Source organism: Anoplophora glabripennis, unplaced genomic scaffold, assembly GCF_000390285.2.
Source record: "Anoplophora glabripennis isolate ALB-LARVAE unplaced genomic scaffold, Agla_2.0 scaffold173, whole genome shotgun sequence".
NCBI classification, from domain to species: Eukaryota; Metazoa; Arthropoda; class Insecta; order Coleoptera; family Cerambycidae; genus Anoplophora; species Anoplophora glabripennis.
The window spans coordinates 588,094-660,182 of record NW_019416256.1 but is presented as its reverse complement, the minus strand read 5'-3'; the positions used below and the strand labels follow the sequence as shown (position 1 = coordinate 660,182).

General features: G+C 33.3%; 2 protein-coding genes across 4 annotated transcripts in view; both read right to left on the bottom strand.

Moving 5' to 3' along the window:
- Positions 1 to 4,644, bottom strand: part of LOC111693127 — a 7,604-nt gene extending 2,960 nt beyond the window's left edge. Inside the window, exons 1-4 of the mRNA XM_023457273.1 lie at positions 4,562 to 4,644; positions 3,826 to 3,866; positions 3,753 to 3,776; positions 3,401 to 3,701 (exon numbers count right to left, since the gene is read on the bottom strand). Coding sequence (XP_023313041.1) covers positions 3,401 to 3,701; positions 3,753 to 3,776; positions 3,826 to 3,866; positions 4,562 to 4,644 — 449 coding nt within the window. The remainder of the gene's footprint in view (positions 1 to 3,400; positions 3,702 to 3,752; positions 3,777 to 3,825; positions 3,867 to 4,561) is intronic.
- A 14,053-nt stretch (positions 4,645 to 18,697) lies between these two features.
- On the bottom strand, positions 18,698 to 40,591 carry LOC108911109 (zinc finger MIZ domain-containing protein 1). 3 transcript variants are annotated; one of them, XM_018715945.2, is made up of 10 exons: positions 40,358 to 40,590; positions 39,284 to 39,499; positions 29,234 to 30,183; positions 26,822 to 27,168; positions 26,436 to 26,764; positions 26,218 to 26,362; positions 25,817 to 26,134; positions 25,458 to 25,733; positions 22,624 to 22,808; positions 18,698 to 19,986 (listed from the first exon to the last, which is right to left on the bottom strand). In XM_018715945.2, the coding sequence occupies exons 1-9, from the start codon at positions 40,378 to 40,380 to the stop codon at positions 22,668 to 22,670; spliced, it is 2,745 nt and encodes a 914-aa protein (XP_018571461.1). In that variant the 5' UTR covers positions 40,381 to 40,590; the 3' UTR covers positions 18,698 to 19,986; positions 22,624 to 22,667. The 3 variants fall into 3 exon arrangements, with proteins under 3 accessions (XP_018571461.1, XP_018571462.1, XP_018571460.1); XM_018715946.2 differs by having other exon boundaries at positions 18,698 to 22,808; positions 26,822 to 27,165; positions 40,358 to 40,591; XM_018715944.2 differs by having other exon boundaries at positions 18,698 to 22,808.
- Between the last annotated feature and the right edge of the window lie 31,498 nt (positions 40,592 to 72,089).

Below are 72,089 nucleotides of genomic sequence, written 5' to 3'. Positions count from 1 at the left end.
TATTTCCAATCTTTCAATCAACAGAAATAGAATGTTTGAGGTTATAGCATGACTATATGAATAACTAAATATTTACTCGCGCCAGGTGAGCTCCATTCACCGAGCAGATTTTCTCTCTATCTCTTTCTAACATTCAAAAATATAATTCTCTAATCACGAGAATGAATTACATTACCAGATAGACTTCCACTCGACGGAGACTATTGTCCCCCGACTGACAAACCCCCGGGGCACCCTCCCCGATGACATAAAAAACTTAATACGTGACAGACGACGTGCGAAACGGCTTGCCACCCGCACCCGACTCCCCCGACACAGACATGACTTAAACGTACTTAACAGACGGGTGAAGGCGGCTCTGGATGAACTGGCCCAGGATAACTGGGCTAGGCACCTGGAGTCGCTGGATCCACAAGACAACAGCCTCTGGAAAACGCAGAGGGCCCTGCGACAGACCGCTCGCCGTAAAATTCCTCCAATCCACGGTAGTGTGGGGGTGGTTTACACGAACCAGGAAAAGGCCGAGGCTTTCGCCGATAGCCTGGAACTGCAGTGTAGACTGCCTCAGCTGCCCGACGAAGACGAGGAATTCGAGATAGTGGCTGAGCGCGCGGCCCGACGCGTCGACAGAGAGCCAGACAATGACATAATCCCCCCCGCAACACCTGACGAACTAAGACTGACAATACGCAGACTTAAAAACAGAAAAGCCCCCGGACCCGACAATATACATAACACGACACTTAAACGACTACCACACAAGGGCCTCATGGCCCTACTAAACATAACAAACGCGACACTCAGACTAAGACACTTCCCTACCCGCTGGAAAACAGCAAACATAATCCTTATCCCAAAACCCAACAAAGATCACACCATCCCATCCAACTACCGGCCCATTAGCCTGCTCCCGGCTATGAGCAAAGTGGTAGAAAAAATTATCCTAACCCGTCTAAGAACCCACTCCCAAGAACTGCAAGTCATTCCAGACGAGCAGTTCGCCTTCCGACCCAATCACTCCACTGAACTCCAAATCCTTCGCCTTACCGAGCACATCACGGCGGCCTTCAACAGGGGACAGTACACTGGTGCTGTCTTCCTGGACGTCGCAAAGGCCTTCGATACGGTTTGGCATGAAGGCCTACTGATGAAAATGCTCACCAACCAATATCCCATATCCTTTACCAAACTCATAAAATCCTACCTACACCACCGAAAATTCCGCATCCAAATCCAAGATTCCCTTTCCACCACCCGTCCCATGGAGGCCGGTGTCCCCCAGGGCACCGTCCTGTCCCCACACCTATACACCATTTACAACTCCGACATCCCACATCCCCCCAACACCAACATATACTTATACGCCGACGACCTGACAATCACATCCCAATCCGTAGATCCTAGATATTCCGTCTACCTCCTCCAAAGCTCCTTAGACCAACTTGAAACCTGGTGCAACAGGTGGAAAGTCAAAATTAATCCCAACAAAAGTTCGGCTATCCTTTTTACCAAACGAAAAATCCCACAAAACCTTGACAGACTGACACTATCCCAGGAACCCATCTCCTGGAATCGACAAACACGATACCTGGGCGTGACGATGGACCAGCGTCTCACGTGGAAACCGCACATCGTGGAGACGGTGGCGCGAGCGAAGACCACCAGGGCTAGGCTCTATCCCTTACTCAAAGGTGGAAACACCCTCAGTTTAAGGAATAAGCGAACGCTTATCAAGGTGGTACTTCAACCGCAGCTAACCTACGCCTCCACGGCGTGGGGTCACGCGGCAAAAAGCCACTTAAAGTCATTACAGGCTGTGGAAAACATAGCCCTCCGCACGGCCACCGACGCGCCCTGGTACGTAAGAAACACTGACATATTACGAGACTTACAATACACAAACGCTACACAGACAATAAGACAAAACGCGGAGAAACGATTTGACGTAGCCGCTAGACATGACAATCCCCTCCTCAGGCAAGCCGTTGACTACGTACCCGACGTGACCGACAAACACAAAAGACCTAGACACCAACTTTTTGACCCTGGGTGACCACCCCAATGACCCCCCCCCTGCCCGCTAACCTTTTCTGTTTCAGAGACAGCCAGGATCAAGAAACGAAGACAACGACACACACACACACACACACACACACCCCCCATACCCTCCTTAACCCTCCCCTCCCGCGCTAGCCTAAGGGCCACCTTAGCAAAGCGCATCCCAGGCTGCATAGCCGCACTACCCTACCCAACCATACCACACATAAACATGACACTACCCCCGGGGTTTACACAGACGAGCCGGCGAAGCAAGAAGAGCGCCAGAAGAAAGGGCCCTAGCCGGCGGGGCCCAGCCAGGACAAAAGGAGGTCCCACAAAGCGCCTACACCGGCCGCATTTGCGGTCGGGGTAGACGACGGATGGGGCCCACCTACGAAGGCTGTCCAGGCCTACACGAGATGAGGCAGGATAAAGAGGGATAATCCCCCTCGATCCCAAATCATTGAGGCCAATTTCTAGCCATGGAATAATGGCGCGGCGCGACTTCTACTACATAATTTCATCATGAAAAAAAAATAGGTAAAACTGAATCTCGCGACAATTTATTGAAAAACCGTATTTTTTCGTATTTTATACAATATTATTCTAACAAAAAATTGTTTTCGTTGATTATGCTTTTTTTAAGATCATAGTTTGAAAATATATTGGTTGAACAAGCAAAAAAAAAATTTTTAACTATTAAATTTTAATTATTAACAAATTTCAAAATATTTTTTTGTTTTTCTGTAAATTTTGTTATAAATTCAACGTTTTAAATAAAACAAAATGGACCATCTTAAAGTACAGTTTTCAAGCTACAAAAAATGCTCCTGTAAAGTTGCAATATCATATTCTGAACGAAAGTTATTGGACTTTGAAACTTTGAAACTTTATATACAATTTTCATGTAAAATTTCCCGTTCTTTCGATTGGTGCAATTAGTTTTTTAAAAAAATTGAATTTATTAAGATATACCTACAGTAAGCAATGGAATTTTGCAACTAATTTGTTAAATAAATGATCAAGCGTATACTCTTAAGGTTGGTAACTTTTTATATGTTGTTCCTAACACCCTCACAAGTGTGTCCTCAAAAGTTACCCGATCTGCTAATTTTTCCGAAGTCAGAATCTTATTTTACTCCACTATAATTATTGATCACATAACTTATTTATGTATTCGTCAATGGTCATTTAATTTCCATTTTCTAATCCAAACTGCTTTCTAAGCAATTTTTATCTTTTTAAAAATGTTGATATCCCCGATAGATTAGGATAATTAACTAATAGACATCGAAACATTTGAATAGACTGCTCTTAGGCAGGTTACATTTTTAAAAACGTATAACAGATACCTCCTTACCTTACTTCGTTGTCAGACTTATTCTCGTAATTGAATCTATATATTTCTGAATAACAACAATTAATTTCGAAAAAGCTGTACTGTGACATAACACTAGTGTTGATTTTCAATAAAACCAGACCATCTTCTTTCTCGGTGTAAGTGAGCAATCCCAAATTGGTGCACTTGGTGTATTTTTCTTTACGAACATACTTCTTAATTTCGTCATTGAAAGGATCTATATCGGGTATTTTACAAGTAGAGGTATTTATCAAGTATTTTTTACTTTTGGAAGTGTACAATATAGTTCTTCCATGGAGGTCTGCAAAAGGTAAAAATTAGATTGTAATTGATATGTATTGAAATCTCCTACCCCCTAATCCCTTCTCAAAGTTGTCTGCAATTACAAGAATGTAATAAACATACACGAAAATAGAAAGTATTACTATCAAAAGGACTGTTTTCTTCTGAAATATGCCTGTCATACCTGTAAAGAAAACTGTTGTTAACTACAGAATCATGCTTGAATACTAGCAAAAAGATAGCATCAAGAGAAAGGTGTCAATGAAAACTATGGTGCATTTTGTGTAGGATTGTAGGGTACATGCTAAACGGCGATAAAGAGAAAAAAGTTAAAAAATAGCGCACTTTCTTCGAAGTTAGTTTCATGGTATAATCAAATCATGGCAGCATTGACGGATTTTTATTGGTCCATTTATCTCTCTTGTTTTTCTTTACTTTACTGGTGACAAAATACAACAAAATAACAAATAAAGTTCATGTAAGCATAGGTCAGAAAATGAGTTCAAGTTGAATAGAAATATCATTTTTATTAAATATTAAATATCTCTGAAGATATTTAATGCTGATAGATGAAACTTGGTCAAATAATTTAACCAATAAACGCCAAAAATTCACTGAATAGGATCGAGACGATCACTTCTCAAAAAGAAAACAGGAGAAGGATTTCCTCCTTTTCCAAGTAGGTACACCTTGAGATGAAGTTGAGATGATCCCGTTAGGAATCACCTCATCTAGAAAAATCACCCTTCCTCGGAGGACCTGTGTAAGGAAGGAGTGGGGTGTTTTCCACCGATCTGGGCTCCAAAAGGGTCATGGGGGGCTTCTCAGCTGCGAGCCTCTTCGCTGAGTTCAGTCACAAATTTTAGGAAGCATTACTACCATTCAGCATCTCCCTTTGGAGGGTTCTTTGACACATTGGCAATTTTAGGCCCACGGGACATAGCAACAACTTTGTTAGCCATATGGGAATGCCTAGGATCCCAGTTCGGGATCTCATAAACAACAAAAGGCAAACTGGAAGTCAGTAAGGTTCCTGGAGCGTTAGGCCAGGAAATCTTTCAGGCCCTGCATATGTGGCATTTGTAAGCCACGATAGATTCACGAACTATAAATGCCCCCAGAGTAATGAGGTTCATACCTATTAACCGCATTACTGCAACTTCTATTGTAAGTTCGCAGCTTGCAGAGAAGCAGACTGACAGTAATAATACAATCACTAATGAGCCCTAGCAATAGAGCCCTAGCAGTTTACAAATTTCTATTTCAGCAACTTGGAAGCGATAAAAGTGACTGAGGTCCGTTTACATTCCATATAAATCAGGACCTACTAATTATCATAGTATGTGATGCAAACAGGCATCATATATGTATTTACTGGTAGAGCAGGGACGCCAGTGAAAAAAGCGTAACTCATTCAGGATGTGGTTACCCTAGTACTAGCGTGGGTCAAGCATTTGATCAAAGGTTGGCATATGCCATCAAAAGTGTCCATACCAGATTATCGCCATATCAAATTCACTTTGAAGATAGGAACAACTTTTATGGCGCATGAATATAGAGAACCAAAATTGACGGATAGGGCTCCTACAGAAAAGTAATCTCTGAGAATCAGAAACCGAGGTCAAAGTCTCATATCGTTTCTCAGATCTAACATTGTAGGTCGTATTTTGTGCAGACCATTACAGATTATAATCGTCAATATAAAAGTCTTTTTCAGAAAAGCAAACAGCATGCTTGGAACGAATTTCAAGTATTTATAAAGTAATGGAAAAAAACACGAATCCAAGATAGATGCTCTGTCTTCCTGCTGATCTAAATCTAAATCTAAATAATAATATAATATCTCTACTCCTTATTCTAACCACGAGAATTAGCCAGAAGACTTGTGCGGGAGAAGAGGTGGCATATTATTATTATTATTATTATTAAGTAGGCCGAATTTGCGCCCAGGAACGATTTATGTTGGTAGGCCCTAACCACCATTCAGTGCAGGAATGAGGGAAACCTGGAAAACCTCATTAATTAGGGGGGTTGTAAAATGCCAACCGGTGTCAATGTCTCACATTGACCCAAGCCAACATTCTTCCACCCTACCATACCTGCACAGAGGGTGCCAATCCTCCGTACAAGCATAGCTAATCTACGGTCTATCGGCCGCGGGAATCGAACCCGGGCAATATTAGAACACATCGATTTAAGTACTGACGCCTTAAATCGTGCGGCTACCGACCATGGTACATGGTGATGGTACATAGAATATCCAATGGAATATCCAATTTACCATCAGTTCCCTGGATCCATCTGAAACGATGATGTTCATCAACCCCAGACTTCAGCTATAGGTTGGATGTGAGCTCTTTAAGGTTATTACTCATGAGGGAATTAAATGGGCGATTAATATTTTCCTCATCGAAAAGTGTAGAATTAAATGGAATTAGATGGTAGCTCTGAAATATATTGGCCGTCGTTACAAAAGGTTAGGGTTTTTACGACGAAAGCCTTCATATCTGACGTCCTTCCCAAAGTAAAGAGTAAAAATATTTTTATGCAAGAGATTCATATCTCAGAAGTCGCAATTTATATTATACAATTGTAATGGATAAAGTACTTACCGTTTAAGAAAAACTGGTCTATTTCAAATAGTAACAATGTTATACGTAACTAACAAGAAAATTCGTTTCTCGTTGAGATATTTTGACATGTGACAGTTTTGTAAACCGGTGTTTGACACACATTTCATAGCAACTTCGGCAACTAAACAAAGTTCACCTGTAACGACGCTTTTGCGTTGATTGAAATATTTCAGTCAACGGATTTTGTTTATAAAAATATGTAATGTAATATTCGTTGATACAGCAAAAAAACCTGAAAAATTAAAATTTTGTATGACAGTGGTGTTCTAAAGTGACGAATGAGTCAGGTAATAAAAGAGCGATCAACGGAAGAATGATGAAGATGAAGCGAATGTGGTTTGTGGTAGGCCAAGCTGCTTATAGAAGGCGCATGGGCTTTACGATTATAGGCAATCTATTACAATGAAGAAATATTTCTATTTATCTAGTAATAAATCTTTATCTACATTCTGTTAAACATCCATCCATTCCATATTATTATAAATAGATAGACTCGTCACACATTATGTTACTGTCATCATAAAATAAGCGTTCTATCAAAATATGTAAAAATACACAAGTGGTGTAATTTAAAAAATAAATCACTAAACCGATACTAAATTGTATTTGCAATTTATGCAACAAAAATTTATGATATATCACTTTCATTTTTATACATCGTTTTATATTTCAAATGTTGAAAAAAAAAGAAATGGCAGAATACCTACGACAATTATTATAAGTAAGCATTATTTGTTTTAAATAACTTCTTTAATTGTTTAATTCAATTAATTTTGATGTTATAAAGGTAAGCTAGCAAAAAAAGCCTCAATAAATTATTATGGTAACGAAATGAGCAACTACAAATTCTTATATACAATTTCGATTGATTTCATACATAATATGTATATTACTTTTATAGGGATATCCCTTGTAATTCCGATTTATCCGCGATAATTTTTAAGATGCAAGCGCACCAAGCGGCGAAAGCAGTAAGCTCCGAAACAAGGTAATTTTGACATTGCCGTTCGCGTTTACACATTCATTTGAACAACATTTGTCTTATTTGCCATTATTAATAGTAATTTTGTTATCAAACTGCGGTTATTTCACTTTTGTGTTATTTTATAGGTTTCAAAAATTTCATAAATAAATTTTAAGGCAAGTATTTATGTCTACTTTATTTGTCTCTAGCATTACAATGTAATGTACATTTTATTAAGTTATAACTATGAACTTATCCGTTGTGGAATACATTTCCTATTTACATATATGCTAACGAAAGCTCTCGTTGTATATTAGAAGGAGAGGCAGTTTTTAAGGCTGATCATGTGATACTATATGGGAAAATTGAGGAAAGTTAATTTAAATTTAGAAATTTATATTATGTCTGCAGACTAGTGCCCTTACTTACTAACAACCCTCATGAAATTCAGGGAGTATTATCTATCGGCAATAATATTTTGAAAATTTCTTCAATGGTTTGATGAAAACTTAATTCTGGATTTCTCTTGGAGCATGAAGAGCAACCTTGAACTGAACAATAATAGTTTGACAGTTTCTTCCTTCTATCCATAATTGCTGAAATTTTCCTCACACGATTTTCTTAAAATAACAGTGTTCAAAAAACGAACACTAAATTCAGTTTTAAATAAAATACAAAACGAAATGTCGCACACAGAAGAAATATTTACCTTGTTTCGCTAGTATCACTTGTCACCGCCAGAGGGCGAGCTCTTAGCTGCATTCGCGAAATCTTTTTAGTAGTGACGTCACATACCTACGGCAAATAATAGGCAACACCATAGTGCACATTGTCATGAAGAATTTCCCAATATTGATTGATTTTCGACCTTATGTACTTTGGACATAAGTGCCAAGAAAATGGCTTCATTGTCATGACCTTAAATATCGCGATATTTTGGCAATATTAGAAATACCTATTTAAGAAGTTTCAAACCCCAAGTAACAAACTAATAGAATAATAGAATTTAAATATTTAAATTTATAGAATAATATTTACTTTTATCCCACTAAACACGAAACGTAAATGAAACGTTGCAAATGAGATGTTTTACTAAACATTTGAAACATTAACTACAAACGTTTCTGTTTCATTACAGAAATGTAGCACTTGAAAACTTATTTAGTGAAACATAGCCGAAACGTTACAATTGAAGAGAGTTTGAAACATTACTCGAAACATTACCTTTCGATCTCGGAAACATAACAGACGAACAACCCTTTGCTATTAGTTAAATTTTGCTCTCAATCCCCAATCCTTCTCAAGCGTTAGTTCATTTGCCTTTGTTATATAGACATAATTAGAAAAAAAATGTGGTAGCATATTTATAACACAAGTCTAGAAAAAATGTAATGTTTGTGACTTGCGTAGACTGCGCGTAACAGCCCGAGTTTATTTGTTTCCCGTGTGTCGTTTCAATTCGTATTATGTTACGTTAGGTTTGCGGTTTGTCAGTTTGCTTGGTTTCGTTGTTATTCATCTTTACTTTGACGCTATTTTATGTGATAATTTGTAGTGTGTGCAGTTGTGGTTATTGTAAGGTGCATATAAAATAATGAATATTGATGCAAAATGTTTAAAACGATATGTGTGAAGAGATTTCCAATTTTGCGTCACATCTACCTAAATATAGTTATACCCATTACCCACTACCTATTACAGACAAGAGGACAAAGGACAAGAACTAAGAAAATGGAACAACAACTATACGTTTTGATATAATTTGAAGAGCAACTACTTAGTCAGTAACTATTTGAAATATGGATGAATCAAGTGAAATAGACGTCATTTATTTTATATTTTGTACAAATGTTTATATTTGTTTATGTGTATAGGCATGCTTAAATAAAAGAGTTTAGGTATACCTACAGATATTTACTTTGTCAAGATATAATTTTGTATCCTTATCCTTATTTTTGCTGTATAATTTATTATTATTAAAAGGATATATGTAATATTGACCATGCGTAGAAGAAATTATAACTTTATATTATTTTTCAGTAATGTTATTTGTTTTTCATGTACCTACCATTTCAACATTCATAATCATAACTAACTTTTTCTAATTATCAGTTCGTCATTGTTACCATATTCATGATGGTCTCAACATTAGAAAATTTCCATTTCAGAAGCGTATTTGAACAATATAAAATGTGTAGTTTTTTTTAATGCTTCTGATATTGTTTTGTGATATTTTTATTTGTACGATGAATGGCAAAATTCGTAATCCATATTAGAAACTTTTCTCAGTGGCTTCTCAAAAAGAAAGAAATTCTTAGTAAAAGTTGCCGCATCCCCAAACTAGAAGAGCATATTTATTTATTTTAATATACAATGTAACTTTTTTTAGTTCGAATTAAGTCATTCACAATACAAATAAAAATATCACAAAGGAGTATTAGAGATATTTAAAAAAATACACTATACTATTTCAAAAACGCTTTTGAAATGAAAATGATCTAAAGTTGAGAGCATTATGAGAACAATATGGTAATCAAATTATTATGTTACTCAAACATTTCTGAAAATATACTGAAACCTAAAACAAAAATATCGAGGGCATAAATAGAACATAAAAAGAATGTTACTGAAACCAATTTTTTGAAACGTTTCATTGGAAACGTATTTTGGGGAGGACATCTTGGGCTTCTAGAACGTTACCAGAACGTTGCATGGGTTTTTTATGAAACGTTTCAAGAAAAATGGAAACGTTTCTGAAACATGTCAGAAACTGAAAAATGTTTAGTGGGATAGTAATTAATTATATCAATGTTACTGAGCATGCGCATTAAAGATAATTTCATGTAAGCGCAGTAGCTTCGCAACAGGATAGCATTCAAGGAAAGTTTGGTTATTGTTAACAGTACGTCTATTATAAACTACTTGAAGAAAAAAACACTCAATAAACACATTGACACAGTACAGCACCAATAAAAACAATTAAAATACTTAGTAGAACTAGAAAATGTCAAGATTAAACATAACAAGAGTAAATACGCTGATGATGACATGACATATCAACAGAATTTCGCCTTCGTATGAGGCTATTCTTTCCGAGCATGAGCATTAGGAATAACACGGTTAATATTGAATTTTTACTTTATTTAAATTTCGGAATATTCTTTTATATTGTTTTTTGTTTTAAGCTATTAGTGTGTCTATTTTACGAAACACGTGTTGGTTGTATTTAAATACTTCCAAATCCTTGTAAAAATGAATTAATTTGAAGTTGTTCATTTTTATAGTATCTATGTAAATAGTACACAAGGGTCTGAACAATTTCAACCATGTCAATTTGTTGCGGGTTGCCTAAATATGTGACGTCACACTAAAAGGGTCTATTTTCATCATAAGTGAATTGTTGGTTGTATGATAATCAACTTTCTAACAGGGTGCACATTGCATCAGTATCACATACGGCAAGTGGTAAGCCAGATTCATAGATATATTATTCGTTTTAATTTAAAATTTTAAAATAGCAAGTTTTTGCTCACCAGAGGTCAAACCGTACTATATTCCGCGGTCGAAATTATAGAGAGTGACTCAGACATAATATAAAAACACTATTACCATAATTCGTATAAAATATAAAATGATTTTTATACGGAAGGTACAATATTATTTATCTTTGTATAGAGTTTGTAGAGTTTGCGGGTTATGGGGTCATTGGGCAACGGAGTTACGGAAGCCTGACTCATAATTATGTAGTTTCAGATCCCTGATGTATGAGATCCATATTCCCACAGGAGTAAATGGTTTTACACCTTCGCACATCTCGGGTTATGGGGTACGCGGTTATGGGGTTAAAAGGCCATTAAGCTACGGGGTTATAGTGCAATGAGATCATGAATTTAAATGATTTTTCAATCACTTACTATTTAAGTATTGATTTTAGGGACAATCTGTTGTTTAACAAAAGATATTGGTGGCTTTAGTAGTTTAACAGAAAAAAATATGGGAAACCACCATTTAATCATCAAAAAATTAAATCTATGAAATAATGTGATGACCGTTCTTGACTAAATATATATTACTGAAGATGGTGATAATTTCCAAAAAATTTTGTAAAAGAATATTCGATTACAAGTTGTTCGTTTCGTATGAGTTATTAGACAGTGATATGGAATGAGAGGATGCGATGCCCAAAAGTTCTGGTAATAATAACGCAGTTTATAAACGTTTAATTCAAGTCATAAATAAACTTCTTCTGTTTATAATTTTTGATCTAATCAATATTTTTTGACGCTCGAGGGCTAGTTTTGTAGGTGTTTTGAAGACGAAAAAAAAGTACTTTATTGTTTTCTCGTGGAAATGAAAGGGAAAAAGTTATAAGCGAAAAACGTGAATTTACGTAAAAATTATACAATTAACCAGCCTGTACACAATCTTCCCCTCATTTTTATGACTGTGGAAATTATGTTATTGTACATAATATTTAGCATCTATAGTGATAAATACAACTTGCCGAAACAAAAAGTCGCGAAATGGTTATTTCTCAGCTGTTTTTCCTGCCCTAACTGGTTTTCATTCAACAGGGCTTTCGTATGAGCAGTAGAGCTTCATAGTGCCACCTACTCTCTCATTAAAATTTATAAGTAGGCAGTTTTTTAAATTATATTTTAAATTTTTATCAAAATAATTCAAACGTAAAGTCGACATACCTGGTCACCGATTAGCCATTTCGTATTTTTTTCAATGGTCATCGTTGGAGTAATCGAGATGTGTCACATGATTCCGATTTATTCGGGCACGTCGACCTATATTTATATGTTTATTCAACCCATAACGCATCAATGTGGATCTGGATTTTGCAGATAAAATAAGGCCATACCTAGGCTGGTAACGAGTCGACGCGTCAGCGTCCGTCGTCTCGTAAGCCACGGCCCAAATCACAAATAATCAATGAGTACCAACCAGAAAACATCACCTTCAATTTTATTTATTTTTTTATATTTTTTTATTTTTGTTTTATGAGGGACTTAACCGAGTTGGCGAAGCTACACTTTTTCTACAGTATATAATTTAAAAAATATGCCATCAATGCACAAAATTTTCTTAAACACTACATTTCATTGAATCTTCACCTATTTGGATGCATTGCAGAAATAAAAAAGCGAAAACTGATTGTATTGCTCCTAGGAAACAATTTTTAGAGACAATTAGGTTTATAAAGAAAAAATTCATCATAAGGCTTTAATAAAATAGGTTCCTATTCCTATAAAGTATCAAATTTACTCAAATGCCTTGGTGGTTTCAAGGCTTTCACTGCGCTTACTGTTATTTAAGATACTACGGTCAATTAAAAAGTTTTGCTAAGATAATCCGTTATATAACAGCAATTTTTCTTATTAGTGTACTATATGATTTTCCAAGATTAATCAAAATTATGTTGTTAACACGATTTTACTACTTATATGCTTTATTAGAACAAAAAGGTCCTTCATAGATACAATTTTTCTAACATTTCTTCCAGAAAAGGTAACTAGATAACTTATTTCACTAGGTTAGGTAATTCACTTTAGTTGAGGCTTACCTATTAACGGTAAAAAATAATTTACCTACCTATGGCTATAAGGATCAAAGAAAAACTTTATAACAATAGCTAGATAACAGTGGCTGTTTTAAAACCAAAAATAAGAACTGAAATCAATGTCAGTGCGGACCTATAGGGGTGCTGCTGTCGGATCCGTCCACCACAGAGTCTAGACCGAGAACAAGGATAAGTCGAGGATTCGTAACTAAAGCTAAACGTACAACAAATTACAACTGGTGGAGACCAGGTGCATAGGCCACACCATAACAATCCAAAAAAACTGGTGATACCTATAAAATGTCTTGTTGGCTAAGCTAATAATATTTGTTAGTTAAAACAGTCAAAACGATGAGTTAAATATATTTTTAAATGAGATCAAAACTATACTCTGTTGATGGTTGATCCTTCTTTTAAACAGTTACTATTCTATTTCTTACAAATTTCAAACAGAAATTGAAAGAAATTAATTTAAGATAATATGTTTCCTTGAATATGACCGCTGAGGATATTAACCCTTTTATTTACTTATATTTTTAATGTTGCCTTATGTACCTAAATGCTAATTAGTAGTTAAATAATGAGACACGCATTCTAATGAATCTATGTGCTAAATCTTCTCCCATTTATGAGTGGTGTATTGGATTTGTACTTTTTCTTTTCAGATTTCTCTTTGGTAAGCAGAAAAGCAGTAAGTAACTTCCATGTGGTAATCCATACTTTATTAGGGAATGGAGCCTCTCAGCCTTCTCCCCGTAGTCGGCGCCTATGGTAGGTCGGCATATGGATATTATCACTTACTTATTGTAGGTGCTTCTTGTAATAGTTTTCTTGAAAATTTCTCCACGAAGATCAGAAAGGCCTATTTGAATCATCCAACTATAATTTTAGTTGGTCATTTCTTTAATGCCTTTTATAATATTTAAGATTAGTGGTGTTATTGTACTGGCGATGGCGCCAGAAAATTATGGGTACCAATGATTCCATATTAGGAAAAGAAACTTGCGACAGTAGTCCTCTGCATATGGAAACTCTGCTTTAAAGATTAAATACTTTGCAGGTTTTCTGTGTCGAGAAACCGAATTAGTAGACCGCCAACACACATTTTATAGTTTTCTCCTTATCTATGCTCTTGCTCCATAACATGTGATAAAAGAAGGAACATTTTTAAACAATTTTGAAAACATTCCTTTGTAGGTTTAAATTTCTGTGATTACCTACCACTTTGCGAGTTCTACCAAAGTTTACAGAATAAATATTTAGTGATGGGAGAATTCGAATGCAAGAATCGATATCCATTCGATTCTTAAAAGTTCTCGCTGTACTCGAGAACTTTTATGCCGGCATTCGAATACTTGAGAATTCATGATGAGATTTCGAGTATCCCTCAGGACAGGCAGATAGATGGACTAGACACTAGGCGGATGTGCTTTAGAGGCCAAAATTGAATGTTTTTTAAGATTTGTTGTATTGTCAAATAATTTAAACTTTTTACTTATCTTTTTTTAACATAAAATCCCAAACTAATGATTTGCAGCCAGGCTTCATTTTAAAAATAAAAATTCAATAATTATAAAAGAATTAAAAACATCAATATTTAATAACGGAAAATGCTCCATGAAACAAACCACACTCTCGTTCGTTGTGAGGTTTACCTTAATTACTAACAGCTAAGCTATGGTTTATGGTTTTCCTAAGCGTTTCATTTGTTTCGGCAATAGTTATGTGACAATAAGTTTAAGGTTAGCTAGGTACTTCTGATTTTCTTTCAGCAGCCAGAACATATAATATGTTCAATTTTGTTTATTCTTGATATTTAGTCGACACTCCTAGACTATATTTTTTTAAATAGGTAAGCCTACATTTAAAAAGTTTGCATTGTAAGTTTTGAATAAATCGTAATATCAAATCAGTGAATATGTATTTCAAATACATTTGAATTGACTACAATATAAAAATGATAATATTCTTTATCTACGACTATTTAATAATAGACGCATTATAATTGTGATAGTAAGTGCATAATTTAACTCATATTTCACACCCGTGGAATATGAGTTTCATATTCCACAGGTGTGGAATATGAATTTTTATACGTATCCCTTATAGCTTCTGACCGCGCTACAAAATAGAATCGAGCTTGCTTGAATTATTGTTACTATGGTAACTAATGTAATTGATTTGACAACACTTCGCAAAATAAAACATTTTTGACTTTTGCAGTAATTTTGCAGTTTAATTCTGACAGTGAAAATGAAATTCGATGCACCCCTCCTGAAATTCGTGAAGCCGCGAAATTAGCATCATTGGAATTACTTCCAGAGAAATCAGGAAAAAATTACACAATTGTATATAACAGCTTTATGGACTGGCGACTAAAAATTGGCACAAATTCGTTTTCCGAAGATACTTTGTTGGTATATTTCAAGGAATTGACAAAAAAATGTAAATCGTCTACATTGTGGAGCCATTATTCCATGCTTAAGAGCACACTTAACCTTAAACATAATATGAATCTTACGCAAAAGTTCGAGTTTATTAAAAAGGCAGTCAGAAGGCTACCAACCCAAGAAATCAAAGGCATTTACTGGAGATGAAATATACAAATTTATAACTGAAACACCGGATACTAAGTCGAAGATAAAGTATAGTATTTGCCTCGCGTATAATGGCTATATTACACTCGCCTACGGCTCGTGTAATATAGCCTACATTATACGCTCGTTAAATAATATACTATTTTCTTCAAGCGTATAATAATACTTATATTATATAGTGCAACACCTCCTTTAGAAGCAGCCTATTGTTTAACTAGTACAAATATTTTTCATTTTTTAACTAGTAAAAAAATGTAACAATGTGTAGGTAAGTATCCTAGCAACGAATTAAAGATTCAAGAAGCTTTGACGTTTCATTAAGTGTCAGTTGAAATTTGATGTCGCGTCGGGTCGTTTTTAAAATGTGTGAAGAAATGCAGTGCACACCACCAGAATTACTGGAAATTGCAAATACATCAGTGGCAACACTTATACCAACAAAGTCGAGAAAAATTTATGAAAATGCTTATGATAAATTCATAAATTGGGCAAAAGAAAATAATGCACATATTTATTCAGAAAATGTGATGATAGCATATTTTACAAGATTATCCAGAACACTGAAAAGTTCAACTTTATGGGCGCAATATTCAGTGGTAAAATCTAAATTAAACATAGAACACAATGTAAATATTGAGAAATATTCAAAATTAATTACATTTTTGAAACGACAAGGTGAAAATTATAAACCAAAAAAGTCGAAAGTTTTGTCTAAAAAATAATTTGACGAATTCCTGAATGAAGCACCTGATGATAAATATTTAGCAACCAAGGTATGTACTTTTTAAATTATAGGTAGATATATATTTAACCTTTTTATATTTGTAATACAAAATTTTGTTATAATTTGTAAACTTCAAGTTATTTTATAGTATCCATTACGAGAATAATAAACAATTTTCGGAAATAAAGATAGCTCATTGGAAGACTGTTGTAAAAACTCATAAATATAGATGTCTTAAAATTACGCCATGTTTTAGAATTTCCTTGCATTTTCCAACTTTTTTTATTGTTACAAAATTAATAATTCTATATTTTTTAGGTTGCACTAATATTTGGAGTCACAGGAGCTTGTAGATGCGATGAACTCATTCAAGTAAAAGTTAATGATGTAAAAGATTTGGGAAATATAATATTAGTAAATATTCCCAATACAAAAACTAAAAAACATCGTTCATTTACCATATTTGGAGAGTTTTATTTAAATTTATACAGAAAATATGCTACTCTTCGGCCAAAAGACATAACTTTTGATAGATTTTTTATTAAATATCAAAATGGCCATTGTCATCGTGTTGTAATGGGCATACATAAAATTTCAAAAGTGCCAAAAGATGTTGCATCATTTTTAAGGTTGCCAAATCCACATGAATATACGGGGCATTGCCTTAGAAGGCAACTATCTTAGTTGATAATGGTGGAGACATTACAACCCTAAATCGACATGGTGGATGGAAATCTACCAGCGTCGCTGAAGGATACATTGAAGATTCTGTAAACAATAAGAAACAGATAGCGATGAAAATATTAAACCCATTAGAGTATAATGAACCAAGTACATCAAGCGAAACTGTAAATATTGATCCTGAAAATAATTTAATCGAAAACTTTTCTGTTAATAATGGTACAATTGTTAACACTGAAACTGAGAACCTTATTACAAGTAACGTATTCAACGACAGAACTGTAAACTTTGAAAAAAAGACAGCCATCAGCGCTTTAAATATCAACAACTGTACCATACAAAATTGCATATTTAATATTCATGTTAATAAATAAAGTTTTATGATAGACATGTAGGTAATTTAGATGTTTATTCGTTTAATTCAAATTAAAGAAAAATAATTGTTACATTTTTTTTTATTCATGAATAAAGTGGTTAAAACTGTCATGTTTAATTAATCAATAAAATGTATAAAATAAATAGTATTACCTACCTACTGATTTTATTTTGTGCTGAGATTGAACATCGCGTTATCCGCTATAAATTTTCAAAATTAGTAATTTTTTATATTCACGCTTGAAGAAAAAATAGTATATGTCACTCGGAGTGGAAGGCTCATTATGTGTTTTGCCCAATTTGCTCAGCCTCGGCTAACGCCTCGGCGAGCAAACTTTTGGGCTCAACACATAATGATCGCCTTCTACTCCTAGTAACATAATATACTATTATATCACTGGTTTTATAAGGTAGGCCATATTATTACAAACAGAAGCGTGAAGTATAGACACTATACAGAAATGCATACCTAAGTAACAATCATATTTGACAATTTATAAAAAAGTGTTGGAAGCTTTTAAATTTGTAAAAACTATGCGAACTAGATAAGTGCACCCATCTGTAGTTCTTGAACCATAGGGTAGATGCATATAGGAGTAAGCACTTCATTTGTGTGATTCTATGCCAAATATTCAGCACCATGTCTTAAAATGAAAAAAGTCTAACTTTACGTACAATTAAATACTGTTTTTATATCATTTTGTATTATAATTTTCGCAGCAAGACTGTAAGTGTATATTCTTATAGGTAAGGTACACACAATTTTATTTGAGTATATTTTATTGTTTTTCAATTATTGTACCTAATCAAAAAACATTTTGTTATATATGTATGAACTTAATATCTCTTTAAGTACGAGTAGAAAATAAATTTCTCTATTGCGTTGAGAGCATATAATTTAGCTCTAAGTTTATTCTCTAGCAAATATTTTTATGAAACATTTAAAGCATATCCTTGTACATATACTTATGCATAGATATTTTTTTACTTTATCTTTACAAATTAAGTGATGAATATTATATACGCAGTAAATAATATTTTAATGTACCTATAGTTTAAATAATTTAATTTAATGTTTTTTATTGTGTCCCTTTGACCCCCCTGTGTATATGTTATTGCCAAATATTCTTAAATTGAAGGATTAGCTATCAATAGTTAATCTCTTTCATAGGTAAGTACTTACCTATCCTATTTTATAATTTAAGTTTTTTAAATTTGTGGTTATGTAATTTAGATATCATACAAAGCAAATTAATGACTTCATTTAGATTTGTGTTGACTACACATCATAATAATGTGTTAGAATTTTGAACATTGAGAAAAGAATCTGCTGTCTTAATAAAAACTATTTTGTTCTAGATATAGGTATTAGCAGTATTTTTATTGCATTGTGTCTAGCTAAAGACGAGGAATTGTGTAAAAAAATCAAATAGAAGGTAAAAATAAAAAAGAAAGTAAAATAAAAGAAAATATAAATATTAAAACTATCAGTCTACATTTTTATTCATTGCACAAAACACTGATAATAAAGTAGGATAACACATGTTGAAAAAATTAAATTAAAAATAAAATATACAAGGACTAATTTAGATAATATTAAAAAATAAACTTTCATTTGTACTGAACAATAATAATGTCATAAAATGATAAAAAAAATAATCCCCATAAAATACTAGAACGAAGAATAGAAAAAACAAGTATTATGCATAGACATAATATTTTCATAAATGAATGTACAATATATTTACATTATTTTGCAAAAATTATACATAGTTCTTCTTCACTACATAATAATTTATTCTATTCAATATTTCATAAAAAACTAATATAAAATTGCCAATAATTAGCTTAACTCAATTGGTTTCTTTTTTTTATATATGTATAGGTATACTGCACTAATACTCAAACAAATATTCGAGAAAGTTATCTTACTATATTGGTCCAAAATTAATAGGGAAAAATTATAAATGATATGTTAAATTGGTCTAAAAGTACTAAAGTTTTCATTTTCGGTAGAAAAAAAATTGAAAAAATAATTGGTCCTCCTTTTTAGAAATAAATCGATCGTTTAGCGAGATGATTGGCAAGTGTTTTGTTAAGCGAGATTATTCTTATAAAAACAAAAAACAAATTATTGGCATGATTTTATACTGAACGCTTATTTATAGAAAGTTTACAACTCCTGGAAGCAAATTAGTGGTTTTTGTTATATTAATCGTGTAACTAATTGTAAACTTTGCATAAATATTTTTCTCTACTTATTACATATAACTTATATTGACATCTATTTCGTCTAAATTTTAGAATGAGTTAATCTTGGCAATTAGAAGTAGAAAATTCCTGTGAACCTTGCATCGGTAGCTATAACAGTGCGTTAGTGTTAGAAACTTGGACCCCAGGTCGGATAATACACACAGACAGACAGACACATTAAAGGTTTTCGTAAATAAAACGCATAAGATTATTTTTACCAAAATATATATTTCTATCACATCAAATTCAAATGATAATTTCACAAACAGATGCCACGATATAACACAATATAATATTTTTTTCTGTTAAATTTAATGACGATCGGTCATCATTTAATATACAATATAATTGAATTATGTTAAAATTACTTATAATTAAACTTTATATCACAGACTTATCAGAGTTCTCATCAATTAAAAATATTATATGTGGTGTTTGTGTTCAAATACAACTTCCATAATATAATTTCATGTGGGACATGCAACATGCAGAAAACCTCAGCCGCCAACTAAAAAAAAAAAAAAAAAAAATGGTAGCCCGGAGAATAAATACAGATCGAATTTCATAAAATTTGGCTGTGATAAAATGGAATATTTTTTTTATACAGTAATTTTCTTCATTTTGGTGGCCAGAGTTTTTGAGTTAGTGCCAGCATAGGTTTATTTTTTTAAAGGAATCAGAATATCCTCCGATTTTTTTGTGAATTCACATTTAAAAAATATATTTTGAGTTCTTTGTTCGTTGCTTCAAAATTATGTTATCTACATGTTAAAAAAAATTATAATTGCAGAATTTTATGATCATTATGAGGCCATATTTTTAAGTACCTTTTGAAAATTGTCAAAATCAGTGAAATCAAGTACGTTCAACGTTTAGTTTTAACTTTCGTTCAAATACATGCTTTTAATAGTTGCTTGATAATTTTTGGTAAGTATGGAGTATGTAGTTTTCGTTAAAAACCACGTCAGATATACTTTATCCAAATCGAATTTTGTAAAAAGCAAAAAAATTAATGGTGATGAAGGTAGTTTATGAAATAATACAATAATAAATTCCTTCATTGGTAAAATGAATGATCTAACATACGATATTTGTTGAGATAGAAATACAAGAAGACCCCTGCGTCCCTTAGAATAACCACATTTGACACCTGAGGTAGAAAGACATTGGCATTCACCGTAGCAGCTTGCAGTGCAGAGTGTTGCAGTTATGAAGGCGTGTTTCTATCAGTGTAATTTCTTATTAAAATAAATCAATAGAGGTGAAAAATAAAAGACAGCAACTTACTTCCCAGTCGAAGAGTATCGTGTTTAACGTGTATAAATATTTTAAGACAATTTTTCCAAATGAAAATAAAAACAATGTTGTAGCTGCTGCAGGAGTATCTTTAGCAATTATAGGGAGAATCTTAAATGAAAGATAATCTAAAAAGTTTTAGTTTTCTCAAAATAACCTCTAAAATTTCGAGGGACGCCCCTGCCACGGTAAATTGTTACAGTAGTTCTGATTACAGAACTTTATTGGCTTATTCTTAGCTTGGAGTTCTATCTCAACAAATATCGTACGGACTGTATACTTTTTTAGTTTTTGTCTGATTTTACTTAAATTTTCTTTAAAATATCAAATTCATTACGTTTAATCTTCAAGCAAATTCAATTACATATACTGTTTAAATGCAACGCCACCCGAGATACTAAAGAGATTGAAAAAATCACTAATTTTTTTGTTTTTGTGGAAAAATTTTCATTAAAAATTATTTTCAAGTCAATTTAATATGTGTTTTGTTTCATTAAAAAATATAGTAGTAACCATATTTTCATCGACGTAATATCTAATGAAAATTTTATTCATTCAATTAAATTCGTTCGATTCATCGAAATGTCTAACATGAGTTTTGAATTTTTTCAATCTACACATCTGGAGAGTGTCATATTTGAAAAAAAATTGAATCAAGTCAGATAAGCACTAAAAAAGTTGTGAGGAATTAGCAGTTCGAACTTTCTGAAAAAAAAAAAAAAATAGTATTTTTTCATTTCACCTGTGAAAATTCGTTAATAAAAACTAAAAAGTTCACTTCTGACGTATCATATCGGTAGAAGTATTTTAGCATTAAATATTCCACCTACAAAAGTTAAAAACGGGCGTTGGGCAGAAATTTGTTACTGAATATTGCATGCCACGTAGCAATTTCAACGCGTCCTCCAAAGTGTCTCGTCTGATGCCATAAGAGGTTCACAGAATTTTTTACAGCATATAATACTTGAAGCCTATGCACATCGAGATGCAAAAAAGACTGGTAAACAGTCCTAAAATACCTAGAATTTGGTTCCAAATTTTCTACTATTAGGTATATTTTATGTAGTTAATACTATACTAGACTGGCCATAATCGTTCATAACTTTAACCCATTGGTCCTTAATACTATTTATAATTTTGGCTTACACAAACAAAATTTGTACAATCGGTACAGGGCTGGCCAAAAATTGCTCCATAAAATTTTATGGAAATACCTTAAAAAAAAATAATAACAGTCTCAGAGGTTAAGGTAACAGTAAAATAATTCTGCTGAGTTGTAAAACCGATCCCAGGTGTCCCTAAATGCACTCTGCTGCATTTTTATATCCCTCGCCTCAGCAGATCCAAGCCTTATTGACCATCGTCGTTCCCTATATTATATAATTAACAAGTTATTTCCGCTATATAACAGCAGTTTCGTCATGTTGGGGAATAACGATTTTTATATTTATTTACCTACATGTAAAATATCTACATGGTTGCCGAAATTTTGACCAGCGCTGTGAATCTGCAGCCTTAAAAGTTTAGAACTTAGACGCATAATGCTTATTTTCTCACAAACGAGAAAAATTATTAACAATGCCTTCAACGTATTTATTTTTTAATATATCAAACCAGTATATACATGTATATTAAGACTGTAAATAAGTTTGTGGCCATTAGTTAACAATCTTTCCCGTTACTCTCATGAGGTTCACCATGTAAGTCATGGACCAATAGAAGAAAGTCATAATGCCATAATTTAAGTATTTATATACAAATTTTACAAATGAAAATATTTGATTTAGACCTTTTTTCTTCAATAATTATTAACACGGTTATTGTTTTTATCACACTTTTGTTCACTCACATAATCCACCACTGGTGTGGTAGGTGAGTTCAGGAACTCGGCTTTTATTCAAACAGAGCGAGGATATCGTCGTTTGCGGAGTTGTTAGCGTGCCCTGAGCTGCTGCCGCTGGACGGCGGCGTGTTCAGGTCAGGGGGGTCCAAGTATGATAGCAGTTCCATGGGGTCCACGCTGTCTGGTAGTAACTGTAAGTAGAAAGGCAAATGTTAGCAACACGAGTAGCATCCACTTGATGGGATATGACAACAGGACGCTGGCGGGCAAAAAGCAACAGGCCAACATTAATTCAGCGAAACGAGAATGGCCGATCATATCACTGCTTCAGTTTATTATATTTATTTAGTTTTTTGTCTATCATTTTACTATGAAATATGTGAGGTAATGAATTACATGCTTTTCTGCATGAAGTATTGGTTTTTACTAATCGTAAAGTCAAAATAAATAAGTAAAATTTGTGTCGTGTAGTAAAATTAAAGTGTATCGTATAGGGCAAGTGTAAGTAGATTTATTTCAGTGTTTAGTAACGGTAAAGGTGTGTTTATGTGTCTTCATTGTCTAATTTCTGTGTTATATCATGAAAGTTTAAGATAAGACGAATAACACCTGTACACAAGTCAGGAAATACTAGTCTGATTACAAACTATCGACCCACAACAATCCTACCTTCAATATCCAAAATATTTGAACGGGCAATATATAGTAGGATTTATAGGCATATGAAACAAAAATTTGTTAGAAGAACAACATGGCATTTTAAAGAAAAGATCTACCATTACTAATTTATGTACGTTCAGCGTGTGGATTACAGAAAAAATATATATAATTCCCAGATTGATACTGTTTATACTGACTTGGCTAAGGCCTTTGATAGAGTCAATCATAATATCCTATTATCGAAATTGAAACTATTATTCTTTTAGTGAAGATTTGATACGAATCTGAAACTTTTGTGTCGACTTCCGGTGTACCTCAAGGATGCATATTGGGACCGTTGCTATTTATCTTATTTATAAATGACATCTCTGATTATATACAGCATGCGAAGTTTTTGCTCTATGCAGATCACTTGAAGGTTTATCTTAGCATAACATGTTGGGATGATGTTGCAGTGTTTCTGCGTTTTGTAAAGATAACGTCCTAGCTTTAAATGGGGCAAAATGTAAACTGGTGTCATATACACGGAAGAAATACCTATATAGTGAATGGTGTCGAGATAGAGCTTCTGAACAGAATCAAGGACCTAGGTGTAATTTTTAGCAAAAATATTACATTTAATGAACATATTACAAGTTTACCAGCTGAGTGTTATAGGAAGCTCGGTTTTGTTCTAAGGGACTAGCCAAGAGTTATAAGGCTATTCAGTGCATCTGTAAGATCAAAATTAGAGTACTGTAGTGCGATTTGGAACCTACAAGCTGCCAGTAACAAGGACACGAATGAGAAATATAGAAGAAGAAGAAGAAGGAAGAAGATATGTTAAAGAGGACGGAGTGTATCTGTTCATGGTATCATATGAACATCAATGAGTAGAGTTTGGTGTGACCTCTTTGGACAGGAGAAGGGAAAATGCTCAGATTTTGTTGGCATCTATTGATATTAATGTACCCGATATGAGAATGCGAACTAGATATAGACTTTTAAAAATATTTAATATTAATTCACCCCTAGAACAGTGTCTGTGTAGAATGGATAATTTGTTAAGAACTTACGTTAAGCTACTCTCATACTTATGATACGTATACGATTGGGGCACGTATCCATACTACGTGACTCGTTCAGGGGGGAGGGGGGTCTTCAAAATACCACGCTTGGTCATTATCCTCTAGGGAAGTTTAGGACTATCTTTTTGTCTGTATGCATGCAGTAGGGTGGCCCAAAAAAACGAAGATTAATCGCTCAAGATTTTTAAAAATTTCCAAAATTGTCAAAAATTGCATTTTTTAAATTTTTTTTTCATTATTTTATCATTTTCTAGGTTGAAAAAAATCTGGATTTTTGAAAATTTTAAATCTATATTTTAATTTTTAATCACACATAATTATTTTAACTTCTAAAGTAGTGTACCTATGTTTTCGAGCGACCTCTAAAAATAAATATGAACGAACTAATATTTTTTTTTATTGAATTTGATGAACAAAAGAATAGAAATAAATCACAAGACACTTAAATTTTAAAAAGTTCAAAAATTATAAATGTTTGATACTCACAGTGCTGTAGTAAATTTTGCCTCTAGAAATTTTTTAAGTATCTCGAGTTATTTCTATTCTCTTGTTTATCAAATGCAATAAAAAAAATTATTAGTTCGTTGATATTTATTTTTGGAGGTCGCTTGAAAACATTTTAGGTACACACTACTTTTAAAGTTAAAATAATTATGAGCGACCTTTAGAAATTAAAATATCCATTTGAAATATTCTGAATCGAGATTTTTTTCAATGAAAATGAAATAATGAGAAAATGATAAAATAATAGAAAAAAATTAAAAAAAAATCAATTTTTGGAAATTTTTAAAAATGTTGAGCAACCTCTAAAAAATTTTTTTTTGGGGCCGCCCTAATATATTACATAAATTTGGAATTCCCGCTGTTTTTTTGATTAGTTCGTCCATCTGATCAATAGTGGGCGCTACTAGTTAAAAGACTAACCCAATCGTTGCCGACCGTTAATATACAAATATAAAATACAATATAAAAAAATGCTATTATATAATAGCATTTTTTTCATAACTTTTGTATGTAGAGAGCAGTATTACAAAACAAGGAAACGTAAAATAATATAAGCGCCAACTTATTTTGCTTTAATAAGACGACTTCAAAATCATAATTTCAACTTACATTAAGAGCCTCTTGTCCTGTTCCTTCACCGTCGATGACAGCGGCAGGATCAAAATTGAGATCCGAGGGAATTTCTGGAACTGAACTGTCTTGATTTGTGCTACCACCGTTGTTGTTAGTGCTACTGTTTGAACTGGAACTGTTGTTGTGGCTGTCTGTGGGCGGCGGGACACTCGGAGGGCCTGTCCCTCCACCGGGTGTGTGAGCCGATCCCGGGGTCCCCCCTGGCGTGTGAGGGGTGTGAGGTGTGTGAGGCGTGTGAGGTGTGTGCGGCATCTGAAACAAAAAAAAATATGGAAGTTATGAAAGTAACGAGAACACTAATTTGTATTTGTTGACCGTTTCAAAGTTGTACTTACCTGTTCATTCAAACTCTTCTCCATTGCGTTGAGCGGATCCAGAGAATTCACGGATTCGCTCAGATGGGACAGCGGTCCGTTTCCGCTGAGATATTCATTACTTCCGGAATACGAAGTCATGTCGTTCATGTTATTCCTGGAATTGTAGGATGGCGGTCCATTCATCATGGACCCGCTTGCAATACTGTTCATGTCTGGGGGCAAGTAAGGCGACATTGCTTGCATGTCCCAGTTGTTCATCGTCGGCAGCGTCATGCTTCCAGGAGACATCGCTTTATTCCTCTTGGCTCCACAGGAGTCGTTGCCTTCGTCTTCCATCTGCAAGAAAAGGTAATGGGTATCGACGGTAATTTAGGTGCTAAAGGGTCAAGAAATCTACAGTTACTGCAAACTCTTCTTACCTTAATTCCTGGTCCATTGCCTTTTGCTGCCTTCCAATTAGCGGAGCTGTCAATTGTGACTTCTTCCACATCCGACGTGCTTAAAGTATTAAGTATACCCCACATGTACTGGTCGACCTCTAGGCCTTCTAATTGTGCTGGTTTGCTGAAAAATATTCAATAAGTCAGTACAAGTATGTACGAGTACACAGAAATACACTCTTCAGCTTTATACTTACTTGCAAACAGGACACCTCCACGACCCCCTCTCACAATTGAGTTGTAGGTAGGACTCCAAATCGAAACACTGTATATGCTTGCATTCGTGTCCCCTCGCAGGCAGTGTGATTCGTTTAAATGTAATGGGACATTTCAGGGACACCTTGAGGGCCGTTTGTTCCACGGCGTCTCTGTCGCGTTCCATGTTAGGACCTGAGCCGGTATTACTGAAGTTCCTCTTGATCTTCGCTATGCAATGATCGGCCGTTAGGAGTCGTTTCCTCAGTAGGCCCTGTAAGACTGACCTGACGCTTGGTCTGTGCACCAGTTGTAGAACAAACAGATGTGACTGGAAAAGAAATATTCTTTCAGAAATGAACGACGGACATGATAATAATACACGTACACAACAACATGCTGACACGGTGATTTGTATGGTGTTTCTGCCGGGTTGGCAGACATCCTTAAGGTAAAGAGGCTTGTGGGAGGTCTTGTTCTCTCCTCTGTCGATGATGAGAGGCGTCGCATTGACGGACACCTGTACCGAAGCAGGCCAATTGGTGTTCATCTGTCTGTCTTCGTGGTGGAAGCACTTGAGCTGCAGCTCTAGGTCCTGACGCCACATCAGCGTCTGATGAACGGTGGGCTTCAGCTGGAATACGTGATTGCTAACCGCCAAGTTGTGTTCTAGTCGGAACGGTGGCAAGATGATGCCGTCTCTTACTGGAAACGTCAGCCTGAGTTCATCATCTTCTGGAAGAAAGATGAATAAAAGATATGTAAGAATCGTTTATTCCAATCCTGGATATTTAAACAGAAAACTGAATATTGAATGAACTGTAATAATGTTTTAGTACTTTTACTATAGGATGCCTCAGAGTAGGTTTTTCGAATTTTCTCAGATATAACCAGTCAAATTGGTGAAATGGTTTCTATCAGTCCGAAAATGTATGTTAATGGTGCCATACCTCTCAAAAGTATTAACTAGAAATGGTTATTTTTTTTATTACGAGAGATTTGATAAATTGATAACTATTGCTTTTTGGTAGGGACATGATACTTTTGAAGTTAAAAATGATTGTGATAAAATGTAATCTTGAAACATGCGTAATGAGTAGTTTGAATAAGGGTGTAAATTCAGTTTTATAGTAACCTTGATTTCGATAAATTTTATAGATTCTGAGAAGAATCAAAAATATTATTTTTTAAGCAAAAAATGATGCTTATTGCATATAGCTGGTAGTATGTTTGAGAAAAGGCCGAAAAAAAGAAGACTGACTACAATTGCTATCGAAATAAATGAAATAGACCTCTGAGTTTGGAAACTGATGTTAAGAAAACGTATTGGCAAAAAAATTTAAAATATGGACCATATATAGCCTCACTATTACTCCATTGTGTGCTAAAATTTCAGTTTCATTATCCCATTTTTTAGTTATTAATGAAAATGTTGAAAAAATTACGGTTTTCTACCTACAAAATTGATACCTCTCACTTTAACTCGTCGTAATTTTCTTGTTAATTGATAAAAAAATTCCAAAGTTTTACTGACAATAAGTCGAACTATTGTATTTAGACTGTGAAGGTCATTTGACCTCAAAAGCGCTTTTTTTATTCTTAAGCAAAACAGAAGGGAGTGCTATCTCCATAAATATTGCGTTCTTTAAAAAAAGAAAAAAAACTATCATAGGTAGTAACTAACTATAAATAACAATCTGAAAATTTTTTAAGTAATAGAGTTATAAATATAATTTTCTTAAAAACAGCATCGGAATGGTCAATTACGTTCACAGTCCGATGCAGGGTATACAGTATAGCCTTTATAACTATTATTTTAACAAATTTTTTCAGATTGTTGTTTACAATTTACTACTTGAGTCAGTTTTTTCTTCTTTTTTTAAGGAGATAGCACTCCCTTCTGTTTTGCTTAAAAATAAAAAAAAGAAGAGCTTTTCAGACAAATGACCTTCACAGTACTAAAGACAATAGTTCGACTTATCCTCAGTAAAAATTTGGAATTTTTTTAATTAACCAAAAAAATTACGATGAGTTAAAGTGAAAGGTATCAATTTTGTAGGCAGAAAACCGTGATTTTTCAACATTTTCATTAATAACTAAAAAATGGGATAACGAAACTAAGTGAAATTTTAGCACGCACACAATAGAGTAATAGTGAGGCTATACTTATATGGTCCAAATTTCAAATTTTTTTGCCCCTACGTTTTCTTAATATCGGTTTCCAAACTTAGGGGTCTATTTCATTTATTTCGATAGTAATGCAGTTGTCCATAAATGATAGTGTCGAATATTTTATGAGAAATTTCTATTTGATGTATAATTATCCATACTAATATTTTGATTATTTCACCTAAGAAGTATACAATATATATACAATAGAAGTAATCCAAATTGGTTTTTCAAATGCTACAAATAGAAGAAACTGTTTTTTTTTTTTGAGATATACAAAAATTCCACTGGACTGCATCTATAAAGCAGACCAAACCTGAGAGACAAGACGGTGGAGAAATTCGTATCCATATTTTTACATAAATTGCACATCTTTCGTGTTTAGTTTCCTCAAAAACACCATAAAAATCTATGTTTCACCATAACAATTTTATCACAATCATTTTCAGTAGTGAAATAACGCATCTTAAACATTGACAGAAAGTTTGTAAAACCTAAACAGGGACACCCTGTATATATCTCTTAAAAGGATTGGAAAATGGATTGAAACTATATTTTATTTAAGGTTCTTCCTTCAGCCACTTAAGTAACTCGTAGAGTTATATTTTTAGATTAATTTCCTTTAACTTACTTTGCGTTGGTATTGGCGGTTTGAGGTCACTAAAGTTTGGTTTGACATCGGGGTTGGGGCTAATGTAAGGGGGCATACTACTGGCCGGCGTTAAAGGTGGCGTAGGATTTCCAGGAATCGGACTGTGCTGGTAATTCATGTTGTTCCTCATCGCGACGTCTTGCTGGAACTGGTGAGCAGAAGTGTTGGTGACGTACTGTCCACTCGCGTTGTTGTTCATGTTGTACTGGCCAGAGTTACTTGAAGGGAACTGGTTCATCGACCCGTTCGTGAAATACTGTCCTTGGTTTGTGTAGGGTGGGGTAGCTTGCCTCAGTTGCCTCGGGTTTCCCACAGGAACCATGTTGCCTGGTCCCGGACCAAAGTTACCTGTAGGACCCAAAGACTGCTGAGAGGGATACTGGTTGAAGCTAGGCTGCCTAGTTCCGTACGCGGGGTACTGCGCGTTGGGGTTGAAATTAGGATTCATCGATGGATTCAGGGAAGGATTCATGTTGGGGTTCATCGTCGGGCAGGCGTTGGGGTAGTTCTGCTGGGTGTTCCTTTTCTGGGACATGTGCATGGCCGGGGAAGGATAGGGAGCCATCCGCCTGGGATACATGGAGTTGGAAGTAGGTCCAGGGCCCTGTATGCCCATCTTAGGCCCCATCGAACCGCCCATATTGCCCATGACGTTGACGTTGTTGTGCATGCCACCCATGTTCATGTTCTGCATGCTGCTCATGGGGTTCATTCCGTTCATGCCGTTCATGGGCATCATCCTTTGTTGGTAGCCCTGCGAGTATTGCTGGTTGTTGAACTGGCCGTTGTCTTGGAGTGCCACCACGCTGGCGGTGGCAGTTGCTGTGGCGGTCGCTGCAGCTACCATGGCTGCAGTGGAAAGAGCATTACCACCTCCGTATCCGTTGTCGCCGCCGTTCATAACATTATTTGCACCATAACCGCCCACTCTGTGAGAAAAAAAATAGTTTATTTAAAAATCAGATAAAATTCATAATATTTTTATACCACATTCAAAAATTAAAAAAAAAACGCTTTCTTGTGACTAACTAGTAAAAGAGAATTGCTACAAAGATGTTGATCTGGTATAAATTGAATTAGGTATACACTACTGGTCTTTTTATACTTGGTACCTGATGCATTCGAACAAGTAGTGACTTTCCGTCTCACCGTTTGGTGCATTTAACAAGTATCAGTAAGGTAGAAGGGATTCAAGTGTAGAACAACGCAACTCTTTATTATATTTCATATGAAAGTCGTCGAATCGTAAAAAAACTCTGAAATTCTGAAGATAGTTTTAATTCAATTCTTTTGTTGTACAATTTTTACTTAAATTCCTGTCTTTTATATTGGCTTATATGCGATTAATAAATAATAAGAGGAATTACATCATTCCGTTCGCTAACGTTTATTACGAAAACTTTATTAATAAAGTCAAGTAACAAAGGAAAGGTTTCTCGTTTCTATGTTCCGTAAGGGACAATCTGAACACAGTTTAAGCAGAAAACGTCTTATCAGAAGCATACAAATGATACTTTCAATGAAACCATCAAAGAAATTTCTAAGAGAACACGTTTTCTTTCAACAAAGAAGAAATCACGGAAGCTATTTGATAATGGAAAAGGAAGATGACCATTTTGAAAACTGACGTTATAAATTGTAACTTAGCACCTTCCTGGTATTTTTTCATTAATTAAAAATGCAATATGAATTTCACCCAATTCATATTTTTATATTAGCAAATTTCTGAACGGATTGCCTTCTAATTTCAACAAAACGAGCGTGTGATATTTGTTTTTAAAAATCAATCAGTGAGAATTCTAGGTAGATGCAGCTATCGAATAACGACTCCCTTGAGCTCATTCGTGCGATTTTCAAGCGGAGGCCATTCTTCCTCCTTTGTTCGGCGATGCCGTGGAGCGGTGTTTAACATGCAATATAATGAGTAACAATGGAATCGTACGGGGAGAGCAAATATGCGCTATTTGTGGGGTACGGAGAGCTGAGAAAAAAGCGCTTTTTCATTTGCCTAAACCGGTGGGTAAAGCACGGTTCTAAACAATAACCCTCGCGCGGAGGGCGATCGTCGATTGTCACGGGAATATACAACGAAGGGAGTAGTAGTAGTAGTAGGCTGCGATGTGACAAAACACTGGCGACAGCATATTGGCTCGACGAGTTTCGTTGGGTATCGAACCGTTTGGTTCGGGGGTTCGATTTTGGGGCGGCGGACTCGCAGATTGTCAACAGAAACGAAGTTTCGTAGTGTTATTGTAACCGCTGCATTAGCGGATCGGTTTATCATTCAACTGTTCTTTTTTATAAACGGTCCGTTTATTTTTTAAATATAAAAAAAATTGATCGATACTTTGGTAAATAAAATTATTTAGAAAATATGAGAAGGGAAAAGAGTTAATAGGTAACAAAACAAAATCGTTTCTGTACAGGGTGATTCAAGTTTAATCTAGATAACTTGAGGAGTCGATACAACAGGGTAAAAACAATGTTTATTCATTATATAAACTTTTTTCCTAAATTGCATCGTTTCGGAGATAGAGGGCGTTGAAATAGAATTCTTTTCTCGCTTTTCCCTCATAACTTTTGAACTACTCATCCGATTGAGGTGAAATTCGGAACACAAACACTCCCTATGATCTTATATAAGCTTCTTAAATTTGAACCACTTATACCTTAGAAGTGTATTTTGTGTGCTACCCCCCTCCTACATTATTTCAACATTACTTAGTTTTGTTGAAAGAAAGTTTATATCATGAATGAACATTATTTTAACCTGTTCTATCGATTCCTGAAGTTATGCAGATTAAACCTGAATCACCCTGTATAAGGTGTAGCAAAGATATCGCAATAAAATTTATAGATGCTCTCAATATACGGAGTAAAAAAAAACGAGAGTCACGTTTTTTTCTAAAACTATAACAGTTTTACCGTCCTTCAGAGATGGGGTGTGAAGAATGTCTATAACGGGGAGAAAACCGCTGTCCAAAATTTTAGTAAGTACTCATTTTCGTAATTAATTACTAAAATATTACTCAGAAATAATGAAAAAAATAAAATAAAATAAAGAGCGAGGTAGTGTGGGGTCTGCCATGCATGGACGTAATGTTCTTATGACGCAAGTAATTGTTTTATTTTACAGAAATATTACTCAACTTAGTACTCATTATTACTCAAGCTTATACACCGAATTACTCCCGAGGTTTCATCATTACTAAAAAACAATCACAACTTCCTAAATGTATAATTTGAATATAATCTTAACAATAATGTTGATATTAAGATCGATTTGATGAATTCAAACTATTAAAATGCATTATTTTGCGTCGAGAAGATTTATTTCTTAGATACAGATTGAACATACTAATTTCCAGCTAGCACTTCTGTGCTTTGAGCTTTTATCGTCTAGCGAGCATAAAAAATCAATCAACATATTTTGCACGGGTTCGTGCTTATTAAATGGAAGACAGCCAAATGAATTGGACACTTAAATGAGCCATTTAAATTTTTGAAAATTGGAAACAACCTTATCCGAGCTTTTAACACTAGTATTTGATAACGATTTTATTATTCACTTGCTCTTTGGACTTTTACTCGTTAACGGTATATTTTATGAAAAAGGCAAGCGACACTGAAGTTTTCATTGGAAATAATCTACACAAGGATCGTACAACTCTTAGGAATCGTTTATAACAAAACAGACTCCAACGCAGGCCAAACCACGTGGCCCAAGATTTTGAATGGATGGGTTTGGTGTCTGCGCATTGTCCAATTTAGCTGATCTCATTTGAATGCATTTCAATGTATTTAAAGATGATTTGAAGTGTTTGGAGCAAACCAATGCTTTCATTTTTTGTATTATCATGTTTGGTTTGTACTAGGTTTTCTACCAACATCGCGTGTTGACGTTGGCATTGGTTTGTATTGGAACCCTTTTCCTTTTTGGTCATTTTGATGAGCGAAAACACTCATTAGAGTTTGTCCCTACATTGCCTTCATACTATGTGGATATTACACATAGCAAATAGTTAAATTTTATTAGATCTTATGTATTTGTACAAAGAAAGTAATATCTAAAAACACACTAGTAATGCAGAGGTTCATATTTAGATAAAAAAAATCATTCTCTGCTCGGTGGAATCAAAACATGTTTATTTCTTTGCGTGCAAGCAAGGATCTACTAATAAATTTGAACTAATCAATGTAATGATAGTAATTACAAACTATTAAACGTTTTTTTCATTAATACGCAACAACTAATTAAATAAAGTGGTTACACTGCAACCTGACAATTTTTTTTTGCCATCTGAATTCTAAGTCGTACCGTGGTGATATTCTTTATAGCTGCGTGCGTCAAGTTCGAAATGTTTTTATATGCCTCATAAAGATAAGAAAGTTACAATAATCTTCCAGCACGTGCTGAAATAAAATACTTCTAAAACAATTTTAATGCAAAGATCAGACCGTTCGACAACTAAATATCTGATTCTGTTTCTACTTGTTCTGAAAACAGTCTTTTTTTGTTTATTTTGCATTCACCCTCCGTATTTTGATCCCCCTCAACGCAACGCCACTGCCCGAGAGTTCGTTTCGCTCACCCACCGCAGTAGTAACGCTCTCTCCCGTTATATTGACAATCCCTGATTCCACCCCCTTCCCTTTCAACCCCACCGCGTCCTTCCACCCTACGCTGAGTAGGTCACCTTTGTTGGGACCCAAAACGACCCTAATTGGAAGTGTATTTTCGGCAAAAATACCTGGGGCTCCACGAATTTAAAGGGACACGTCGCATTTTTGACTTACCAACTAACTGTTACCGGTTCCATGATGTTTTATAGTATCCTAAACGCGATTTTAAAAAGGGAAATATTTTACGATTCGTAAATCAATGCCGATTCTACGTGACATCCAGGGGGTTTTAGGCAGGGTCAGGACGTACGTTATTAGTAAATTCTGTGCCGAAATTTTAGGGAAACCTCTGTGAAAGTGTCTCAACGTAAATATACTGTAGTAAACATTAGTCGAATTAGTCGAATTGTTATTAAAATGTTTCTCCTAGTTAAAAAAACACATGTACCTATTAATGTTTGTTTGTTCTAAATCAAGTGGAAAATATATTAGTTTCCAAACTGTTGCATTTTGTAACTAGTTCTTTTAATTATTGGCTTTATACGATTTTAATACAAACAAAAACTTTTGTGTACTTATTTCTAAATACTTCATATAAGTTATAGCGTTTGTAATTTTCACGGTAATGTGTAAAGTGTACATATTTTACAAACTATTGTGAAAAATAGTTTATATTTTAATTTGTTACTATGACAGTATTGTGGTTTTATATGTCATATCGCCATGACCTTTAAAATTTTGAAATTGATAATTCGGTATTAATTAAATCAGAATAAATTGTTAAATAATCTATATAGCTTTAATGTGGACTATTTGATGCAAATAATGCTTATCTACTTTAATATTTTATTACTCATCATATTTGATTTTAGGCGTTAGTGCGCAAAGTACTTTACCTAGTTGTTGCAGAATAGTTATCTGTTTAACTAGATAGTGAAGTACAAGATTTAATGCCACGGCTGGTAGATAGACGAGGCGTAGCCGAGTCTATCAAATCAGTCATGGCATTAAATTTACTCTACTGCCAAGATAAACACATAATCATCATTATCGTAATAGCAAACAAGGCTATTTATTTTATATTATTAATATTGTATGATACTTCTTTCCTGAATAATAATAATTTCATCAGGCGTTCAGTAAATAACTTAGGTACACAGTAATCGCCATATTGTTCCTATTTAAATCCATAAAATAACTTTATTATTTGAAATGGAAGAATTCACATTAACTTCGACAGAAATTAGTGAACCAGCAAATCCAATAGAGTAATTTATTACCAGAAAAATCGAAGAAGCAAACATATAAGACATTTACTGAGAATAACATTAATCGAATGGATATCGTGCTAAAAAATCACGCGTTTTAGAAAATGAGCAAATTAAAACATTTCTAATAGAAGCCCCTGATGTATTGTATTTTGGTACAAAGGTAATTATAAACAAAACATTTTTGTAAACGAAGAACACTGATTTATTATTATTTTAGATGGCAATGATGTTTGCCATATATAGGTCGTGTCGATGTGATGAATTACTTCAAATAAAAATTGGAGATATTGAACATATGGGAAATAGATTGCCGATCAGTCTGCCAACTACAATAACAAAGAAGAAAATGTCCTTTATTGTCAGCGAATATTTACGTATAGCAAATAGATAGTAACAATTTTTTTTAATACACATTTGCCAAAACGAGTTGCTGCATTTCTCAAATTGAAGGATGTTCTCGAATATACCGGACGTTGTTTCCGTAGAACTTCAGCTACACTATTAATAAATTCAGAAGCTGATATCACAACTTTAAGAATGCATGGTGGATGGCAATCATCAACGGTAGCTGAAGGCTACATTGATGAGTCCATAACTCGTAAATCAGTTGTTAGCAAAACAATTTTCCCTGCTGCAAGTAACATCAAGTGCTGGAAACGATATTTTAAATAATTCAACCACTTTAGAGGATTCAATAGTTCATCAGCCATCTACTAGTGAAAATATTTCAACCTGCAAAGACGAAGTACTTAAATGATTCAAAACAAACAGGACAAGGGATATCCCTTACAGGCTGTTCTAATTTCACTATAAATTACTTTCGGTAAAGAGGCAGTAAATGTGATACTTTAGTGCCTGACTGCCGTCACTTTAATGTCGATTGGCGAAAAATGCATTTTCGAATAAATTTACTCCGTTAGATATAAATATTTTCAACTCCCAAAAACCGGTGCATTTCAGACAAACGTATTTTTGTTTTCATATCCCCGATTTTCTGTTCAGATTCAACTTATCCGTTTTGCGTAATCGTTTCGCAATGTTTAATTCGCTATTGTGAGTTGTGCAAATGCAAGTCGTGAAACGACATTTATGCGACATTATTAATCAGTCCACGATAAGTTTCTATTAAAACTAAAATGTACTAGCATTGATAATGTTTTATTTTTAAAAGCTGGCAGCGATAACGAGCGTTAGAAATATTCGTAACACTTTCTGTTGACTAAAATCGACTATACGTGTAAGCAGCCGTGGAGATAAATTCAAAACGGGACGGAGTATTTTACCCACAGTCTTCTACTTCCCTTCGAAACAGTTTCGAAGAATGTCGGGAGGGTCTTTTTGTTTGGTTTCCCAGAACTAGGTCTGCTTAGATATCTGTCGCCCATTGTGCCTCCCAGCCGGCTGGAGCATTTGTAAATATTTCAGATCTGTTTAAAAAATATTGAAACCTCAATTGGGCATGCCGGACGGCAATTTTTATTATAGTCTGGGCGTTTTGTTTACTTGCTGCAACAATTCTTTTGTAATATCCTCTCCGTACCTTCTTAACATTCCTTACGGGTAACGAAATACCTTTATTACGAATTTTCACCGTTTCCTTTTTTTATAATTTAACAAATAGACATGTTCTAAATTAGAAGAGCCTTTAAAGAAATATACCTGCTGTGATTGAAAATACAGTAAATGTGACTTGTCCTCGATGTTTTATAATTTTTTACGGCAATTCTAATTTGTGCGAGTTTATAATTTGCATTATCTATGCTAATCTATACTTTATCTTTGTGTACACACACCATAAAACCTTTTTCAGGCGATTTAAAGTGACAATGACGCTAGCAAGTGTGAGGTAATCGTGCGATTGTTATCTCACAAGGGGATTAAATCTTGTTTTAGTTTCATCGTTTTTAAATAACGAAATACTTTACGTTAAGGATTAGCTCGATTTTCAAAGAAAAATTCGCGATGTAGTGTTTTGAGCAGATAGAAGATATAATCTCAGTTTTTGATAAAAAATATTTAATATTTTTTAAATTAAAATCGTTATTTGAATTTTGTTTAATATATTTTAAGAAACTGCTTATGTGGTATATCATGCAAGCTTTCAATTTTGCTTCAGTTTTCCTCTACAATTTTCAAATAGTCGTAGCAATTAATAATTTTATTGGGCCTGGATATATATATGTTGTTGTATCTTCTATACATTTTTTTATAATTATCTACAATTTTGACATCTATTCATGAAATTTTGATGGGTTCAAAAAGTCTTGTTTGGAAAAATATACATTTTCCTTGGCGCATTCGCCATTTTATATATACTAATGTCCGGAAGAGGGAATAGTTTTTTATTTGTGGGTTTACGGCAAAAAGTCACTCTTTGTAAAAACTCCTGCTTGTTCTAAAACGGTCAAAACTGTTAAAATATTTGTAATTTTTTATACAGGGTGTTCATATTTAGAAAAATATTGTTAGTCGCCAAGAGTAAAGGTATTTTTGACAATATCGAAAAATATTTTCAGGGATGTCATTTAGGATCCACAGGGGATTAAAATTGGTTTATTTATTTTTTTAACAATGCGGGCAGCTAATTTGTATGTACCACTTTATTTGATATTTGCAAAATTTATGCAATAATCAATTTCTTTAATTTTATTTTTATTAAGTTAATTTATTGCTAATAACATGAAAATTTACATAAACAAGGAATAATGTAATGTATGTGTTTTTTAAAGTGGCCACATTATTACCAAGCGGTTCAGTTAAACTTTTTGTTTTAGATTGCCTCACAAATAGAAGTCCATTATTGTTAGATCAGGGCTTCTAGGAGGCCATGGAACAGGACTTAATCGTCCTATCCATCGATCTTTAAAATGTTGGTCCAACCATTCTCTAACCATAATTGTAGAATGAGATGGATGAAAATAAGCCCACTCTCGTTTAGGTATTTAAGAAAACATACTTAGTAACTGCAAATAAGAATGCTGGTTCAAGTTTTCCTCTATAAAATAGGGTCCAACTATTCCAAAATAAGAAACGGCACACCAAACGTTAACTTTTTTTTATACTGTCATCTACAATTAATCCGAAAATTAGGATTTTCCGAGGCCCAGTATCTACAATTTTGAGAGCCACTATTTCTTTCGTGGAAAAGTCGCCTCATCCGAAAAAATTGTGGGAAAATTTCTGTGTTCGAGATGGTGCTCACCTACCCATAAACAAAATTCCAACCTTTTAGAATCGTCCCACTAGAAGAATCTAGTGTATGGACAAACACTGGTTTATAAGGATATATTTTTTTTAGCAATCTTTGTAAACGAGATTTACTAACGTTTCCAATTTCAGAAGCTCTTTTCCTTAAAGCTGTCTTTGGGACATTTCTTATTCTAATTCTACAAGTTTCTTCTTCGTTAACCGCTGTTACCTTTTCTTTTTTAATACAGAACCAGTGTTTTTAAATTTTCGTACAATCCGTTTAATAGTCTTATCTGTGACTATTATGTCAGGCCATTTCTCATTAAATCGTCTTTGAACAGCCGCGAATGATATTTCTTCACCCAAACCATAGCACTGAACAATAAATACTTTTTGTTCGAGAGTGAGCATTGTAATCTCAAATAAAATATTACCTAATTAATCACGAAGTGACTTTGACAGAAGACGGTAAACATTATTTATTTGGTTGTTATAGCTACAGCATCCTTCATTTTATAAACTCCTCTATTATAGCACGCACAATCAGGTGCCCGCCTTGTTTAAAAAGAAAATTCAACAAAAATTAGTGAAACCTCAAATTTTTAATTCCCTGTGGATCCTAAATGACATCCCTAATAATATTTTTTGATATTTTTTGATATTGGAACAAGCAGGAGTTTTTACAAAGAGTGACTTTTTGTCGTAAACCCACAAATAAAAACCTTTTCCCTCTTCCGGACATTACAGTGGGGAGGTGTTTGGAATCTTTAAATAATAAATGTTCATGTTTTTGGACCTACGTAGTTGTTAGCAATTATATACTTTGGGATAGTGATTTTTTCTCGTGCTTTGGAGATAAGCTGTAGCATTTTTCTCTGACGCTTCGCGAGGTCGAGACGACCGCCTTTGAGGGAGTTTTCGGTGGAAATAACACAAACGGACTCACCCAGGAGGAACGCTCTGCCTGTAAGCCGACTGGTAGGAGTTCTGCTGCACCTTGGCCAAGCCGTTACCGCCGCCGTAGACGGGGTTGCCTGTAGGAGTCGGGCCTCCCGTGTAGCCACCCCCGTGGGGGCCCGACTGCGTGGACGTGGTGACTCCCCACACGGTGGTCACGACTGACAACTGCTGCTGGGCAGTGGCGCCTCCTGGCGTCCAGTCCCTGAAAAACGACACCTCGGTTATGCTTTTTCGACTCTTCAGCCGCGGTCCACGTGGTGGAAGCGATTAGTCAAGCCGTGGCCAGCGAAGAGCCGGGTCGCACTTGGTGGAGGAAAGCAAAAAAAACTTGGAAGTGCGATCTGCCGGCCACGGGTTTCTTGGGAAATGCTGAGGGTTCGCCGACTTTGGAGAAGTGTTCTTTGTGGCCGGTTTGGGAAGATCATAAAAGTTGTTTGTAAACACTAAAAAACAGTGTATCCTTGCCAGTTGTGATAGTGTTATCACACAAAGTGCACGCTACACCTGTATGGTGTACAAATCCAAGGTAGAGTCACCTCAAAAGTCACATTAAAGCTTAAAGTTTTGTAAAATTTGTTTCAGTTTCGAGTGCTAAACACTTTCTAACACTAAATACCACGAAACTTTTTTTACTGGTTTATTGTACAGTACAGTTTGAATCGCAGTACAGTACAGTCACTTTCTAGCACAAATAACTTGGTTTCCACACTTTGAACTGTTTATCTCCTCGGATATTCCAGGTGTAAAGTTTCGGTCACACTAAAGGTTACTTTTTGTAAAATCCCAAATTGGAGTTTCAATTAGCACAAGATTTTTAATTCAGTCCCTTCGGGTGTATTTTTCTCATTGGCAAGACACTGAACACAGAATATCCAAAGTTAATCCAGAGTTAGCACTGAACGCTGAAAAGCGTAAAAAATCCACAAAACGTTTGGAGCTTCCTTAAAGATCCGGTTAGCGATCACTTTAGAACACCTTCCCAAAGTCCCCTCGACATTTCCGCAAATCCACCGATTTCGAAAAAAAAATCCCTGCAAGAGAAGGGAAAATTAAATATTACCTATAGGAAGTATATCCCAGCATTTGAGGGTAAACATAAATGTAGTCAATTTATCGAAACACTTCGCGCGGCATAATACAACAAGAGTGACAGACCGAAACTCTGTTAGAAGACAAGAGAGTTAGGTATCAGAGCACACTAGTGTTGTCTATCGAACGGGAGCTCACGCGTGTTACTAGCTCGGAGCGCGACGTTCAACTGTCTGCCTGTGGGAGAAACAACGGCACGTAGTCTCGGTGGTGGGGCTGAGGGGAAGTTTGACCCGAGTGAAGCTCATTCTCTCCTCCATTCCGTGCGGCCACAATATCGGTTATGGCTGGCGCTGTTGCCAGTTCGCCAAACCGGCCGATACCGTGGGTGGGACGCGTCCCGTCTCACTCGGCACGCAATTTGACTAGTGGATCACTTTGTGTGCACCGTATTCGATATGGAGAGCGTGTATACCTGCTATCTCAGTCCGCAGCGCTCACACACACACACACTGTGTGCGTTGTCTGCTAAGTTGTTGATCCCTCCGTTTCTCGACTGGAGAGCGACTCTGTGAACCGCTGGATTTACATTTTCATATTTTAAGTACGCCTTGACTTATTGTAAGAGTCACAATAGACGAACATACAACACTCCTCTCAGGATTCGGTACCTGGGTCTCCCACTAAAGACGTTTTAACCGTTCACTGTCGGTCTAAATAGGGCACAGTACAATTTAAAAGCCCTTAATATTAAACAATTTAAATAACAAATTTCCGATCAAGATTAAATCATCTCATTGATTCGATCCATTATTAAATAATGTATCAATGCTCACTTCGGTATCTTCGAGACCGTTAACCGTTTATAAGAAGCCAGTAAAACGGGAAAATAAAAGAATGTTCACCTAATTAAATACAAACGGAGGTATTTGAACTAGTTGCTGGCCCCGAAATAATCCCGGCGCGTTACCTCAGCCGTCCGCTAGATGGCGGTGGCGTGCACTTTCGTGAATATCGTGACGCGCGAGCTATTTGCGTCGGCTTCCTTCGTCTCCACACGTTTATTGTTTGCCACTTGGGAACCTGAATTTGCATATTTGCAATACTTTGCAATAAATACTGTCTACTCGAGAGAGGTTTCGATTTAATGAGATTAATTGAAAAAAAGAACGGCGCGTGTTGTGGCGGTATTGGCAATGTGTTTAAAAATCGTATAATGTAAAAACGTTACCTACTACATACGCGTAGGCTATTAATAGTAAGTAGAGTAAGGTTTTAAATAATTCCATGGTTTTAAGTATTTTGGAATATCGTACCGTTGTATGTTTTACTTTGAATTAATTTTTCTCCTCGCAGGAATAGACACGTACGTTGTAAATATATTTTTGTTTGCGATTTTAACTATTAAAGTAAAGGCCGAAATTCTAAAATGTAGAAAAACAAATAGCTAAAAAAAATCGTTTCTATTATTACTAAGCATAATACTAAACAATTTTTTTATTGTACGGAATGGTAACACAGCTGAAAACAGTTGTTAAGTCATGTTTTTTCAGTTTCATTGCAAAGACCCTTTAACATTTACGAGACAATATAGCACGAAAAGAATGAAACGTTCCCCTAGTTGAATCCGGATTGTGTTCTAATTGGATACCGAAGAGGCGGGTTGTCTTACCGTTGAGAACCGATAGATGGCGCCTCTATACACTAACCGGAATATCGTGACGTCGCATGCTACATTGTAGCTTGTTTTCGTTTTTATTGTGATGCTTAACGGGATGCTATGTTGTGGATTTTATAATAGGCGTTTAATGTTTCATTCAATAATAAAAATCCGTTTTACCACTTCAAGTGAGGTGTCGTGTGTGGATTTTTTCTGGCATTGAGGTTTTTCCGAAGTGTTAATTGCATGCATTTTTATGTATGCGGTTTCTAGTCTAGGATAACAAAATATTACATGATTTTATTTAATCGCAGACATTAACAAAATCTTGAACTACTTATTATTCATTAGTCGATATCTACTTAGTTATTATGGTTAAGTGTTAGGTATCTAATAGATTTTATTTTATATTGCAAATACAGCCTACTGAATAGTAGTATGCCGCCCCGTCTCCCTCACAAGTCTCCGATTTTTGGGCCAATCTTTGCGATTAGAATGTGGGGTAAAGATATCATTATTTAGAAAGATGAAAAATAATGGGATCATTTTTTATTTAATCGAAGCGTATTTTAATGTAAATGTTCCATAATTTAAAAATAAACCGCACAGGAAACTGGTCCACTGTAAAACCTGACCTTACGCAAGGCAAAGCTGCAGTCGGCGACCGGCACGGCGGCAAAGTGTAATAAAAAATGAACGGAACGAAATAAATAAGATTTTATAACATCTATGTTATATCAGCAAATTCAACTGCTTTTGCCGCTATTGCTATTATTACTTAATAAAATTAATTTGTGGTTTTAATAAATTAAATAATTTGGCATACCTGGTGTGTTTCTCAGCTGTAATACGCCGTAGACGCCCTGGACCTCCATCTTTTCTATGATTCCGCGGTAAAAGTAGCTGCATTTGACACATGTCTGAAATCGTTCTGCGTACAGACGAAAAGCTTGCTTCACCATTAATTAAAATGATATTCATCAGCTCCGAGTTGCTATACAGTAAGCCATTTTTATCACTTGAAAAACTAATGTAAACACTATCGCAACAACGATAATACTAAAATCGGATTTCAGTAATCGGAATTACACAGCGCACAACGCGAATGACGCTAGAGACTACAGTAACCCAGTGATGTAAAGGTTGAAAATACTACAACTTCAGTATTTTATTTCTCGGAAACTATAAGGGGTTTACAATTTTTTGTAATATTGACTCCATTTTGCATGATGCATCTATTCCCAAATTTTTTTGGATAAGTTGTGAATCACCCTGTATATAGAGTTCGGGAGGAGAAAAATTTAATTTATTTTTGCCAAGAAGTACATGAATACACTTGCAAAATCTTTTCTACTAAATCAATGTTTTTATAGTTGTTTTAAAGCGAATTTGTGTAGCATCATACAGATAATATTCTACTCCCCTTTATCTCTTTTACTTTTATATCTAAAAATGGTAAAATTTTCTTACGATACCAAAAAAAACAATTGATTATTGCATTTTAATAATACAGACCAGTCTTTTGATTCTTAAATAGATCATATTTGTCGTTTTCTTTATTTCTCTTCTTTTTACTGCCTACGCTAATACATAATCAGGATTGCCGTGGAACCAATGACTGTGCCCTCTGTTAAATTTATCAAACAAATCTTTAAATTCTCTATCAAGGAACAATATCTTGTAATAGGTGTTTTATAATATCTTCACCTGTCCATAGAAAGAGCTGCATTGAGGTCTAATTGGTCTGACGGGTCATAAAATTATACCTACATTTATTAGAAAAATTATTTAAAAAGTGTCCTTTATCTGGAACCCAGTAGTGTTATTATAAAACATCTTTTATACACATTTTGTCCATAATAAAATAATTAAAGATTAATGATTAAAGAATAAGAAAGTTTAGTAAATTTAATAGGAAAAGTATAAGTATATGCACTGGTTCCATGGCAATATTGACTTTATCAATTGTGGAGGGTCAGTAGGTATATAAACCAAAACATTGTGCAAACTATTATTATATGATTTGTAGACATCACTGTAATCAGGAAAAGGAGAGGATTCCCAAAAACGGCAAATATACAGGGTGGGCCACCAGTAACGCCTCGGTCGCTAGGGACCAAACGGCAAATGTTATAGGAACCTGTTTAGGTGGGTACGAGTAGGTTGATTACGGATACATTTTAAAAATATTTTCAAATATACAGGGTGTCCAGGAAAAGCGTACCATATCAAAGTTATGTATTTTTAAATGGAGCACCCCGTATTTTACTGCATTTTTGAAAGCATAAAAGAAAATAGGTGAACTTTAATAAAGGTTCTGCATACCTAGGACTTATTGTTTGTGAGATATTTTAGTGAAAATGCAGGCTTAGCGTAGAAATTTAATATTAGTAATAAAAAAACAATTTTAAGGAACCAGCTTTGGAGAGTGTATTTTAGATCCTTGAAGTTATAAATTATTATATTTGTCGTCACTTAGTATTGTGTTCAAAAAACTGCTGAATACTTCTCTCAACATTAAACAGCAATAACTTGGTTATTTTAAATGAGACACCCAATATATTTTTACTTTGGAAGTTAGGAAATTTAAAACTGTTTCAAATTGTGTAGAGGTTCCCTATACCTGTCTCTAATGGTATTGGAGATATTTGTGCCGTTTCATTTTTTATCGAATTTCTTTGTAAGATGTATACACGTGTCTTCATTTATTGAAAACAGTTTGGTTTACACATATATTTCTTTAATATCGCTACAAAATGTCCTTTGTTTTTTGCATAGTTCTTAGCTTGTGGCTTCTCAAATCTTCCAAACATTCTCAAATTTGTCATAAGTTTAGAAAAATACCGGTTATTTACTGGTTGTCTTTCGGGATAATTCACTCTAACTGTTAACAATTAACTTTATGATTAACAAAAGTTCAAAATGACAAGCAGTTTGAAACTACTACTACTGGGACTTTTCTTCGTAAACAGGTGGCCATTAGATACTATAATTTTTTCACTCAATGCCATGACATTAATGATAAGCTTTTACAAAAATTTGAGACTATTCTATAAGTTTCGAAAAATTATGCGGTGTTGCCAAATTTATTAAAAATATTGATTTTTGAGGTTGTCTTAGAAATTTTTTCTTACTTATATAATTGAGAAACCGAGAAAATGCTCTATTTGTTCAACTTAAAATTCAATATGACGCCCATAAGGACAAAGAAAGTTGAGTCTAAATATACAGAGAATTTCCTAGAAAAAACTTGCAGGAAGAAGTGTTTTCACAGCAAGTCTACATACATGCATAAATATTTTTACTTTGTGAAAACATTAAAATCCGAATAAAACTATAGTGAAGACCACCGATAATTTGTAATAGTCATATTATTAAAACTGTATTGATAAAGTAGATTCCTGCTTTTGACCATGTTATAATAATTAGTACAAAATACAACCCACAATTGAAATCCTTCTTCCACTTTACACGTATATGAGTGTATATTACTGGAAACCCACAATAAATATGTTCCTATTTGTATAAATAAACATATCTAAGTGTGTCAAACCATTAAATATGCTAGTGAATCACAATATGTATATTATCTTGGTTTTATTGTAAATAATGGATATTTACATGGGAAAACAGAGTTGGTGCCGGTCAGGCCAATCAAGCAGGTACATCACTTAAAATGAATTACCTGGAAAAATTTGCTGGGCAGTTAGATACTTTGGATTTTCCCGTTCTCAAATGCCAAACTTTGGTTTTTCCATAGTTCTAATAAAATGAAGATGTTCTGGGAGATTTATGATTAATTGACTGAAAGAGCCTTAATGGTTTTAAGGTTTTTACAGTCCATGTAGTATAGTTTAACTATATTTATTTTGTCAGCAAGACTCGTAGATGAATTTGATATTTCAAGATGTAATACCGTGGCTTATGTACCTTGTCGCCGCCATTTACAGGCTTACACTGTACTGTACATCTTTAGCCTTAGCTGGCAGTCTTTCACCTGCCCGTCTCGTTCTTAAGCTAGGCTCTGAGGGGGCTTACCTACTAGGCTCATCCTAATGTTAACATCGGTTCTTGTTGCGCTAAAATCAATATGTTTTTGAAGTTTAGTCTGACTAAAGAAGTTTTGAAGCTGTTAGAACGTCACAATAAGAAAACTTTTTGAGGAGCTAAATCATTTAAGAGATTTGATTTTTGTGTAGGATCCAATCTCTTGTTGAATTGCGAGATATTTTTTCATAGTTCTTAATTTTTTGGTTTTAAGCTAAATTTACATTTTTCTATGACGGGTACAACCCACATACTTTTTTATTTTTGAGATCTGCCCAAAATAATCTCCTTTCAAATATACAGGGTGTAAATGATAAGTTTAATGACGTATTTTACCGATGAAAATAATCAACGTAGGGAAACGTCCTATCAAAATTTTTGAAAAATTTTGCCATTGACGCCATTGAAGTTTGGCTAAACTTATCATTTACACCCTATATTGTATACAACACTAATAGTTATTTTTTATAATACTCGATATAACTAAGTGTGCCTTGGTATCTCAGTATCAATAAAAAAAAGTGTTTGCCACGTCCATCATACAACAAAACAAAACAGAAATTTAGAACTGAAAAAAAAATTTCGCGCGTATTTAAAAAATTTAAAAATAGAATAACTCACCATTAAAAACAATTATATAACTTAGCTATAGTTAAAAAAACAGAAGTTATAAGAAAATGTCACATGTCAGAATTTTTTTCAAAAAAATTATTATTAAAAATTATTCTTCATTCAACAACTAAAAATAACACAACACGGACATTTTAACTATCTTTTGTTATCTTCTTGGAAAATATTGGTCTCTCCAAAAGTTGTGAAAATTAGCTCATTCTACATATTAAAGTATTTTCGCTTAAGTATCAAAAAAGCCGTTACATCCGTTTGAAAAAAGTGGTATGTACCTAACTGGTGTACTTATAAATGTCCAAATTTTGGGATAGTTTTAAAATAAGATGATAAAAAAATACCTACGTCTCATGTGTATTGTCAATCATTATTTCAACATCTTCCAGTTAAGTTTTGTAAAAATTGTATTTCATTAGTAGCTCTGGCGAAAAAAGTACCGTTTTAATTTATTTAACATACTTATGATGCGTTTGAGAGACTTATATAGAAATGTTTTTCCTAATCTGATGTAGACACTGATTGTTTGTCCCAGTGTGTTGTTGACACCCTGTATAATCACTAGGCTGATTAAAAAAAATCCACTATCACAACCGTTTTATCGTTAGTAAAGAAATAATTTTAAAAAATTTCAAATACTATTTAATACAATAAAAAGGATTTTAATTCATTCTTCACAGAAATGGTAGATTTTTCAGTCATATTGATTTGAAAACTTGATAAACTTATCAATTTTAAATTTTAAATGCCTTTTTTATAATATTTCATGATCATGAACTTTAATCATTTTACCTGAAACTGGAGAAAAAAGTGTAATTATAACTTATATTTAACTTTGAATTTGAATAATTTTTGTACGAGTAGGTTTATCAAAAAATGATAAGGGACATTTTTTTTAGAACGTTCAATTCCCTACAGGAATACGTTTCGGTCATTTAAATCCGTCTATTGTTTTTTAAGATATAAAATTCTGAAATTGAAAAATAATTTTTCCCATGTTATTTTAATGGAAAATAGAAAATCGCGATGCGCGACCTCTAAATATTAATATTAAGAGTTCCGATTTTTACAGGCATCTCTTCTCACCTCCCTGAATATATTTCAGAGGCGATTTTGAAAAAAAATTGTCGATTTTTTTTTAATCAGCCTAATGTTCACATTGAGGATTCTAGTCAAAAGAAGAAATTAAGGAAAGAGACAGACCATTGAAAATTAGTAAATATCTAATAACTTTTCTTAAAAATTTTTTCGTACGTAGATATTTTCAACAAGAAACAAGAATTTCTTTTCAAGAAACAGAAATCGAATTCGTAGTGCCCGATCAATGTTTCATTTGAGACTGCTTCTAGAACGTTTTGCTATTATCCTAGAACGCAGATTTTTATATTAGATATTCTCATACGATATTTAATTATCTTCTAAAGGTATGATTGTTCGTGTGTGGTGTCTAATAAATACGTGACAATTGTTACTAATAGATGTCAACAAATTAAATTGATGTTTATTAGACCACAAACAGATCTCATTTATAGAAACTACGCAAAAAATTAGCAAAGGTAACTTGACACATAAAAGATTGAAGGCGGTTTTGAAATTAGCAGTCTCATTGACGCTGGCACGTTTTCGGTCGCCTTGGAATTATTAATAATTTGTTAATACATGAAAATTTTCGTTAAATATGGTGTGGGCAAGGCTCGAAAAATGAATCTTAAAAAGTCCATTCGCGATGTGGAAAATGTTCTACTGTGAATCTGTATGTGAAATTTTTTCCAGTACGTGCTCTTAGAATCGGATGTTTTGAGAATTATAAATAATCCGTAAAATGCCAAATCTCAAGGAAGCAAATTACCGAATTATTTTGTATTTATTCCCTTGGAAACAACAATCGTCTGATTGATTTTTATAACAATTTTTCATTACATAGCACATAATAATTTGTTGAGTTTATGCTTAAAAATTATACGTATATATGCAAAATGTTTTAAATGGTCCACTTGAACATTCCAACAAATACTAGACATCCGGATGTGTCCGTCAATAAAATATTTTATTAGTAAATTACTAATTACTAAAATTACTACACGCAAAAAAATTTCTTGCTTCAAATATACAATTGATTCTAAGGTATCGTAAATATTTTCTTCTTTCAAGAAAATTATTTATTTATTTAAATACTTTAAATTTCTATCCAGAAATATAATTTCTTATTTTAAAAATAGGCAGCATTTAAAATAAATATTTGACACTTACGGTTCTATTCTTAATTTTATGATCTAGATAGATTTTATAGAAATACGTTTTGTATTGTATATTAATGTATCGTTTGTTTAATACAAAATTGAATAGTTTTGATCAAATGATTGTATATACTTATTTTAAGAATATATTTGGATATAAATATTTCTCAGTACTAAAAAATATTTTGTTTCAAACACCTAGTACAACAGCTAGGATCGTTTGTAAGTTTAACCAACCAGACATAGGTCGGTTTGGGACTTATTAATGATCGTAAGTGCTGGCTCCATCTATCGTGCTACTTCCCACCTACGCTATTCTGTGACCTACAATTTTCTTTCAAGAAAATATAAGTCGGATTATAATATGCTACATTTGTCTTGAATAATTCCTACATTAATAGTAAATTTTAAATATGTATTTATATTTTAAGGAACTGGTAGTTTTGAAACAAATACATATATTTCCAGTTTATGATGAACTGTTATATATATTTACAAATAATGTAAATTCTATGAAAAATTATAGATTACAGCAAATATTTCACATAGTTTGACGAGAGTATATATATATATATACATTTGAATAGAATAAAATAACACTTACGGTAAATAATTCCATTTAAAACTATTTGCTCATTTGATCCAAATACTTTTTTTTTTTCAGATAATTGTTTTCGTTTCTCACACAATGGTGGAGATGGGGTGGTCATTCGAAAGTTTTTTATCTAAAAAAGCTTCTCAAGTAACACAAAAAATATTTTGTTCGATTCCAGTTATCTGCGCTGCATTGTTTTCAAGAAAATTAATAAACTAAAAAAATCAAATGTTTCACATGATTACTTGACTTTTTGTCCTAAAATTTTGAAAAACAAGTGGATTACGACTGGAAAAAGATATAGCATAAAATCGGTTTCTTTCGATTATCTTCGGAAGTATTCGGAATTTTCTAGATTTAAAAACGAATCCATCATCGCCATAAAATTCTACACATTTTTGCTCATTTAACCATTTCTGCATCTCTTAAAGTAAGAAAGAATAGATACTTGTATTAGCCAATTAAGTTGTAACCCCGTATGCAAGTATTATTCGAGATGTCTCTCAAAAATATAAGTAAAGATTTTTTAAATATTCTACAAGCAATTTTTTAACCCTAGCAGCAGAGGAAAATTATTCCTCCATGAGATTATCATTATTAATTATTATTATCGAGAAACTTTTTGGAGTTGAGTAAACATGTTCTTGACAATACACCTTTTTCGCCCTGTATGGTTTTTACTCAACGTTTTCTGGGCCACTTCTAACGAAAGTTTCTGTTCGACTTCATAATATGGATTTATCCAATACTTGGGACCAAAATAACAATATTATTATTTATTAAAAAATAAAACATAACAGAAAATTATTTTGTAACTTGCATACAATAAAAAATATAATATAATCTCTTAATGTGCACCGAAAATTTATTTTTTAAAGATGGATCCTTTGAACATCTCTATAGACCTAAACGTTTTCGATGTCTGTCCCCATTTAACACTCGGATCTACGAAGGTTATTCAATGGCAATGTATACAGCCTCAGAATTACCTGGGAATCTGTTTGAATAGAATTAAATACGGTTCGTTTTAAAGGAGAATCTTACATTTTATGAAGCAGTTTATGTCAACAAAATTGTACGATTACTAGACGTTTATTACCTGCCTAATGGTTGGGAGCTGTTGCCACCACGTCTGTAGTAAATTTTCAAGTGAAATATTATTTATTGATTGTATGTTATTACTGTTTATGCTTCATTATTGTGTGTTTTTACATAAACAATATTTCGATCAACTTTAATATGGACAATTTGATGAAACACGGAACCATAAAAATTATTTATATGTTAAAAGTTAATTTTGAACAAATTTCCCGTGAAAAATTGAGACATAATAAATGGAATAGTAAATAGAAATGCAATGAAATTTATGCATATACAGGGTTGCACCAAATTTTGTTTATTTGGTTGAATCATAACGCTTTATTGACGATAAAGATAAAACTTTTAATAGTTAATTATAATTACGTATATTGAAAGAGTACGTCAAAAAAGTAAGTTGGTATTTTAAAAATATGTACATGTTTTCTAGTATCTAATTCTCAAATATAATATTTTTTGTATGCATTACTCAGAGCAAACTGTGCAGGTAATTTTTATAGCCCTAGAAGGGTGCAATATCATTTTCTAAAACTACAGTTATCAGTTCTTTGAATTAAATTATCTATCCGTAATATTTTGGGAATTGTTATTTAAAGTAGGTAATCATTATACCGGGATTACTTTTCAGACAGGACAGAGTTGAATGTAGAATAATACTTTTTATATTATAAGATGGTGATTGATTCTATTTTCTGTTGTGAGTTCGCCTGTAATTTTTTACATATTTGGAACATTTTATTTAAGTTGGATCTTATCTTCTATTCAAATTTTTCAAAAATGTGTCTCTTTTCGCTTCAGAAAATATAAAAAAGCAGATAATAATAATAATAATACTAATAATAATAATATATTTTTTTTATTATACATTATTTTATTTTCTTATACCGTTTTACACTGTATAAGAATTTTTCACACATAACAACACACAATAAATTAACTACACATTAGATCACATATACTTAGTTCGCATAAAAACAAAATCGCAGTCCATTAAAATCTAAAGCACTCATCCAAAGAATACGGACACATATCAATTAGGTACGATTTTAGTTTCTTTTCAAAAAGTTCAACAGTACAACAGGTCTTTACATCATTAGGTAATTTATTGATGCAATCGATGTTATGAAATTTTGCAATTACGTTCTTATATACTGGGTGATTCAGGTTTTAACGCACATCCACAATCGCTGGTATATAGAGGGTGTTTCAATATTCCGTTACCTGGAGCTACCTGCCACAGATACCTGCCATTAAAATAAGATTTAACTAAATTGCCTTTATTTTAAGTTGCTTCATTATACAGGGTGATTCACAAATGGTGACCAAAAATGAAACCTCGTATCCTTTCCTGTAAAGTTTTTATCTAGGCCGCTTCGTTAAAAAGATACAGGGTGTTAAACTTCAAAAAATCTGAGGGCAAAAGTTTCTAAATAAAATAGTACGCCACTGTTTTACGGTAACAACCATGATATTTTCGGATTCCTCTTTCAATTTTGTACACACTACTCTCGTACGTTTTTCGAAAAAATCTTCATTTTCGAGTAAAACTTAAAAAACCAACTGAAAACACTTTTACTTGAATGACATGACAGGCACTAATCATTCGGTTATCTATACGAATAAAGAAATTAATAACATTAGTCATCATTTTAATGATTTTAATTGAGTAAATGCTCAAAAATACCTCCATTTCTATGAACACAGGCCCGACATCTTTTTAGTAACGAATATGTAATTTGTTCGAAATTTATTGTTACTTGAATCTGATGAAGAGCATTATTTATTCTTTCTTCTAACTGCTCAGAATGTCAAAGTTGCTATCGCAGCCCACTATGTAATTTTAAAAACCATTATATTCGAATATCGAAGTGTGTTTTCAGTTGTTTTTTTAAGATTTACTCGAAAATCGGGCTATTTTCGAAAGGCATAAGAAGATTTATTAAACATTAAAACACTGAAAGTTTTTATTGAAATTTTGACACTCATGCTTCTATAGACGTCAATTTAATTAATTTGCTCATAATTTTTGGCGGTTCATTATGATCATCGTTGTCATTGATGCAAAGTAAAAAACGCATTTTTTTGTTTAATAAAATTCATATTTAAGCTACCATTGTATACATTGTCATTATTTTCAATTGTTCAAGCTTATATGAAAAAAATCCCCTTTTTGTATTATACGCGCTCGGAAGATAATTGACGATCACTCTGTATATGAAATTAAGAATTTTCAAATTTTTTAGTCTATATGAAGTTCACCTTTTCTTCAATTTTTAGAAATGAAATGAGCATGTTAAATTTATGGTAATAAAACATTTTTACTAATTAATTTAATTTCAGTTACATATTTTTATATACAGGGTGTCCCTGAAAAGGATCGACAACGCTTGACCACAGGTTCCTCGGATGAAAATAAGACTATTTAGCCTAACTTACCTATATACAAAAGTGCACGCCTACCGAGATATAGCCTTCTAGATATATGTAGAATAGATAACCTATTTTTTTCAAATAATTTGAAAACTATTTTTCTTAGAAACTTCAAATTTGGTACACTTATTTTTTTATATAAGGGCAAGGTAAATATAGAATTTGGAGAGAATACATATACAGGATGTTCTATTTCTAGTGCCTGTGCGCCACTGGCTATCCCGTAACTTTTTTGTGTGTATGCCGATGACGACAGAATTTATATTTTTAAAAATAAGCACTATTTTAGAAGATTTGTTTGCTCTAACAAAATTTTGATATCGTTTATGGATTTCGAGTAAAATTCGCATTTTTATACATTAAATATAGACAAAAAGTCCGATTTATAAAAAATAATTTATAACTGCAGCCTCAAAGCAGGGAATAATAATGAAAAAACGTCACATTAAAAAAAATAACTACACATTTTTGGTATTAGTATTATCAATCAATAAAATAAAAATCAACACTAATATTTTAAATAAACAATATCAATCGTGTTAAAATAATATTACAGTAAATGCTCAAAGTTACTTTCTTGTTCTTAAACGCAAACATTAGTTCTTCGAAAATTAGAAATTATCCAACAATTGTGCATTACCTCTCATAACATTAATTTCATGTTGTATTCTTTCCCATATTCGTTTTCTGTATTTACTGAAAAGTTATTTTAAACTGTGGTCCTCAACGCTCCCCAAATGAAATAATTACATAGGTTTAGGTCCGGAGATTGAGGTGGCCATTTTAAAGGGGCATTATTTCCTCTACCTATCCACCTGTTAGACCTTTAATAACCTGTAATACCTACCTGTACCCTGTAATACCTGTAACTTGTAATAACTGGTCTTTTAATACTCTATTAAAGGAACTTTTTGAAAGCCAACCTCTGCCGCTAAACGCCTTTTATTTACTTGAGGAATTTCTTCGACCCTTTCCAAAATTTGTTCCTCCAGCTGAATAATTCCGGCCGTACATTATCCACGATTTAATGTTACAGGTAAAAAACGTCCTGTTTCCCGAAGGCGTCTCTCCGCATTAGGAAATGTTTTGTGATTTGGAGTTCTTCGATTAGGAAATCTTTTAGCATTTGTTCGAACAGTAGCACAACAATTTCCTTCACAATAACCCAAAACTACTAACATACCAGTTTGTTCAGCAAAAGTATAAATTGCAATAAAAAACAAAGTAAGCTAAAATTAAATCACAGCTAGCTTGACACAGAACCTTTTAATTATTGTTATGAATTTGTTTCTCTTTTATATGGCACCTCGTACTAGAATGTTCTATTTATCTTAAACTGATTTTATATTATTTAATGTGTAAAAAATGCCAATTTTACTCGAAATCCATAAACGATATCAAAATTTTGTAAGAGGCAAAAAATCTTCTAAAATAGTGCTTATTTTTAAAAATAAAATAAAAATTATGTCGTCAATAGCGTACATACAAAAAAAGTTACGGGATAACCAGTGGCGCACAGGTACTAGAACGAGAACATCCTGTATATGTATTCTCGCCATTCTCTATATTTACATTGGGCCTTATATAAAAAAAATATGTATACCAAATTTGGAGTTTCTAAGATAAACTGTTTTCAAATTATTTGAAAAAAAACCTAGGTTATCTGTTCTGTATTTAGAAGGCTATATCTCAGTAGGCGTGCACTTTTGTATATAGGTAAGTTAGGCTAAATTGTTTTCATCCAAGGAACCTGTGGTCAAGCGTTATCCATCCTTTTCAGGGACACCCTGTAGGTACAAAAATTATAATTCTGAAAAGAAAATTAGTTTTGAATTTAGTAAATCTATTAGATAATGGTGATTGGAAATAACATGGGCCTTATTTGTCGTAGGTACCTTAAAAATTTCCCAATAAACAAGTCACTGCTTGACTATTTCTTAGTCGTAAACGTCAGGTATTATTTAAGTGATATTAGAACCAAAGTTTACATATTTATTCTGTAAACTTTGTTAGAACAGACAATTGAAAACGTTATACCTTTCTTTGAATTGAATAGCTGTTTTGAAATATTCATAGATTAACAAATTTCGTAAAGTAACAGTACCTAAGTATTATTAGTGCGTCCTAAATTATACAATTATAAATAAATGAGAAGTGTACTGAGCGAGTTCAATTTAAATCAATAATGATCTTTTATTGATTGCCAATAATGAACACTTTGAAAAGTAGATAGATAGATAGATAGATAGATAGATAGATAGATTTTTGGTTTAATATCTAAAAATAAATGAAACTTGCGATTTCCCAGTATATTTTTATCAATTGTCTATACTATTCGCGATCTATAAATACAGTTTCGGGCTTATTAGTATTCATCAGTTAGTTGACAACCGCGAATGATTTCAGGCCATCTATTTTTAATTAGAAATTACAAATTATTTAAAACGTTCAGTGTATTCATTCGTACATACTGAAACGTAGGTTCTTCCTACCGTATAACCTGATTTAATATTTCCATATTCATTAATATCCCGAGTTGTTTTGTCCTACATTACTAATTTAATGAAAAAATTATCGCCGATCTGAATCTCTGGCAGCGATGGAACTACTTTTGTACTTATTCATTTAATGAAATTCAATCACGCAATTGCTAATATTCATTTTGTGCCCGCTCGGGTTGGGCAGATGTTTCAACAGCATCTCAATTGCAGATAGGGTTTCTGATTTCTCGGCCTACTTTTTTTCTCGGGTCTCGAGAATTCTCGACTAGGAATCCCGGGAATTCTCGAATTCTCGAGAAATTTCTAAAACTTAAAAAGTCATAATTTTGGTATTGCAATACGAATTATAAACATGCTATTATTATGCTTAACAATCATCATTAACATTTATTGTTTATTCAGTATTTTTATTAATTACTTATATTTCTACTTCTACTAATAAAACTAAATTAAACTTTGAGTTTCTTCTTAAAAACCTTTAACTTGTTTTTTTATTAAACACTTTCAATATACTTATGTTTATTTCAATGTTTTTGAATCGTAGCTTTCTTCCAATAATGATTATTAATAATCATTAATCATGCAGTCTTTTAATTAAATAAATAGTTAATAAGGAATTTAACCGAAGAAATCTTAAAAAAAAACAAGCTTTAATTTAAAGATACAGAAGCGTTCTTCCTATATTAATTTATTACTTATAATCACAATCTTTTAAATAACAAAACAAAAATAAAATAATCAACTAAAGGAACAGTAACTAAATATTTTCAGAATCAACATCACCATTAGGTATCTGCTTATAATAAAATTTCTACACAGACTAAGTACACTAAAAAAATAAGAATCATCAAAGTAAACTAAAGCCTTAAAAACTTAAAATAAATAAATCATGAGCTAGTCGATAAACCACTTTAACCGCTCAGTTATTTGTCGAGAAACGAATCGAACGCATGAACAAACGAACTCCAGTCAAGAACTTAAGACGCGCGTGATTTTTAAATTTCTCGATTTCTCGACACTTTTTTCTCGTCTCGAGTAAGGCCAGACTTCTCGGGAATTCTCGCTTCGAGAAGTCTCGACCAGAAACTCTAATTGCAGATATTTGGAGGCGCATAGTATCTTTAATTGAAGAGAATCGGCATCATTGGTAAATAATTGAATATTAAATTATTTAGAAATTTTTTCCAACGCCTTGGATTGTCCATGTATTTTGTCGTTGTCAAAAATGGCGTATCCTTTTTAAACGAAGTGTCTAGTTTCAAATGACAAAATACCAAGAGACATTTTTCTTTAGCACCAAAGAAGGTTTGGAAAAACACATTAAAAATGATTAAACAAATTTATATACACATTTTGTCAGAAATAATGTGGACCTTACTCCCCAACGGGACGCTACTGGCAGTACCATCAAGTTCTGGATTTGGCTAAAACGTGGAATATGATAAAAATTTGGAAAAATAAATCCACCTGTTTCAGGTACATTGAAAAACTTCAAAAATTTAAACACTGCGGACCAAAAATATCATTATGAAATGTCAAAAAAACAAAACATGATTTAAGAAATTTAAATATTCTGAGGGATAATAAATAATATCCTAAAAAATTGTTACGGGAATAATTTCTTGGCAGTGTGATGATCACATTGTACTCAAAAATGTAGGTATTTGTAACAAAAACCTCTTATAATTTTTCTTTGTGAAACGATTGTTTTGGAAGTTATTTATATTTATACAGCTATGCCAAAATTTATTTTTAAATTAAAAAGAAAATGGTTACTAAAAAAGGGGTCGTTTTCCGAATAAAATGGAAGATATTTTTTTTTAGAAACGTCTCCGCATCCCAGCATCTCTGCCACTGGTTGTCAGATTTGCGTAGCAATTCACTAAATTTCTGCCCATAATTAGTCAAGTCGTTATTCTAACTTTTATCAGTATAGGGTATAATATTGAAAGTTTTTTTTTTAAGTAAATGCGATTTTTTTCATTTTCAATAATCTTATCGTTTTTTTTGCCTCAGAATAAGTGTAAAGTTTCCTAAATGCGGCAAGATTGGATTCGTTGGAAAGATTTTACATATTTTGCTATAATTAGATTTGTTACAAATGTATCAACACTATTTGATTGATATTATAAAGCATTAAATCCTACAAATTATTTTTTTATATTTTCAAACTTATTTTCACAGCAAATACTTTTTCCATCAATTATTTCACTAATTACTTATAGTGAAACATGTAATTTTTTGACTAATTTTGAACAAATTATGTTATTATTATACCAACAGATAATCCTAACTAACCAATGATTATCCTGTCGAAACTATTGAAATTTTCTCGCTAGTAAAACTAAATATGGCTTTATCATCTACTGCTATGTAATATATGAATTTTGAAATAATAAACTAAATATGGGAGCAATACGGAAGTATATCTCTTAAATATCATTCGAGCCAATCGTTTTCTCAATTATTTTCCTGGAATTTTGTTTTCCTGAAAGGTAAAATCATTATGTATCTTTATTTCTTTTTTTACTTAAGATAAGAACTTCCAGTTTTGCGTCGACATTTATTCAAGTAAAAAATACATAAACTACTATACTAGTAAAACTACTATACACCGGGTGGTTCAGTTTGGTATTCGCGGCTCTGTATCTCTTTTGTTTTAACAAACAGCTATAACAAACCCTATATATTTTCAAATCGCCGCTCAAACTCTATCAAATAACATTATTAGATCGTCTCCATGGTAACATATGTCAAAATTGCTATAGTCAACTGTTTTTGTTCAAATGGCACACTATATACTTTTTTATCAATTCTGGAAGATTTTTTTCTGCGTTCAGCTGTGTAAGGAAGTCTATAGTTTCGTTAGAAATATTGCTAGAAAAACAGCAAAAAAGATGAACACTACTTTTCGTAGCTTTATTCTGAAAAATGATAACCAGCTGCGGAAACAAGTTACTATGTTTTTTAAACATATTTTATTTTTAATACGATAATAATATAACAATTTAAAACAATGCTTATTTCAAATGTTCAAAATGCTTCGAAACACAGAATAGCTCTGTTTGTCACTCCCCCTCTACAAACATATTCTAGTGTTTCTTCATTTAATCTCCGACATTCTACTCTTATTCTGTTTTTAAGGTCGTCAATATTATTTAGGTAAGGCCAAAGAAAGAAATCTATAGGAGTGAGATCCGGAGATCTAGCAGGCCATTTAACATCTTTATCGAATGTTCTTCATCTGGGTTTAAAAACTCTTCTTTTCTTTTGAAAACTTCCATCTGCCGCCAAATTCCTGGCTAACTTTCCGAAAATTTTATCTCATGGAAGTTGTTTCTGCGGAAAACGATATAAATACCTGGCAGCTTTAGCGTTCTTTCAACAATCTCCATAATTTAAAATCATATCTAGTTTTTCTTGGATACTGTAAGCATTCATGTGATAATCAGTTATAAATAGAATAGGTAGGTACAAAATGTCAATTATTTTGATAAACCGTTATATAGAAACGTCAAAATTCAGTTGTTTCAGCAGCTGGCTATCATTTTTCAGAATAAAGCTACTGAAAATAGAGTTCATATTTTTTGCTGTTTTTCTAGCAATATTTCTAATGAAAGTATAGACTTCCTTATATAGCTGAACGCAGAAAATAATATCTTTCAGAATTGATAAACTAATATATAGTGTGCCATTTGAACAAAAACAGTTGACTATAGCAATTTTGACATATTATCATGGAGACGATCTAATAATAGCTTTTTGTTAAAATAAAAGAGATACGAGATAGCGAATATCAAACTGAATCACCGGGTATATTGTATACGATTGTTTCACATTATTTTCCCTTATTTACCCACGTCCTTTCTTAAAAAAAAACACCGGTCTCACTGCGCCAGATTGTGACCATAATAAGTGACGGTAGTGACCATAATACTTCGAACAGTTTTTCAGATTGAGTCACTGTACATTGAGAAGTTGATAGAGATTTTTCTAATTCATATATATGTAACATACGAACATGGTACAACTGAGTCATATTTTAGAAATCGATTCTCAGGTTGCTGTTTTGTATCGAAACAGATACAGGAAGCTATTTCATAAAATTGTGAAAAGTTATGAATTCCCTGCCTAATTACGGTAGACTTTCGGGAAAGGTAAACTAGCCGCAGGTGATTAGAAAGTGATTTCGCCTTGAGGTAAATATTGAATGTCTAAGAAATAGAAATTAGTTGAAATATTTAGTTCAGGTAATGCTCTAGCACCTTTTAAATCCTGTACAGCTGAGTAAACTGCGGATTCTTTAGACTTATTGTTGTTGAATAAATATCCCCTTGTTTTCAAGAAATTTAAATTTTATTTTATATTTATTTGGTTTCATATGTCTCATTTCTGAAGCTTCTGGATATACTACTTTATAATTTCTGGATAGCAATGTTTATGTTAAATTAAATATGAATATACGTTTTTATATTTCCAGAAGTAATCAGAAAAAGTATACAGTGTCATAATTTAAGTAGTTTATTATTTCTTAAGTCATTATAATATCATTGTGTCTGGAACTAAATTGGCACAAGTAAACGTTCTCGAGTGGTGCAATGATCCTATTTTTTTTAAAATTAAATGAACCCGACAAATTTTAATCGGGTTTTTGTAAACCTTTTTTTTTGTTAGCCGCTGAAATCTACTCCGCGTCAAAACGCCCGCCTGAATTATCCCCAACTCCGTTGGAAGTTAACGAATAATTTATGGGAGCTAGACATTTTTTGCCACTGTCTGAGCTGAATTTTTTCATCTGCAATTAAGCTTCATCGCCGAATACCCATTTCTAAATTTCTCGTTGAGGTTAAGAGGTATCCTTGATTGGCTTTTCGGATGAGGATAGTTAAATTAGCTGCTGGCATGTTAAGCCGAATTAACTGCGGTTACGATTTATGTGCGACACTGAGTCAATAAAAGGCCACGAGATAAATGACATTTTTTTAAATTATCGATTCAAATTGTAACATCAAGTTCATTGGAGGGCGGATTGATTCGTTGAAATAAGGGCGTACCACTGCTGTTTCTTATAAGCACGATTGTGCGGGTGTATTTAAAAAAGTAACAGCGAATTGACGATATTTCGTGAAAGGAGTAGCTATCCTAAACATTTGAAACTGGATGACAGATAAAGATATAGTGAACTTGTGTGGCATAGCACCAGTTTAGTTGTTAGTATTGGGTCTCCCAAAATTCACGCAAGATTTAAATTCTGCTCCATTTGTGCGCTAAAGTGTTCCCAATGACAAAAAGAACAGCGTGACAGCGTTTAATTGTATTTTAAAAATCCAGAAGGATTCTTCGTGCTTTGATAGCCAAACAAAAGCGTCATTCATTTTTAAATGTAATAAATAATTGTTCATTCATCTACGTGCGTGTATTTTTTTCGAAATGGGTGATTTTACTACAAGATAAATAGCTGACATCGTTTACGTCTATGGATTGTGTGATGGAAATATCTTAGGAGAATATCACCGCAGATTTACTAATAGAAGAACCCCAAATCATCAGGTATTTGCTTCAACATTCCGAGGACTGGGTGAACTTTATCAAAAGCTCATGGGGTTGGGGCACAGCAGATATACCTAAAATGCTGGAAATCATGATGTAATTGATGCAGTCTTAGATAATTCTACTACAAGTACGTGCTGAATTTATATACAGAATTTTCACAAAGTTCAAATAATTATTTTGGTCGATTTGGTCCTATGAGATGGCCTCCAAGAAGTCGTGATTTAAATCCACTGAAAACCTTGTAGCTCGCAAACCTGCAACAGTTGCATAAGGCATTTTAAGCTCAATCATATTTCGGTGTGAAATATCTCCAGTTTAGAGATTGCTTATTCTTAATGGATCATCCTGTGTAATGTATTTATATCGAGAGTTACACCAAAAATGGTCGGGTAATAATAATAATAAGGCATTTATTTTTCGAAAGACGTATAAATACATATAGAAATAGTCACAAACACTAAATTTAGGTTACAGCAGATAAACATCTTGAATGAAAAAAAGTCATCAAGTGGATAAAAATATTATGACAACAATTCTTAAGATTAATTTTAAAAACATTAAGATCCCGAGCTCCTGTACCAAATCTAGGAAGGTTAGTAAAAATCTTTAATCCTAAATAATGAGGGGATTTGGTAGAGACAACATAAATACTATACGGTATATAGAAATCTGAACAATGTCTCGTATTATATGTATGTACTTGATGATTTAATAAAAACTTGACCTTATCTTGGAAAATATATACACACATCTGTAATATAAAAATGCAAGAACAACTCTTGTTAACACCTGCAAAGATCCTGAAGATACGCTTCTGAACAACAAAAACATATCCCATAACGCAACCTAGAATAAATTTGAGCAACTAAACATAAAGCAAATCGTGCTTAATTTTGATTTGAGGTATATACAGTGGTCTTTCCAGCCCAATGTTTCGTCTATAATAAGTCCTAGAAATTTTACTTTTCCAGTATGCTTCAAAATATGATTATTGACATGGATATTAGGAGAAACACAATGTTTTTGATCTAAAAATATTGGTTTTTTCACTGTTAAAGTAGAGGGAATTTGTGTTACACCAAGACGGAAAGTGGTCGACAGTTTGTAAACAATAAATTTCTATTATCTGCTCCATTTTACTTGAAATTAGTACGGTTGTATCGTCGGCATATCTTATAAAATTATCAAAGGGACTTGTTATCTATTTCATTAGTATACACGATGATTCACAAATGGTGACCAAAAATCGAGATTTTTTCGAAAAACATAAGAGAGTAGTAATTTGTAGCAAATTGAGAGATGAATCCGACAATGTCATGGTTGTTACCGTAAAGCAGTGGCGTACTATTTTATTTAGAAAAATATGCCACCGATACCCTGTATCTCCGCCACTGGAGCATGTAAATTTTAGGAAAAGCCCTCAGATTTTGGACAATATTTACATAAATACATGCATCAATTTCAAATTATTTCAGTTACTAGTTTTTAAATTATTTAAAAAAATTAAAAATATTTAATAAGGTTAAGTTTAATACCCTGTATCTTTTTAACGATAAACATTTTATAGGAAAGACTTCCCTTAAAATTCACCAAAGAATACGAGGTTTCATTTTTGTCACCATTTGTGAATCACTAGTACTAATTATAAGTTTTATAATAATAAATGTATTAAACTGTTGTATACTTTGTGTGAGCAAAAAACATATGACATTAAGTTTCCAAAAATTTTATTGTATGACTGCAATTACAAGTTGAGATTCTAATGTAAATATATAACAAACATTTAAATATTAGAAATGATGACAAATCTCTCCCAAAACTGTCCAGTAGCGATGCACCCATATTTTCTTGTATTACATGAGAAATTGCACTATAACTCTTCCACCTTAAGAATGAAGCATCCCATGAAAGGTTGAGCTTCTTTTCTTCTAATTCTATTTCCTCTGGATGATTGACTTTACCCATGCTCTTCTTTGTCACCGTTAACCTTCTGTTCCTCCATCTTAAGTAAAGTTTAACATCAGCGGTTTCTATAGGGCATACAAGATAATAATTTTTAAAATTTAGATCAGATTTATATTTGAAAAATCAAAACAATTACAAACCATAAAACACTTACATAATTTTCCACTTCACGCAACGCTATATGATCCCACAAAACATGTGCATATACTGTTTATTTTTATCAAAGTAGAAGTGTAATAGTCGGTGCATAGCGGACTGTCGGAAATTTTACGATCATAACCGATTATGCACCGAGAGGTGACGATCACTTAACCATTATAAGACGCGCTTTACACATTAAAAACGGAAATATAATAATAATAATTCTGTTAATATAATTGTTACATACAAATTCGGATACTGGTCTTTATACCTACAACAAATCTTCCCTACTATACAATTGGAACATAAAGCCTATAACACATAATAATGTATAAGTAATTCATTAAAACCTTTATTTGATAGATGCATAAGGTGTATTAAGCACCTTTCAGTTAAACTCATTGAATAATGAGTATGGAGATAAGCGATTTTTTTAATAAAAGTTGTATATTTGTTATAAAAGTTTTAATATGCGTTATACACATTATTCTAGAGAAACAGTTTAATAAGCCCATTTCTTTCAGTGTAGTAATCGGGTAGTCGGGCATTGTCCACCGTTTATTGTCTGATTAGTTGCGTTACTAAAATAGCCATAACTCCGTCAATTATTGGAATTTTAAAATTTTCTCGAGTATGTATTCTTAAAGGTCTAAACTTTACGAATACGCAAAAAAATGATTTTTTCAAAATTCTAGACCCATTAACTTTGTAAGAAGGCATTTTGGAACAAAGGTTTATTTGACTAATTATTTTGTTTTGGCGAGAAGTTTTGATAAAATTTTTTACACCCTGTCTACTTCCGGTAGAACCTTATCCGGTAGCAACATTATCATTATTTTTTTTTTATCAATACCGAGCATTAATTAAAATTTAAATAAAAATTCCTTCTTATGTTACATTGTAACATTGTTCCTAGAAATCTTTTTTGATAAAGTTCTTAGAAAATATTAAATTGTTCAACTGTTGTACCGCATCTACTTTTGTGGGAATCCCATTCTTAATGATAACCGTTATCTCCCTAAATTATGTCTGGAAAAATTCGGAAATATCACTGTCACGTTGTTTACTTATCCTACAATCGAAGTAAACACCTCTTCATTTGCATTAATATCTCTCCAGTCCACCAAGTTAACGTAACAATTATGCAGACTAATCGAAACTGGCACAGTTTCAGTCCTTGTAACTTTAATATGTTTAAATGCTAGCGTTATTTATTTTTTTTACAAACTGAGTCAAGGCTACAGAGCATAAATGTTAAGCAAAGCCTACTTGGCGATTTAGTAAAAATACGATTGGGTAATGCCATGCCGATACATACTTTCAATGGTTATTTATAAGTTTCGTAGTGACTTACAATAATAAACACATGAATAGACAATCCATCATTCAATTTCTCAGGTGCCTAATTCGACTTGTTAAGGTTAATTTATGCGTGAAATGGTAGTATTAAGGGCCTAAAAGTGGTGCGATACCGAAGGAGAAATTTGGTAATAATAATACGGAGTTATTTAAGTGATAGATCGAGATATTTCGTATTGTTGCCGGTTCGGCTTGATTATATGTTTTGGAAAGCGGACCACGTTTACAATGCTTTTGAATGCGTGGTTTGCTTTCTGATGAGCCAAATGGATTATAATGGGACGTCGTGCTAAGTGGATTTTTGCATTTCATGACTATTTTTCCGGAGAAATTGTTTCGTACGTGACAAAAGCTGCATTTCTTGTTATTAACAATATGGGAGACGTTTACGGTAAATAATAATAAATGATTAGCATTTATACAAGGCGGTGCGGAAGCTACGTGAGTTTTTTTACTACTACTCGGACTATTTTAAATGGATTTACACTGTAAAAAAAATCACTCAAATTCACTAAATTTTACTCAATAATGTATCAGTTTCTGCCCACACCCAATTGAGTGATATTTTCACTCTATTAGTATGAGCCCAACTAAAATTTTATGAATGAATTTTCTATTGCAATAGAAGTGTAGAAAATAAGTCCGCCCGGGAATCGATGACCGGCGATGACGCTGAAGCCGATTTACCCTTATCAGCGCTCACATGCTTCGCTATGCATTTTTCTTGTTTCGGTTTTCGTCGTTATTAAGGAATCGCGAACGGGGATCGAGAGCGTTAGACGTAGGCATATGTATTGTGCATATATTGAATATTTAATTAAAGTTACTTTTTATTGAATTACCTCGTATATTTTTAGAAAATACCTTTTATTTTATCAGAAGTGGGATTGTTACCCAGAGTGTTTAGTGTTTGGGAACGTGTTATTTCTAATACGGGGAAGAAAAAAAATAAAAAGAGCACAACGGTCGGAATTCCGAAAATGCTGGACAAAAGTCGAAATTTCAAAGTCGTTTGTTTGTATTAATACTTCAGAATATCCTAGAGAAGAGTCACTGCGTAGTTTTTTAAAGGGACAGTAAACTGGGCCACGTGTATAGACCACAACAACTATCGGAAGTATGCTGCGACACATTAGCATATTTCACTTGCCACTGACCCCTCGAAAAGCAATGAATTGAAAATATGTGCAAATTTTTACTAGAGTTCAAATCACATCAATCGTAAATTATCGAAATAGTTGTGATCCCAAGAGATCCTGCACTATTAAAAATTGGAAAATGCGTAAATGAGTGTCAAGTTCATGTAGTAAAAGAGAAATCCTCCGAATTTTTCCGAATTCAGCTTTAATTTGCCTTGTTACGAGTGGTATGGGTCAAATCTTGCAAATGAATTTTAAAACATGGCTCATATGTATTAGAATAAGCTTTATAACAAGAATAAGCTTCAATAGTAATTAGATACTTTCGTACTTTATTAATATCTATCCTTACATACGTTTTTCGCGACCTCAATACCAGACCCACTCGAAATTTCAATTAGATTCGATAAATTAACGTGATATATCGGCTATTTTGTGTCAGCCATCTTGAATTTGAGATTTTTGACTGCAAATTCGATTTTAGCAACATGAGAAACATAAAATCTCCACTTTTGGTGATGATGCAAACCTTTTTGGACTTTTGTCCAGCTTTTTCGGATTTCCGACCACTGTGTAGCGTACCAAAATGCGGCGTTCTTCGAGTAATAGTAGTACGTCTTCATCATCTTCGTTAAGTGATAGTGAATTGAAAAGAACTTTTAAAAAATTGCAAAATGAAGTGGTTGAATTACAACGCAGTAGGCCGTCAATGTCTATAACGGGAGATGAACTTCTCATTTCATTGTTTGATCCACGAAAGGGTAATATGCTGATTGAAAAGTGGGTGCAACGTGTGAATAAACTAGCAGAACTATACAAATGAGATGCGTATGATAGTAAGCAGACTTTGCGGCAATGCTAGGCAGTGGTACGACGAACAGGCAAAACGTGATGTTTCTTGGAATGAAATAAAGAAGGGTATGACTAATCAATTCCGCAAGTCCATTCCATTTTGTAACTTACTTCCAAAAATTTTCTAAATTAAAAGCTTTAGGACTAGAAATTCCAGACGAATGGGTGGCATAACGGATCTCTAAGTTCATTACGATGAGATCAACGGATCTCTAATACGACGAGATCAACGGATTTCTAATACGACGAGATCAACGGATCTCTAATACGACGTGTCAACGGAACTCTAATACGACGAGATCAACGGATCTCTAATACGACGAGATCAGCGAATCTCTAATATGATGAGATCAACGGATTTCTAATACGACGAGATCAACGGATCTCTTATACGACGAGATCAACGGATCTCTAACTTCATTACGACAAGATCAATGGATCTCTAACTTCATTACGATGACATCAACGGATCTCTGAGTAACCTGAGGACAGGTTATGTCTCAGGATGGCCGAATGTAGAAAATAAGTCCGCCAGAGAATCGATGACCTGCTATGATGCTAAAGTCTGTTGACTCTTACCATCGCTCACAGCTTCGCTATGCATTTTTCTTGTTTTGGCTTTAGTCGTTACTAGGGAATCGAGAACGGGTATTCACTAAATAGAGAGAGTTAGACGTAGGCATATGTATTGTGCATATGTTGAATATTTCATTAAAGTTACTTTTTATTGGATTACCTCGTATATTTTTAGAAAATGTCTTACAGAAGTGAGTGAATTTTACTCAAATTCAAGATTCTGCTATCAAGTGAGCAACTTTTGACTCTATTCTGAGTATGTAAAACCAATTAAGAGTTTACTTTTTCTCTATATTTAATTAAGTTTAACTATTATTGAGTAATTTTGTACTATGAAAATTTTCAAGGGGGCGGCGCCCCAGAGCCCCTCCGCACCAATCGCCGCCGCTGCTTCCAATTCATTAATATCGAGTGGTTTTGCACCGCTTTAAATTCTCTTTAAATTTTAATTTAAATAGGTATCATTGTATTGAAAGTTATAAACTATGTACTAAGCTGCCACAGTGGTTTCTATACAGATCTGTTTTAGAGACAATATTTTAAGTCTCGATTAGAGGAATTGGTCTCGGAATTGGTTAACTGATCGGACCAATAGATTACCATAACCTTTATTGTACGTTACAGATACGTAAGTAAGAATAGGTAACAATTAACTATCCGTTTATTTAACTAAATATTAATCGAGACTCAATATGTTATTGTTTTGAATTATTGTAATCAAACCACTGCATTTAAACATAATTTTCGCCAAAATAACCGGATTAACTGACACTTGTCCAGCGCTACACGCCGTACACCACGCCACGAGATGACCTAATGGGGACGATGGGAATAGACAAAGACAACGCACGACAACCATAGAATGGGGTGGTCACTCAATAATTTACTCCGATTTAGCTACATGTGCACCAAATAAGAGTTTATCTGCAGAATTTATTTCACATGTACCTATATTCCAGTGAAAGTACTCAATTTTAGTTCAAATATTTTCACAAATGAGTTAAAATTATCAAAATGCTCAATATTGAGTGAAAATGTACTCAATAATTTCACTTCGTACCTTTACTCTTACTTTCACTCACACCGATTTTTTTACAATGCATATTGTTACAGGGTGTTTCAAAACTGATGCTAAATTGAAGCGCATAAAAAGGGTATAGGATTGGAAAAAAAGTGATATTCGGGAATTTTCAAGGAAAAATTGCTGCAAGATACAGTGTCATGAATAGGGTTTCTGATCGAGACTTCTCGAAGCGAGAATTCCCGAGAAATCTGGCCTTATTCGAGACGAGAAAAAAGTGTCGAGAAATCGAGAAATTTAAAAATCACGCGCGTCTTAAGTTCTTGACTGGAGTTCGTTTCGTTCATGCGTTCAATTAGTTTCTAGACAAATAACTGAGCGGTTAAAGTGGTTTCTCTACCAGCTCATGATTTATTTATTTTAAGTTTATAAGGCTTTAGTTTACTTTGATGATTCTTTTTTTTAATATACACGGTGATTCACTATATTTTGACTCTCTTTAACTTTTTTGTTTTAAGAGTTATAAAAAAATGTGAAATACAAAAGTTGCACGATTTTTTATGAAGTTTTCGAAAATGATAGTAGAAAAACAAATGAAGTTCAAACAAAATGGCCGCGGATGTTAACTTTGTTAATTTAAATGGATCACCCTGTATATTTTTACATATTTGGATAGAACGTTCCTTGTCGAGCATAGTCATAATATAGGGTTTTTTGGGTCCATCTCTAATAATAGGCGAGATAATATTAAAAAACGAAATGATGTCTTTTTTATTAAGAAAATAAGACATCTTGTAATTGTTAGACCTCTTTCAGGCATTTCTGCCTTTTTTCCAATTACGTAAGGATTTAGATTTAGTTGTAATAAATTTTGACATATCGGACAATGATATAGTCCAAAATGCGTATAGGTATTTTAAATAAATCTCACTAATTAGACCGTGTGAGGCCAATTACTCATGGACAATCTTATATATGGTAGGTCGTGACAGTGACAGGTAGTAATGTCATGATAACGTTGTTATTGTTTGACCGTTTGTATTAGTATTTAATTAAAATGGGTTACACAGAAGTAGAAAATTGAAATATTATTAGGAATTAAGATAAACTATGGAGAATATCTTAACTACTCTATCTTAATTCCTATAATATTTAAATTTTCTACTTCTGTGTAACCCATTTTAAATAAATAATAATACAAACTGTCAAACAATAACAATGTTGTCATAATATTACCTGTCACTGTCATGGCCTACCATATAACATTGTCCATGAGTAAATAAGCCCCTCACGGACTAATTAGTGCGATTTAGTTAAAATACTTATACCCATTTTGGATTATGTCAATGTTCGATATGTCAAAATATATTGCAAATAAATCTCAATCCTTACGTAATTGGAAAAAAGGCAGAAATGCTCGAAAAACGTCCAACAATTACAAAATATTTTATTTTCTTAATAAAAAACGTTATATTCGTTTTTTAATATTATCTCGATTATTGTTAGAGATGGACCCAACAAACCATATATAACTGTGCCCGACAGGGAACGTTCTGTCCAAATGTGTAAAAATATACAGGGTGTTCCATTTAAATTAACAAAGTTAACATGCGCGGCCATTTTGTTTGGACTTCATTTGTTTTTCTACTATCATATTCGAAAATTTCATAAAAAATCGTGCAACTTTTGTATTTCACATTTTTTTATAACTCTTAAAAAAAAAAAGTTAAAGGGGGGTCAAAATATAGTGAATCACCCTGTACCTAGTTATAAGTCTGTGTAGAAATTTTATTATAAGCAGAGACCTAATGTTAAAGTGATAAATTAATAGGAAGAACGCTTCTGTATCTTTAAATTAAAGCTTGTTTTTTTTAAGATTTTTTCGGTTAAATTCCTTATTTACTATTTATTTAATTAAAAGACTGCATGATTAATGATTATTAATAATTATTATTGGAAGAAAACTACGATTCAAAAACATTGAAATGAACATAATAAGTATATTGAAAGTGTTTAATAAAAAACAAGTTAAAGGTTTTTAAGAAGAAACTCAAAGTTTAATTTAGTTTTGTTAGTAGAAGTAGAAACATAAGTAATTAATAAAAATACTGAATAAATAATAAATGTTAATGATTGTTAAGTATAATAGCATGTTTATATTTCGCATTGCAATACCAAATTTATTACTTTTTTAATATTTAGAAATTTCTCGAGAATTCGAGAATTCCCGGGAATTCCTAGTCGAGAATTCTCGAGACGCGAGAAAAAAAAATAGGCGGAGAAATCAGAAACCCTAGTCAGGAACAAAAAAAGCTTTATTGCACATGTTTTCAGGTAGTATTGTGAATTTTTTCACAAGATATAGGCTCTGTACAATTCGTTGAAGACTTTTTGAGTTGTTTCCGGCCAGTTAAAAAAAGTGGTTTCTCGAAAAACGCGTTTTATTTATTCCTTTGTTTTTGTTTCCATAAGAAATTCGTTATATCTATATCTTCGATAAGCGATGCCTGCACCATATCTCTCTATATTGACATTTTCTTCATCCTCTTCCTTTCGGCTTTATCTAAGACCCAAGCTAGCCTCTATAATAGCTAACTATCGTGCGCTTTATTACGAGTCACAATAAGCAATCCTGCAGGTCTCTGCAAGCGGTTACGCTCTACCTCGGAAAAAAAACTCGTGTTCCCGATTTTTCCCTCCACTTAAAGTTATTTTCCTATATTCTTCACATAATAATGCACTGTTTAAACCATTTATCCAAAAATTGATTTTTTTTAAAATTTAGTGGCGTTAGCCCTTAAGCAAAAGTTTCCTACGAAAGCCGACCCGAAAGCACAAGTTACAGGCTCATAAATATGCACTGGTAAACATTTTCCTTTTTAAAAATGGCTGGTTAGATTTAAATTAAACTGGGCTTTTGTTGGTTGATTGCAGTTGCCTTGTTATTTTCATATACAAAGAAGCGTTTTTAACTAAAAGAAAATTATATACTAATGAATGTGTGTCAAAATGTAATATACTTCGGCGCTGTTTTGAATTATATATAGAGTATAACGAGCCTATTACTCTGATCAACCTGGAGTACATTACCTTTGTCAAAGCTCTATCCGGAATAAATCAAACAGAGAGTCCTGTTGTACGAGGTTTGATAAAAAACTAACGGGAATTGTTAATTTTCTTAAACAGTATATTTAATTTTCAATTTTTATCCAATTCCCTTCAAAGTAGTCCCCTGTGATATTTTTCACTTATGACAATGTAGTTTCCAGTTTGAGAAGCAATAGTGGTACGCCTCTTCAGGTATCGTCTTGAGCACGGCTTGCGATTTTGTCTTTATCTCATATATTGTTGAAAACCGTTGTTTTTTGAGTATCCTTTTGAGTTTGGGACATAGGAAAATAGTCACAGGAGTCATGTCTGGAGAATAAGGTGGTTGCGGCATCACAATGGTGTAGTGTTTCGCCAAGAACTCTTGGATTGGCAAAGCGCTATGTGCCGGTGCGTTGTCATGGTGCAAAATCCACAAGTTCTCTTGTGTTCTTCTCGTTTTCTCCTGATTACTTCACGTAAATTACGCAAAACTCGTAGGTAGTACTCCTTGTTAACTGTACGATCGGGCAGTAAAAATTCGTGATGAACTATTCCATTGCCGTCGTAGAAAACTGTTAGAAGGGCCTTCATATTTGACCAGGATCGCTTCATCTTCGATGTCTTCTTAGCCTTCCTGAAGACATTTGTATCATTGATAAACTCGTAGGTGTGACAGTATCGTCGCCAAAGGCCTTCCTTAACATTTTGAACCCTTTGTTTTACTTAATTCCGTTTTTATTTTATATTTTGCCACATAAAAAATCCCAAAAACACATTTATTCGCTCGTTAAACACAAACTAAGCATGACAACTGCCTAAAACTTGTCAGGTGCGTCACTGACAACGCTACCAATCCACAAAAAGCACACATGCGC

Bases quoted from the DNA above. Each gene is read 5' to 3' on its own strand.
- LOC108911109 (XM_018715944.2), bottom strand. From the start codon at position 40,380: ATGCTGGGATATACTTCCTATAG. The intron at 39,500-40,357 runs GTAATATTTAAT...GTCGTTTTTCAG, and splicing joins CTGGGATATACTTCCTATAG to GGACTGGACGCCAGGAGGCG. The intron at 27,169-29,233 runs GTAAGTTAAAGG...TCTTTCTTCCAG, and splicing joins ACCGCCAATACCAACGCAAA to AAGATGATGAACTCAGGCTG.